We start from the raw sequence: 60,948 nt of genomic DNA, 5'->3' as shown, positions 1-60,948 counted from the left end.
CCATATAGAAATTTTGGGCTAATGCTGTCTTCAGAAAGATTAATGCAAACCCTTGTCTAAGGCAAGTTTCACCCTAAATAAATTTTCAGATTTCCTTTCTTAGGAATTGATGATTGGAAAAGCTACAACTACAGTTTTCATCCAAAAGAAAAGTTGTAGCTACTGACACAGCAAGTTAATTTTAAAGTAGATCACCACATGCAGCTTTATTCCAGTAGATTTCAAGACCTAGTAGCATTAATTCCATTCTTCATAGGCTTTCATATAGGACATGTATTAAAAAGGTCATTTTCAAGCATGTTTAATCCACTCAAATTTGTAAAGAGAAAAAAAAGAGGAATGTGTAAGATTTATGCATGCTACCATGCATCAAACAAAAATTTGAAGCCAGATTTCTTTAATTCACTCACACAAGATTGAACGTCAGTGCAATGGCTAAATCATCCAACAACCTTTATAAGAACCAAATCATGCAAAGTCAGACCCTGCAAAAACAGTTTTCCAGTAGTTGTTTTTGCAATGCAAAGATGAGAAGCAAAAATGTAAGGCGGCTGTTATGGCTTTTTTTCTTTTTCTTTTTTGCACAGATTAATTTTGCAGCACTTAAGGGAAAATGGAAACGTGTGGCTTTTGCCTCTGACCAGCAGAGTTATTGTCTCTCCATTTTTCCTTTATCATCATGGGATATTCTTTATGCAATCTAAATTAATCACAACTTCCATTTTTTTTTAATAGTAACAGAAGATCAAGTGTACCAGTTAGGTTTTCACATTCACAGTACGTAAGAAAATACACATGGAAAGAAAAGTAAAGGGTTAACTTAACAAGGATTTATTCACAGGAATACAAGTGAGTAGAGGGGGTGGGGAAACAGAAAAGCTAAAAACAAATGAAATGAAGAGGATCCAAACCAACTTTCACTCTGTAGCTTTTAACTTGCACCATTGTGTCCTCTCTAGGATACAAAGGGCCACCAACATGCGCCAATACAGTGTAGATACCCTGCTTTACATCCACCAAATTATGCATCTCTTAAGATCATACTTTGCGGAGGAGAAAATTATAGAAAGGTAATACGTTGGGTGGGAATAAACACTGAAATGTAGCAATCATGTTATCAGTTTTCTACCATTGTCTTTACGTGCCAACTAACATTTATGTAGCCTTTAAACAGGTCTTACCATGTTAAGTCTTTTTTAGGTTTGATAAAAATCACTAGTATAACCATGCAGAAAGCACATTACACTGACAGCACAGAGGCAATACTTTGCACAGCTATATCAGCTTTCCACATTGTGCAGGTTACACAATACAATATCAATCTTAATCCTAACAGATCCTAAAAAGATATTTTGAGGCCTAATTGTCACTACAGTATTTTATACCTATATTCCTAAGAAAAAATAAAATCCACAGAATCATAAAGGAATTTTAAACGCAGGGCTATACTGAATTGGTAAACTGCAACACAAAACTGGCGCAACATAAGTAAATGTATACCACTCTCACCCTTTGATGCAAGCATGCTACTTTCCCACTAAAAATACGCTTGACCACTATGATCCAAAATGCATGCCTGAACCTTAAACGGCACATTAAGAATTATGCCTTACTCTAGAAATTAAATCTAATGAAGTACAACCATCAAATCATATCCACTACCCTTTGAAGTTTCAATGTTTTTTTTTAAAAAAGGTTCACCTTTCTTCTCTAATGCCCCTCCCCCCACCCAAAAAACTGAAAAGGAGTGACTCATTTGGCATCTTGCAGGTTGCTTCATTTTGTTCAAGTTAACCTTTATTACTTTATTATGGGGTTATTTAAATTTGTACGCTGCAAGTGCCTGCTCCTAATACAGGCAGCAAGCTTTATTTTAACTGTACTAACTTCATTTGTTTAGTTCTTCATTAACATGCAACACCTAGGAATCCCATCAAGATGAAACAATGCAGAAACCCCTTATTACGACACACCTTTTGCTCTCTGCAATCGCTACCCTTCGGTTTCCTTTATCGTGTCCACACAGTGTATTTCCTCTTTACATATCTCTATGGTTCAAATTTATAGTTTTCATTTTGGTACAGTTCCCCATAATATTGCAGAATGTGCTGTTGTAAATATATATTTATATATATATATTGAGCTTCTTCACATCCAGTGCAGAGTTGTAACAGGAGACAGACTTCCACCCACAAAAGCTCCAGATGTTAAAACATTTCCCAACATCGGCTTAATACAGTGACGGCAACACCTCCCTCCCGCCCCTCCCAGTAGGCTTGGGATTGTACTGTATTCCCTACTGGTTTACCCTTCCCCCCAGTAAAGGGTAACATTTTTTTCCCTGGGTGTCGAGGCTCCCTCCCAGTCTTCCAGACTGAAGGACCTGAAAGAAGCAAGCAAGTCACAGATTTAGTGTTCGGAAAGCAAGTGTTTTAAAATAATGTTATCACCAAATACACCACGATCTGAATACATAGTCAAAAATGCAAAGTGATTAAGTTAAAAACATAAGAAGCTGCCTTATGCAGAGACAAACCTTCAGGGTCTATCCAACTCAGTACTGCCTACACCAACTGACAGCCATTCACAAGCGTTTCAGCCAAGGGCCATTCCCAAACATCTGGAGATGCTGAGGATTGAATTTGGGACCTTCTGCATACACTAAGCCAGCCTTCCTCAACCTTGGCCCTCCAGATGTTTTGAGACTACAATTCCCATAATCCCTGACCACTGGTCCTGCTAGCTAGGGATCATGGGAGTTGTAGGCCAAAACATCCGGAGGGCCAAGGTTGAGGAAGCCTGCACTAAGCTATGGCCCTTCCCCAATGTGAACCTCCAAGAGAAAGTCACAGCAGTACTAATATATTTAGAGTGATGTTCCATTTCCTTGCCTTCAACTTTCTTTTTATTAGCAAAAGACAAGCAGTTTTCGCAGGTGGTACTCTCCTCTTTCTACTCCAAAGCCAGCTGAATTAACGAAAGAAATCTCAGCAGAGAAACCATGCCGAGGCTGGATGGCCATCCACCATGAATGCTGTAGTTGAGATTCCTATATTGAAGGAAGCTGGACTAGATGACCCTCAGGGGGGGATACCTTCCAACTCTATGGTTCTATGCTCCTGAAGTAGATTCTTCTACATACTTTAAATCATTCTGGGTTAAAAACATCACCTATGATGTTTTACTGAAAGCTCATACCATTGTGATGTTTATCCCAGACAAGCAACTGACAAAACTTCTAGCAGGATAGTTATAAAGCTATATGCAGAACTACTAGAATTAAGGTATCAGATATATTTCCCTCTATTTCAGCCCCTGCCAACAGACAGGGGGCAAATTCCATGCGATACGGACAAACGGTCACCCTGCTATCAATGATTGTATGTGAAGATGCCATAAATTTATTTCCTTGCTTGCGGCAAACAACCCTTCCTCACTTGGCAACAGTCCCTGTCCTTCCTGCAAAAGCCTTGATCTCCACCCCAATTTCTCCAAGGAGTAAATGAGGGGTGTGGCTTCTCTTCCATGAAGTGGGACTTTGCAGGAAGAATCAGTAACCCTTCAGAAGAGACCATGGAAGAGGACAAGTAATGACCATTAATGGTTGGCAGTTTCATCTCTGCAACTCTTACACTTTATAAATGAAGGCTGCTTTGTACCCACACATAAGGTAATTTTAAAAAATGTGAAGTCAACGAAAAAAGCTTGCAGAAGAGAAGCTAGCTATAGGCTTAGTTGAATAAAGAGAATGCTACTGCAGCAGTTTATGGCCTTTGGCATGTTTCCATGAGAAGGAATTAACCGGGGAACCTCCAACCCACAAGCCAGATTTGGCCTACCAGTCTTCCGCATTTGACCCATGAGGCTATTTTGGTCAAGCCATGCTCACCTACCCTGCATCTGACATCAATGTGGAGCAGGCAAGGGTGGGGGCTCGGCCAAAAGGGGCTTTGCAGGCATGGTGATCGGCAGTGCCTGCAAAGCCCCTTGCACACCTTCCGAAGTGCTCACCAACCGGCTGGTTCTTGGGAGCTTCTGAAACTTTGTATAAAAGAAGATTGTACACCTGTGCATCAGCTGAGAACTTGGGGTAGCCAATCTTGTTTGCTATAGGTGCTGAAGGGACCTGCACCTGCTCCATTTGGCTGCACTTGGAAGTGCTGACTTTGGGACTTCAAAGCACCAAATCATTTGCAATGCTAGGTGATGTGTCCAATTTGACCTGCAAGTAGTAGTGATTGGTGGGGCAGTACAGCAATTCTCACTTGCCTTCACCAGCCATCGCTGCCAATTACAGAGAGAGGCAAGGTGCAGGTGACTCATTGAGGCAGTAGGGTTGTCAAGATTAGCTGCCCTGTTGTGACCACACTATGCTGAGCTCCCCACCTCTCCCTCTCAGAAACTGACAGCAACACTTGGGTGTTTGGAAGGCAGATGAGCAACGCCATTCTGATAAGTGGGGCCAAAAAGGTTCCCAGCCCTGGAGTAAATAAACAAACAAAATCTACTAAATGAGCCTCCTCCATCAGCTGTTGCTAAATAGGGGAAGAGTTGTGGTTATTTGAGGGAGGTTAAAACTTCAGCTTATCCACCAGTCGACATACACAATACAGAACAGTTCATGCACTGGAAAAAGGGAGGAGCTTTGAAAGTCAACCCAGCTTACCCCTCATTATGGTACTGCAGCTTGAATACTTTAGGTTAAACTCCATAGTAAGCTGCAAGGCGTTCTTTTAAGGGAACAGGAAACTGGTCAGAGAAACGCCTCCAATTTTCATCTCCAACTTGATTTTTAAATCCATGAAGGATCTAAAGGGGAGCAGAAAGTTAAATGTTTTCTTCAAAGAGCAACTGAATTAAAAGCCTTAGAAGAGTGACCATCTGATAACAGAAAAACTAGATGCACATTAATAATGGTTACAGTGTTTGCAAAAAGTCACATACTAGATCCAAAACTTGTTTTTTAAAAAATGAGTTCTATTTGTGCCACAAATTTATGTGATTTACTATCTTCCTTCCATCAAAAAGCCCTAGATTCTAGGCATATATTCATCTCTTCTTGCACACACATTCCATTCTTCAGCTGTTTTACTTAGAAAAGATCAAGGGGGGGGGTAGCGATGCAACTGTGTGCATTAACAATTCTTAGTTTCTGGAAGGAGTTATCAGGCTGTTGGACATCATAATGAGTTCACCACTAACTATGAATGCTCAGATAGAAATACTGTAGAGCAATTTTTCAGAACACCAGAGTAGGCTACCTTCTTTTTGTGCCACTTTAAGTACACTCTAACTTCACATGTTCTAATAATACTGCCCCATGAAACCAAAAATGTGAAATAACTCATTACCTTACAGAACATGTCTCGAAGATCATCTTTTGGGCTAATCCATGATGCAACAGCATCACAAAAAAATATAAAGTCCTGCAAATGTTTTCAAAATGTGCAAATTAGAGATGAGTACTTATAAATGGACAGATTCTGCACAGAAATATCAATGTAATTAAATTCTAGGGACCTATCGGCACTATACATTTAAAGTGCTATTATACCATTTAAATCGCCCTGGCTTCCCTCCCACAGAATCCTGGGAACTGCAGTTTGTGAAGAGTGCTGAGAACTACAATTCCCAGTTTCCTCAGAAATTCCCTGTTTAACCACTCAGAGAATTTTAACTCTGTGAGGGGACCAGGAGCCTCCTTACAACTCTCAGAACCCGTAACAAACTAGTTTTGATGATTATTTGGAGGAAGTCATGACTTTAAAGTGGTATGATACTGCTTTAAAAGTATAGTGCAGATGAGGCCTAGATCCACATTTTATAGTTTCTCCATCAAACATTTTATTATATACAATAAAAATTCTGAAGCCTTTTGCACCTATGTCAAATTCCTTCTCCTGTATACTTTTTATAGGGAACAGCAGCAATGATTTCAATAACAAATCTGTGATCTGCATAAGCATTCAAATGGGTGGCTGGGCTCCAGACAGGAACTCCAAGAACTTCATGTGAATTGTGAAACACATGCAGGGGCTTGGGTCAGGAGAATGGAGTTAGTTAAGAAGGTTAAAATGATCAACTGTGAGAAATGTGCAGGGTTCCTCTTTGTAGCACTTGGTCTGGAAGCAAGACCCACTGATGGTAAAAGAATAGGTAAGCAATAAATGTTTTTAGAACTGAACTTAGCATCTAGTTTGACCCCACTGGAGGAGGAAGCAGGAGTTTCACAATTTGAACTTCCACTGTTTCCACCACTTCTTAAAAAGCAGCTGTTGTGGGGGTGGGGGGGATATTTTGACCTCCCAAAAAAGGTTTCCTGAAGTTCTACCTTCTGCATCAAATTTATTCCTATTAGAAGCTGGTCTGAAGAATGCAAAACATAAGATTTTAAATACTACAACCCCAGCTTTCTTGAGTTTTACTCATCATTCTAAAGAGAAAACAACACATCATCATATCACTAAATCACACTAACATTTTGAAGTGCCCATTTTCAATTCTGGTATTTGAAATAGTATATACTCAGACCAAGCCATTAACAATATATTTTGCAGTGACCAATCCACAGTGAAACAGACCAACACTTGATGTTATTTGAAGCCAACTGGGACGAACATGTATGTATGTATGTGGCAACAAAGTGATAGAAATAAAGGTGCTGACAGTCACACTATCTAGTTCTTGCTTACAGGTATTCTAGTCTGCCAGGTATTCTAGTCTGCCAATAATCTAAGAACTGTTATTCAAAAAGGGATTTGAATACATGTCGGCCAAACAATACCTCAATAAAATAAAGACAGAGCAGAATTCCAGAAATTAATTTTTGCAAAACATTTATGCAGAGCCAAGAATACTATCTGCTTATCTAGGATATGACATAATTTTCAACTGAATGGAGATCTTATCCACTCTATGAAAGTACTTTGGGCAGTTTCTTATTTTTCCAAAATACAGCAATCTCAAAAGTGGCTACCATGAGTAACGGAATTAAGAGGGGGAGCTTCCTGAGGCATTTTGGAGAATCATTATTGGTTTGATCCAACACTACGTGAGTGCAGTTCTGCTCATGCGATAGGACCACCACTTTGCCTCCTTCAAAATTTGTTCTGGATAGTCTCCCAGTCCTTAAAACAGATTTTGGGTGTGTGCAAGTTACTGCAGTGGGGAGGAAAGGAAGGTGAAGTCCCACTGTGGAAGGAGAAGCCCCTTCAGCTTGTGTGTGAACACCATTGGTTTCATCGCATATGCAGAGTTTAAATCTGGTATCTAAATAAGATGATGTAACATGGGGCAGAGGATCAAATTTTTGACCACACGTCTGGCTTAAAAGGTCCTACCAATCTCTGATCCTCACTTTTTAATGTCTCCCAGCATTGTTGCTACAGTACTTTGGGCAGTATGTGTCTTGATTTTTTCCTTGAAAAACACACCACCACCTCAATTCTTATCTGCAGCCAATGGGGCAATGTGTTCATCTAAGCCAATCAAGACCAAGACAAGACTTACTTGGACTACTCCACTTGGATTGACAGTGATCATGGTACAAATTCCACGGAATGCTGAATCTTTTTCTTCATTATCCCTTATGTTTCTGAGAGAGGTGCACCTATTAAAACAAAGAACAAAGGGTTAGATTAATCTCTGCATCCAACTTTAGCTGGTATTGTATTTGATGGAATAAGTGTCCCAATGAAGCTTAAGGACTATGCAGCACATGTCAGGTTTCTTACTTTGTACCCCTACTTTGTACACTTTCAACCTGATTTGAAACCCATAGAATTTTATAGATGCCAGATCAGCCAATTTCAAATTCTTTCTTGTAGTGCACAAGTGACCTATATTCCATTAAATACCTCTATCTATTTTCTGCATTGTATCATTATTAGCTTTCATTGCTAATAGCAGCATATACTGCCACAGTATGAAGTCTATCAAATACCAGGAACAGAACATCTCTCACTTGTTTACAGCAGCAAGCAAGCTATTTTGGTACAAGTTTATAAACATATATTTCAGACAGCAAGTCAAATCGCAAATGAGTTTGAAGTAATGTAATGCGATGTTTTAACGTTTTATGCTATTCGCATGCACATAATCATACTGGTGGATTTTAAAAAATGCTTTTAATAATCAAGCTTTAACACATCAAGCATGTGACAATCTTATCCCATGCATTAATTAGTTGTTAGCCACAACATGAAATATATACATGACGGTACTGCTAAAAAAACTCACAAACCTGATAGGACAAGATTAGTCACATGGTTGGCAATGATTAAGAATAGTGATTTTTGTAACCAACTGAAAAGTATATCTAGAAGTGAGATAGAGAGAGGAAAGAAAGAAAGGAAGAAAGAAAGAAAGAAGAAAGTGAAGAAAAAATGAATAAAAAAAAGATTGAATAATACACACCAGGGTCTTATAAACTGCTGTAGCATGGGGGCCACCTCTTGAGGACAAACGTAACCAAGACGACCAATTGTTATTGCTAAGGTAACGCAATCACGGTTATACACCACCAAACGCCAACCAAGACATGAGCAAATGAGGGGGGAAGGAGAAAAATAAAGAAAAAACAACAAATAACTCAGAAACAGAAACCAACAGAACCTGTGTATGATAATAACATAAGATTTCACCAGTGCTGTTCATTACCACCCCTAAAAATAAGGGGTAGCAAATGTGGCATACTATTTGGAGGAGGGGGAAAGGAATTAAGCGAATGAGAGAACACCAAAAGCACAAATTAAAATCCAAATGCTCAGTCTAAATAATATGGTTCAAACCGTGACAACGCTATTTAATCAGAAGGTATTTTGAGTCACCTTTAGTAACAAGTCACTGTTATTCATTACACTGAGTTGCTAGCCCATCTCTCAGGGTTAAAAACCCACAGCTACTTGGCTTCCTTGAAAGAATACTATTTATAATTAAAATTTAAATGGCAGGTCTTAATTTTAAAATCAAAGTAACACAAACTTTTGAAATTTATGATTTTCCGGGTGGTGGGGGTGGGGGGAGAAACAGAATTCTATTCATAACGCTCAAAGAATTCTTTTAAAGATAAAAGCTAAATTCAGCAGGAATCAGGGGTTGTATCTGTATTAGCTTTTCATTACAAGATAAGGCAGCTTTTAATTTTATTATCTAACGATTCAACAATTGCCAGAATTAATCTCTGGGGTCAAAGATCCTGCATAAATATGAAGGGATCTGTTCAGCGTGAACTGATCTGTCAGGCACCTGGCCGTTCATGTGAAGAGGCTGCTTGGACGGTGACCCTGTGTGGCTTTAATGGTGTTCTCTCAACTCGCAGAGTAATTCTTCAGAAAAGGGAGAGTGTGGGTATGTTTAAGGATTATTTGAAGCAAACTACATGAATACTAAAATCCAGCAGATTCATATGAAGCAGAGAAGCCTATGCTTAAAAGACATTGTGCAACACTCCAGAACAGGCATTTGTGAACAATCTCATGAACACATGCAATAAAGCAGATGATGCTCTTTTCACTATGAGATTTGGTGTAGGATATACCAATACTATAAAATGGAATCACAATTAATACGGCTAAAAGAAAATTTTTGGCTTTGTTTTCCAATTATTTATTGTGCTAGACATGAATCAGCCTCTAATATTAACAATTCCTATCCTACCATTAACTAGGGATGTTATAGTAGTGGATTTCCTGTGTCAGCAAGGGACTGACCTACATGACCTTTGAGATCACTTCCAATGCTATGAGCTACAAGGTTTTCTGTATGATTTTGCCGCAACACTCATTCAATTCCCATTAGAATTATATTCCCATTATTTAGAGAATAATGGAAATGATGTACTGGTTGAGAATACAGAGTGGAATTTATTTTTGTTCATTTCTTAAGCAGCCATTCAACATAAGAAGTCAATTAGGAAAAGCACTATAATGTTAAAAGGTGCTAGTTTTGGTAGATCGATGGTAGATCTGCATTGAGATTTCAAGAATGACAACATCCTACAGTATAGACCAGAATATCCCACAACAAACCTAAAGTACAACACATTCAACATTTATCTGTAGTATCAGCCTTTTGGGTATTTACAACTAATATTTAGAAGTTATGGTGAGGGATCAAATGTCTCTTAACTTCTGCACTGTGTAAAAAGCAAGCACTACAGGTAATGTACCAATGACCATAAAGAAAATGTATAGGTGTCACTCCCAGTTACTGCCAGGAGACTTCTTTGATCTAAAAGAGTTGTTCCACAAGACACATCATGTGTTTGCAAACGTACTGTGAATAGTGCAATACATAATGTGCCAAATTACCATGTAGCTTATCTTCCAGTTTAACATAAAATATACAGTTACAGTCTTTGCACTCATTGCTAGATATTTAACAAACATGCACAGAATATAACCTGACTCCCACCCACAGCCGTGAAGGCAATGGCCAAGTTATCAATGTCTAGACTGAAATTCTGGTAACCATTCATTTTCACTTCAGACTGTAACTATAAATCTGCATTCATAGGCTTAGTATCACTGGTATCAGATTACAGTGCAGACAGAGATAGTCAGAGATGACAATTACCATTTTTCAGAAAATGAAAAGCTCTTTTAAAAAAGAAAAAAAGAAACACACACAGAACATGCTTTCTACTAGCACAGAACAAGCCTCAAACTCAATTTTAAAGGGTCTTTTAATCTTCAACCAATCTGCAATTTCTAAGGTCTCCATTTAAGAGCATGCTATATTTAATAAACTATGTAACAAGTTAGCAAGATATAGATAATATATGATAGTCAGCTACTCTTTTTTAATAGCAGTTTGCTTGCATCCTCTTGCCAGCTATAGTTAGAAGGCTTCTGTAAATTAGCTATGTGCACAGAACACACATACAATTTATTAAAAAAAGGATGTCAAATTCTATGCTACGTTTAAGTCCTTAATCAATAGCATCTGCTAATTGAAAATTAAATCTGTTTAATTTGACACTTAATTACAAGGCTGAGGTTTGCAACACCATCCAAACTGAGTTGCTTTTGCTTTAAAACTGATGCAGTTTGCCTACGACTCTCTGAATAGTCTGGCTTACAAACAGACACCTGCATAACTTCATTCACTGCAAAGAGTTCAGTTGTAGGGTACCTGTGTTTTCTAACAAAGTCTTTGGTGTGTTGGGTCTGTTAATGATTTCTACAAGCTGGTGCAAGACCATAGGAATATAAGGCTGCATCTCTATACCTAGAAAGAAAGAAAAAACACATAAAACAGTTCGTTAAAAACCTGAACATATGCTTTCATAACAGGTACATAAGTGCAACTGAACACCAGAATTTACAGCTGGTAAAAAATTTAATCTATACCATGCAAAATCCAAACTATAACTTTAAAGAAGCAAACCTTACCCATCTGGATAGAAATTTCTCCAATTGCCCACGTGGCATTGTTACAGACAGAAATGAACTCTGGGTTAAGGTTGGTTCCTAAAATTGGCATGAAGTCAGCTGAAAAGAACACAAGCCACACTGTTAAAACTCTCCCACAACTTCACACAAATGTTCAGTTTCCTGTAACTTCAGCAGAAAACCCATGTGAAGGACAATCACTTTTTCTTAGCCAGAAACTCTTCCTAGGCATAAGAAACTCCTGGTACAGCCCAATAAGGTTAAATTCAATTCCACTGCAAGCAAGGGACCTCAGCTACCAATTTGTGTGGGATGCAGATATAACCACAAGTGTTCAATGAAACAAAAAAAGCAGCTTTAGACATTTCCAACATTTTGAACAGGATCTTCTGCTATAAAGTAAGCATGTGTTTACTAGGCACTGCCTAGCCAGAAACAAGGTCCTGGAGGAAAAGTTCTACATCAAACTTAGATGGCAATAATATATTCTCTTTTGTACCATAAACCTGTTAGGAAAAAAACAAAACTTTCAAAATTTCCCTTTACACATAGAAAGAGCATTTCTAGTCACAATGATGCCATGCATGGACAAGACTCCATATTTGAAGAATTTGCCTTGCTAAGTCACATACCAATGCATGGCTTCACATGTTGAAAACATGCCTTTGTCAGATCGCCCAGCAAGGCAAAAGAACTCTGTCGTACCTCGGGCATTTTATCCTAAAAGAGAGAAACAGAAGTAAGTTTGTGTTTTTAAGCATTCTATTTCAAAAGTGAGGCAGGAGAAGGGGATTATTTGCCTCACCTGCATGCACTGGTACATGAGTGTCAGGATATTGCTCCGAGCCACTAGCTGTTCAATGTTGCCACCGAGTCCTTCAGCTAAACCACTAAGTAAATCAAGAGCCACAATCATGAAGTCGTTATCTGGAGCTTCGTACTGGTCTGGCTGAGCATTGTGCAACTATAATAAAAACACACAGTTGGACACTGCTTAAAAGGCTTAATTACGTGACATACAATGAACCATTTTTGCTATTAACATTATTTTCAGTTGGTGAAATAATATTACAAATCTCTCCAGAAAACAAGCTTCACTTAAAAGGCAACTGAAGATAATTCTCCCCATCCTCTAAAGGCCAACAACAGAAAAATACCATGGCTTGTGCAAGAGTCTTCTGTACCAGATTTACACAGCGCTGGTACACAGGTTCACAGTATGGAAGGAAGCCAGATTGCAAGGCAGTGGCAACCGAAGATAGGCACTGAAATGTGGAAGAAAAAGTAGTGAGTATCAGGGATATTCAACTGATATGAGCTTTCAATTGCGGGCATGCATGTTTGCTACAAACAATTTCTTTTAGAAAGGCCAACTTTTTGAAGTACATGAACTGCAGGATTAAGGAACTTCATAACAGTGTGGCCAGAGTTCTAGCTTTGGCCATGCCAAGACCCATGGAATTACCAACATCATTAATTCCTACAGCTCAACCCTATGTGTCCTTCCCTCAAAATATACCCTAATGAGCTCAATGCATTCTGATACACATATAGTCAATAATCCCACCAAGTCGGAATGGGGTTTATTCCTAAATAAAGGGTGTAGAATTGTAAATAGGCATAGAATTAATCTCCCAGGAGAAGCTTCCCTTGCGTGTGTGTATCAAGGAAAACTGCAAAACTATTAGTGAGCAGCTGGAGGAGGAGAGGACAGAGGGTGAAGAAAGAGCAGTGAGTGGAGGAGAGCCCTTTCCCCCTCTTCTGGACTCCCTGCAAAACTCAACAAACCTGCTCTATCTGGAACTGGGTGTGGAGAGTGCAGCTGAATAGAACACAGCTGTGGGGGAGCTTGAGGGAGTAGCACCCACCTTGGGCCTGCCCCTAAAAAACAAGTCTAGAGTGAGAGACTAGAGTGATGTCTGCTGTTTCCAGGAGCTCTTTCCATTGTGAGACTTTTGCGGGTGAGCTGAGAGTTTGCTTGGACCCTCGGCAGGAACCCAGAGGCTGAGAGCGCCAGAAGGAAAATGAGTGTGTGTGTGTGAAACATTTTTATATATAACTGTGTATTTTTGTAATATTTTGTTTAAGTTGTCTGTTGCTTCTTTTTTGTACTCTGCTTAAGAGATATTTTAATATATTAAGCATTAAAGAAATTAAATAATCAATCAATTACCTCTAATAAAGGGAAAAGATCTTTATCTTCATCCTTCAACATGTTCCATTTCTGGATTAATGGAGGCATAAGCATCTGAATATATTCCTAAAGACAATGAAATAAAATGACACATTTAAGTAAGCCATTGTAAATTCCATTAAATCCAACGTTGTTTCCACTTCAAACATGTGACACCATTTTTCAAAAAATCCAGTAGTATCAAAATTATGGAGAAATAATCTCCAAATGTTTACCTTACCAACTGACAACCACAAACTCCCAAAAAGGAGTGTCATACATGGTCTGGAGACTCCCAGATTCAAATCTCACTCCATAAGAAAGATCACTGGGTAATCACTAGCTCTCAGTCTAACCTACATGACAGGAATGTTGCAAGGAGAAAGTGCACAAGTTCCAGCTTGTCAATATCTTCCATAATTTGTTGTGCCCAGAACTGGACACAGTACTCCAGGTATTGTCTGAGCAAGGCGAAATGTCGTCTATTACGGTCCCCAGATTCATTTCACGTGGTAATCCAGGTGTCCCCCATCTTATATTAGTGAAGCTGGTTCTTCCCACCAAAGTGTAGAACCTTACATTTGTTCCTACAGAAATTCACTTTGTTAGTTTTAGCACAGTTCTCCAATTTGATGAAGATAGCACCACAGATTTCATAATATTTCATAACAAACAGAAAGGAAGCAATAGTCAGGCCAGTGAAAGATATGTTGAAATTTTGTTAAAGGATGATGGGGCAAATTGCTTGGTACTTAAGACAATGGAGTGTGTTGAAATATTCCCGCTTGCAACACACCAAAGTAAGGAAATAAGCCTCTAGAATGTAGGACTAATTAAGAGGTGAACAAAATTACCAGTTTAATCTGAATGAAAGGATAACAATACTTACTGGTTTGTTTAGATGATGGCCTACAGAATCTGCTAAAGTTCCTATGGCATCGTAAAGAATGAGCAGATTCTTATGCTGGTATTTACTAAATGCGAAGACCAGAGTATCAAGTATATAAGCGAGATAAGGAACAAGTTCTGTACAAGCCTCCTCTTCTAGAGTAGCAAAGGCACTAAGAAGCAAAAGAAAAATTTAGTATGCAGAATTAGAGAATGCACTCCTCTCTTTGAGACAAACTTTCACAGCTTTTTTCAAAAGGTCACACGGGGTGGGGGGGAAAGAACCATTCTGGTAAGATGCACTGGAAGTTGGCTTTGCATTTATTTTCACAGGTCATAACACCTCTGAAGATGGAGAAACCCTACCTTAAACTGAAGTAAAGATTTTGCTCATCACCCAAGTATCTGATTAAAGTACTTGGCCAAGGTAGTCATATTTTGTCTGGTTTCACATTAAATTGTATTTAAGTGAAATAGTGTTCTATTGCATTTCAAAATTGTTTCTTGCTTTGGGATTGTGTGAACAATGAAGAGAGGGTGGTAAATTATTTTAATAAATAAAACAAAGCCATAAACCTGAAGGGTTTTCAAAAGGCCCCAAGTTTCCAAGTAAAAGCTAGGCTCCAAAGGTACGGAAATCCAAAAGTGCTAGTGGGTGTGATGGGTTATTTGAATGTGCTTCTGGATTAAATTATTAAAATAATACCTAGAACAGAACTTGCTGACTTGACAATACACAGCATTCATGTTCTGTGCAAAGTGAGAATCAGTGACAAATGTTATCATTCCCACAAAAAAATTAAATAAAAGCAGCTACAACAAACAAGGGCATTTAGAACAGAAGAGAAACTCCTAAGACAACTTCAAAAATAAGATGTTTGTCTAGACTAATGAAAAGCTGTTCAAGATCAAACAGAATATTACAGCACAATGAAAAAGGGTTTCACATCTCCACCCTGTTCTTTGAGGACCACTGGCAATGCTTTTATGACTCTGACCTACCTGCAGGCAGCTTCTTGTACTCTCTTGTTGCTATCCAGGATGCGCTTTAGCAACTCAGTCATTAATGGCTTCAAGTACGTGTCTGGGGGTTGACTGACTACCCAGTGTGCATAGCGGCTAAGAGTCCAGCAAGTAATGGAGCGCACAAGAGCCTTTTTATCAGAGAGGCACTGAATAAGGTGAGGGATTAGCTCGGGAAGATATGGAATCATACCCTGCATACAACCTGTAAAAATAGGTTACAAATTAGACATGCCTAGCAGAATCTGCCCTCCATACACACACAAAGGAGTGAAGCCAGCATGAAATAAACAATCCATAATATTAACAAACTTCCAGGAGGCAACGTATTTTAGCAAACACAAGTGGTGGCTGTTGCCCACTGGGGATGGTGGAGAGAACAACAAGGAAAGAAAACAAGAGGGCAGAGGCAACTAACAACAGGTGGCGTTTGGGGCAGGAAGAGACAGAGATCACAACAAGCAGAAAGCCTGCTTGAGGGGGGAGAGCATAGCTAGGGGCTGGCACGGAATATAGCCTGTCCTTGAAAGTACTGACTAACCTTCAGCAATTGCTCCTAGTACTAGGATGCCTGATTCTTTCACAACCCACTCTGGATGAAAAAGCAGTTCTTTTAGAAGGGGCAAAATGTGTGGCAGCAATTCATCGCGGAATACATTGGCAAGGACATCAAGAGCAGCAGCTGAACACTTCCCTAAAATAGATACACAAAAACACATTTAATACACCTGAGACACATTCTAGTCATAAAATTTCAACTCAATGCTACGTTCCTATTAATTGTAGGCCACAAAAGCTTTATAGAATAATCAAAACAAAATCATTCCATGCATATTATCAGGAGGTTTAACTGCTCAATTAGTTTTCATTACAGAATTCATGAAGGCAATTCACAAGATGTGCAACATGTTTTGAATGCTTTTATTGAATCACATCTGAGTAACACTCAAGACATGTATTAGGTAACAGAACTTTTTGAAAAGCTTGAAAAGTTTTATTTGCTCAACTGTGAGCATGATTTCCTAAAAAGGCCCTCAAACCCCCATTAATTTCAATAGGGTTTGTACTTCATAAATGGTTTTCACCCCTTTTATCGAAAAGCTGCAACAGTTGCAAAAATCCAGAAGAAAATATTCAACTTGTGCTCTGTGACTGATAAATTACAAGTACAGTGGTACCTCTGGTTAAGTACTTAATTCGTTCCGGAGGTCCATACTTAACCTGAAACTGTTCTTAACCTGAAGCACCACTTCAGCTAATGGGGGCTCCTGCTGCCGCCGTGCCGCCAGAGCACGATTTCTGTTCTCATCCTGAAGCAAAGTTCTTAACCTGAAGAACTATTTCTGGGTTAGCGGAGTCTGTAACCTGAAGCATATGTAACCTGAAGCGTATGTAACCTGAGGTACCACTGTACAGAACATAATCCAGAGGACTTTTAAAAAACCAAGTGAAGGGAATTTTTACAAAGTTGACATTATAACTTCAGAACAATTGCTGAATAGGTGAACAATTGCTGAACAATAAAATAAGGACAATTGGTAGACTCTTAATCACAGGGTCGTGGGTTTGAGTCTCACATTGGGCAAAAGACTCCTGCGCTGCAGGGAGTTGGACTCGATGACTTGCAGAGTCCATTTCAAATCTACGACTGCACAGTATTTTATATGGCCTTACTTAAATTCCAGTCAGAAATAGTATCATCGTCATCCAGCTCATCCTCTTCCTCTTCCTCCTCTTCAATGCCATCTTCCTCATGCTGCTGTGCTACCGTCCGTGAACGGTGAAAGCGGGGCCTTATGTCTTGCTCACTATCTGGGATAGCTTCATCTTCTTCAACATCTCCCTATAATCAGAAACCAAAATGGCAAAGAGCCTATACATGCTGAAGTAATGTCAGTGTATTCGTTTTTGTATTATCAGTGCAGAGCTGAGACTTCAACATTATGTTACATGCCCTAAACCTCTGGGCACTGGGGTAAAGTAAAAGTGTGATTTAAATCTATTCACAAGATGAAGGTGGACTTCTGAGTTTACAACATATAAGCGCAAACTGGCGTATTTCCAAAAACTTATCTTACTCTGGAAAATACAGCTTGCCTTATATTTTAGCTTCATAGCCACCCTGCCCGCAATCCCATTGTTTAACTCAGTGCACTGAGTCTTCCCTTCATAGCCCATGAACCAACAAGTGGGAAGGCTGCAGAAACCAGCAGTGTTGCAACAAAGCGGTCAGAGTCTACAAATAATTGAGAGTTGTTGAATGTTGCGTATGTTGCTGCATATATTGCGCATGTTAAAGGCAAACGTTGTAAGAGTATCTAATATAAGGGACAGTGGCGCATCTTCAACAAATGAGGGGGGAAATCACACTTACCTTCAGGAGAATTATATCTATCTCTGAGTATTTCATGCCATTTACTAACACAGGTATCAACCTAAAGAGAAAGGACATTTCTTGAATATCAGCTGGTTTGCAGCTGTACAATTTCCTTTGCCTCCAATAAAATCTGGAGGTATCCAGGAAGCATTCATTGAGGCATCTGTGGCTTCTTAGCCTCTAGCACTTACAGGGACACCCCCCTTCAACCCCACTTGAAAGCATAAGATTTCAGCAGCCTTGCATACATCCCCAGTATTAAAAAGGTGTGCCAGTTATCTTCCTTGCACACACTGAAACACCACCAAGGTATACCGATGATCACTCTCAACTATGCTACCATCAATGCAAAAGAATGTATACGTTTTACACGTGGATTCTTGCCTCTGTTCCCAAAATCCTTTTTTTTAAAAAAAGACATTGAAAGCATGATGCAAAAAAATTCTGAATCTATAAAATTATGGAGGGGGGCGGGCGTAGGATCAACTTACTTGGTAAGATGCCGACACAGAACATCTTTACAAATTGGCTGTTCAGCCAAAGTCAGCCAAAACTCACAAGCCTCCAAAGCCACATTTTCATCTTGGTCCTGAGTCCTTTGTAGCATATACTACACACAAAGCCAAGGAAATAAAATGGCACAGGTGTCAGTTTCTTTGTAACTGTGATCTAATTAAAAAGAGTTTAATGTAGCAATCCACCACCAATGGGGTTGCTTACAAAAGTTGTTTTTTTAACTGAAAGTACCAGCTAAGCATGAACACCACAGTTAATTCATTTCTTTCCCATTGCACTGACTGACCCTTTATGATAATATTTTTTTGCTCAAGCTCATATTTCACAAACAGCTAACCATTGGTAGTTGGTAGTGTGAGTGTGAGAATGACAGAGAGTGTGTTCCTAGATTATTCCGCTTCCCCTAGATTTGCATGTTTCCTGCATTATCATTTAAACCAGTAAACACTGTAGATGTAGTGTTAATTTGAAAATATGTAGTACCACAGTTTTACAAACTGTTTTGCTTGGCAGCTACCTAGTGCTGACATTTCCAAGTCTGAGAAAGTGCATTCTTTACTTGGGACTGGTCACATGTATGAGAAAGACAGAAGGAAACCCTTAAGGGGCATTAAAATCTTATGAATAACTAAATAATTTTCTCCATGCCACTCCCAGTGTCCAAAAAAGGTATTCCCATGATTTTAGGAATGTTTGCTAATCACTGCAAACTGTATCAATATACAGAGCAGTTCATAATGAGGTTTCTCGATGTGATCCTATACCATAGCTGTCAACTTTTCCCTTTTTTTAAGGGAAATTCCCTTATTCCAAATAGGATTCCTCGCAAGAAAAGGGAAAAGTTGACAGGTATGTCCTATACACTGCAAAGATCACACTTAGAAAATATGCAGACATTTGCATGTGAGAACCAGCACTTGCTCTAATGCCCTGCTAAGGATATGGATGGAAGATTAAGGGTGGCTAACTCATGGCCCGCTAAATGTTGCTAGATTCCAGCTTTCATCAACTCAAGCTGATGTCCAATGTCCAACAGTCAGAGATGATGCTGGGGCAGGCAAGGGAGTTTGTAAAACCTTGCAGATCGCAGTTGAGCCATTCTGAATCAGGAAATTCACAAAATGTGTTTAGGTATCCACACTTCACACAGAATATGGCAAATGGAGAAACAGATCACAAATATAAAACAGAACATTTAGAACAATCCTCAACAGTGTATTTGACTTGCAATGGCAGCCAATACATATTTAATCTAGTACAAAAACCCTCAAGGCTAGATTACTGCAATGCGCTATATACAGGGCTGCCTGTGAGATGGTTCAGAAACGTCAGCTAGTGCAGAATTTAGCAGCCATGTTGCTCACCAGAGCAAGATGGTTTGAGCATATTACACCGATCCTAGTCCGACTGCATTGGCTACCAATTAGTTTCCAGGCCCAATTCAAAGTGCTGGTTTTGACCTATAAAGCCTTAAATGGCTCAGGACTGCAATACATTAAGGACCGCCTCTTTCCTCATCTTCTGAGGCCCTCCTTCGTGTGCCTTCTCAAGAGGTCCAGAGGGTGGCAACACGAGAACAGGCCTTCTCTGCAGTGGCTCCCTGTCTATGGAATGCTCTCCCCAGGGAAGTTCGCCTGGCGCCTTCATAATACACTTTTAGGCACCAGGCAAAAACGTTCCCTTTTAAGCTTTGGTTGATTTGATTGACATCCTATGCCCTTTTAAAATGATGGGTTGGGGGCATTATTGGGTGGTTGTTTTTATTTTGATTATATATTTTGTGGTTTTATATTTTGTTTTTTTTCCCCGTGAACTGCCCTGAAACCTCTGGGTGTAGGGTGGTATACAAATTAAATAAAAAAATAACCCCACATATGCAGAAAAATCACTCAGCGAATTTAAGTAGTATGGCTTTCCTTTTACATTTGGCACACACATGTATGTCTGAACATATGTGAACATTTACTTCTCCCTCTCCTTCTACACACACACAAAAAACTGCTATTATGTATTCATTTGTATTTAATGAAAATTCAAAAAAGTTACCTCAACAATACTAATCATGTGAGGAAGTAAGCGGTCCATTCGAACTTCCAGTAGCATCACTAGAGCCCGACACACATTTTTACGTACTTCAGGCTCCTCATCGCCCGCCAACGCAAACAGATTCTGTTGAAGGGGGAAAGGTATTGTGAATAGGAGCAAACTAAATGGTTTACAGCACCTATGAGGTTTAAAATATGTCGTTTCGTTTTTAGTAATCCCCTTATTTGGAAGGAAAGAAGTGGATCTAAATATTAATTTTTTAGAATTATTATTTTGCCTTACTAGCAGATTTACTTCAGAGCTCCAGCAGTTTTTTTTACTGTGTTATAAAGATAAAAAGATTAACTTCATTGGGGAAAAAGCATCTGTCAACAGAAATAGACATTTTTACTGGATTTGCTCATATTGGGGACTGCGGGTCTGTTGTGTTTCCTCAAGCCAAAAGCTATTAGGTGAAATCCAATGTTGCATGAACACACTTCTGCTTGCATAACACCTCCCATGCCCCCCTCAACCCTCCAGCACTGATTTAGGGGAGGGGGCAAGCAGGGAGAGGAGACAGAAGGAAAGTTCTGTTGTGCACAGAGAAGTCAATTCCACTTATTAACAGACACCAATGGATTGCATCCATTGCATAGCCATAAAATTTCTGATTCTAAGAGCCTTTTGGCTGGGCGGGGGGGGGGGGGAGAGACACTTATGAAACAATTGTTATAGTGGGAATTCTACCAGCTTTGATATCTGCAGGGACCATTTTTAAGTTTCCACTTAATTACTACTGTAGCTCTTCACAAGGAAGGATCCACAGTTCGTGGCTACCCCAAAATTGTAGCCATCAGCCCTCCTCCTCACCAGGTAAGCCCACTGGCCTTTCCCAAGGGAAGGGAATATGGGAAGCATACCAGGTTGCACACAGCTACCTGACAGTGTGGCCTGCCAGGCCAAAATGGTCCCCAACCCCTGCTGTATATGTAATACAGAACCTAAAAGCAGCTATTGTTCAGAGTTCTAGGCTCTGCAATGGTTTCACACACTAATCAACTTTACGACTTCACACATTTCATTCTTACCCTGCTTTCATGGTGTGGGAGACCTGCATGTTTGTGTTCAATTTCCATAGTTTAATTAAAATTTTATCAACAATTTTAAAGGATCAAACTCAGAAAAGATAAGAAACTTTGTGTCACCTACCTCAATAAATCCATCAATGTGCAACATAAGGGCCTGAGTCCTACTGATGATAAACTGATTGACACATGCAACTGCATGGGACCTACAAAATGAATTTTTTTTTCTTTTAAAAATCAAATCAAAAAGTACACTCACCACTTCTAAGACTCAAAACAGATTTGAAACTGATGTGTGAAAGAAACCAAAAGCTATTTTAGTAGTACAATGGCTATAGCATGTGTGTATAGCAACTATTAGCAACCAGAAAAGACTCAGGAACAGTAAAAACATTCTACACTAGTTACAACCAAGTGTAATCTCCAAAGCATGCCCAAATTTTAAGTGAGCCCAAGGATTTACAAGTTACAAAACATGAACACTGCAGCTGGGATCCACAGAGGTCTGCATGCACGTCAAGACATTTATTTTTGGACTGCCACTCCAAAGTCAAGGCTCTTTCCAAATGTCATACACACATTAAGATTCAAGTGTGGTTAATTGAGTAGTTTGGGAACACTAAGATGTGGGGCGGGGGAGAGAGAGTTTACATCCAGGAGACAACTGGAAGTGTTTCTGTTAGTATCCAGTAAAAATACACCTACATTGCCTTAATGACAAAAGTTTATTGACTGGTTTCCCACTTGTAATTGGTAATCAATTGCGTCACAGCAACTGCCTTGGGCAAAAAGAACTGACGCTTCTGGTTTACAATAATTTCCCTTCCTAGAGGCCAGGTAAATCGCTGTTTACAATGGTGCTAGGCTCCAGTGAAGTGAACCATGCTTTCATGAAACGATGCTGAGGAACTTCAGCAAATGCAACGCATTTGTTCAAAGTCTCAGAAACTGGAAGAGTATCAGTCAGACTAGATAAACAATTTGTTTTTGGCCTGAAATGGCATTCAAGTTAGCCATGTTTAAAATACCGTCCCATAAAATCTTGCTAACTGAAGTATGTGAAAAATGTGTGTGTGTGTTTACAAACATGCATGGTCATCTCTTACCTTATCTTTGGACTGCTATGCTTGAAGAACTGTAAAAACTTAGGGATCATGATATTGAGAGGGCGATCTAATGCATCGCTATCTAAGATTTCAGCAGAATCTTCACAAATCTTCTGAAGAGCTCCAAATGCACCCTGCCAAATAAACACACGTTTTGGTGATTGTTTGAAAATTCTATATGGACACCTTATTATTTTAGAAATCCTCACTCCCTTATCTCAGTACACTCCTATTTAAAAAATAACACCTGGTAGCAATTTCTAGATTAAAAATGTAAGCAAAAGAAAATCCTGCTGGAACCAATCAGTTAGACCTGGCTGGGATCCTGTAACCATTTGCTGTGGAAGCAAAAGATAGACTGACTCCGGGGATGAAGTGGGAAGGTTTCCCCACGTTAGCCTCCGAAGTGGATAGAGTGGAAAGCACCCAGCATCTGGGCATCAAAAAGCAGAGGAAGTTTTGGCACCCAAGCATCCTGCCTAAAGTCTTCCCAGATCTCCTAGAGCTAGAACAACATAGGTTAATGAGCAAGATTGAATAAATGCAAAAATCTGCATGAACAAGTCTTGCTTAGCATGTTCTTTTGGATGTCTCCAATACTAAACAGGAATTCTTTTTTTGTAGGATTACATTGACATGTGAATGAACATTTGCACACTTGAGTATCAGGCAGCAAAAAAACTGGACCTTATTGAGTGTCTGTTATACAACAATTGCCCCAATATTTCAATCAACTTTCACTGAGAGTTACGCTATTTTCTTATGGGTAACAGATCAACACTAATGTGCTTGGGTGAGCAGGATCATTTAAATCGCTTTTTGGAAGATTAAAGGTAAAAATAGATTCCCTCACTGTTCAGTAGTAATTATGGTTAGATTACAATGCAGTTTAAATGCAATTTAAAATTTGGTTATCTTCTACCAAATGCAAATGTAGTACTAGATGGAAAATATGTCATACCTCACAGGTATTGTAGTCTTCAGAATCCAGTAGGCTACAAAGCTTTGGTAAGAGGTCAGGCCAATTCTGCAATTCTCCTTTTGAGGCAATGGTTGTAATCAGGATACCTTGGATTTGTTGGAAAAAGAATAAAGTTAACCAACCCATTTAGTATTCTGATGTAAGCATACAAGTGTTAACAAATGAATTATATCAGAAACAGGAGCAGTCTTCCTCTCTAGAATATTAAACAGAAAGATGGTTTGATCTTTCGGTCTGTGAACAGAATTAATTTGATAAGTAAAGAAATTCCTTTGCTCTCAAATCGTTTTCCTAAAGCTACAGAAATATTAAGTGATGAAATCAACATTCCAAGCAACACTGTTTAACACTAGGCAGATAGATGGCCACTGCTGGCCATTACTACAGGGGTTGAGGGAATCTAGCAGGCAGTGGTATAGCTACATATGCAGCTTTTCAACTGCGTATTTACAGGGCAGTAATGCCTCTACAACTCTAGCTGCAGGCAGCCATTTATGGCAGCATTGGGAACACTTGGGGACCACACTTGTTCACCTAAAGTAAACATGTGAATACCAAGTTATACTAGTGCAGAAAGATCAATAATTTTGCTCTACAAAACTACCACCAATCTTAACACTGACCACACTCAAACTGATCGCTGGATTTGTCTTATAACAAACCATTTATTAGGGTCAGATTATGGAACTACTGTACTATCCCCCTTAGGCAGAGTTGCTAAGTCATTCCTCTTTGGAACAATTACCAGTCAGCTCTGAAAGATCTCCGAAATACCTTCAAAGCACAGAAACAAGCCAATCATTTCAGACTGAAGACATTTAGCTATACCATAAAGCTATAAAAATATTCACACTCTAATGAGTGGCAGAGGGAAATAAGAGAACTATCAGTAAATAACCAGTACAAGCAAAACAGATTACACTAAACTTTTCTAGCGGTAAAGACTTCAAAACAACAACTTCCAATGTTGTGGCTCAAACCGAATGTTGAAACCCTGTGCACATTTACAAAGGAGCAGGGAACTTACTTCTGATTAAAATCATTGTGATCCAGCTCCAAGATATTCAATGTACTGAATGGCTACATCACAAGTAGTGGTCAAGAGGATAGACCTACTAATATAAATAGCTTCTCTTAAACCATTTGCGGAACACTGATTCATATAATCCTTCTTTAAATATTGTAGTTTATAGAATCAGCTAAGAAAACGCTTCCACTTGCAAAATGTGGCTGTGCCAAAGGAAACGTGCTCCTCTCCTACTTCACAGAAGAAAATATGACCTGTATTTGCATTCTGTAAGTAAAAATCCCACCTTGATAACCATGCTCTACACATTTTCCTTAAAATGCTACATTTCAAAAGCATGGAAATTGTTATTTATCAACATGGATTGGAGGTGTGGAGGAGACTGAACTGTGGAGAATTTAGCTGCGTCCAGCAAAAAGCCATTTAAATGTTTCAGAAGTTAGCCAACCATATATTCACAGAATGTAATCGATTTTAAAGTAATTGCTTCCTTGAAGTGCAAGGAGAAAGCTTTAACCCATCCTCCTTTCCACATGTCAAAACAATGTCACCACACTCCACACTCCAATGACTAGCTTCTGGGTAGCAGTGAGTTTGTGTGTTTCCAGAAATGGGGCATTAGCCACTCTTTCTCGTCTTCCCAGTAGGTCTTTGTGCAACCTGATAACTGCACAGCACCTAAGAGTTTCATTCGGATCTCTGCTACCTCCTCCCACATTCTGTCTGAAGAGTCTTACCAGACGTGGACCCCTTCCACCTGCTAATCTGATGAGGAGTTCTTCAGAACCTTGCCCACCATTCTGTGATTATTTTGGTTAGCCCAAGAGAAGGTATTGCCCTAATTTTTTTTATGAGCCAACACAGCTACCTTTACTTTGTGTGTGACTTTTCATTCCAAAGACTTTGTAGACAGCAACTACTTCCTTCTACCCTGAACTAAATATAACACACTGCTGATTGTCACTACAACCAAAATGTATATATAGTAAAGTCTTATTTATTTAACTTGTATACTGCCCTTCATCCGAAGATCTCAGGGCAGTTCAGTCAGTTGAAGTTTAAAACCCATTTCAATTTTAGTCACAAAGATGAAACATTACTTTAACACACAACTTGTCCAGAAGCATAGTAAATGGTCAAAACAAAAACATCTAAAGAAAGAAAATGTTGTTTTCTGTGAAGATAAGAACAAAGGACTTGGAAACCAATGATATATTAAACTGATTTATGTCAAAATGTTTCACTTCTGGTAACATAGACCACAATATTCCAATATTACCGTAATTAAAATATTGAAGTACAGTACACTATCCTATCCAATCAGATTGGATTGGTACACTAGCATATTTGGACCTCTCAATTATTAAACAAACAAACACATTTTAAGAAACCCTCTAAAACAGCTCTCCCAGAAGCTTTAAAGTCATTTAGCATAGCATGCAAACAGTTGCCACCAACAACTGGCCTACAAATAGTTTTAAATACCTGCAACTCACCTACAGTGGCTCTGATTAACGGGGAGGAGTCTCCAATATTGTTTAAGCACTCGCTTTTAATGAAATCAGTTACTCCATTAGGAAAATTGTGAAAGTGAGCTTTCACATTATTCTTCAAGATGAGACCACTCAACGACCGTGTAGGTTCATCTAAAATGAGGAGTTTTAAAGTGGAATTTAAACATTTTAGTAAAATAATACATACTCTACAGAAGCTTTAAACACTGCTAATATTTCATATGGCAAATCTTTATCAGGGACACATTAAAATTAGCTGTTAAAAAAACCCAAGAACTTGATAGTACAGTATAAGTGAAGCACTCCTTTACCTAGAAACAGGACACACCAGCCATCTTGTAGCAGGGCTCACAATATCAAGTATAAAATTTAAATTGTTTTATACTTCATGGCTGTCACTAAGGAATAAGGCCTATGGTACTAGAGTAATGTCTTGAGAACAACACCTCACTTTGTCCAGTTTGTTTATCCTGTGCTTTGTAGTGGGAAGCCATCTGCCCAGAATACTGTACATGTGAAGGCGGTGACGGTCCTGTGTGAGTGTCTGGAGCGGTTGGAGGACGGATGGCGTCAAACAGATTGAGATTGAATCCTGACAAGACAGAAGTACTGTTTCTGGGGGACAGGAGGCGGGCAGGTGTGGAGGATTCCCTGGTCCTGAATGGGGTAACTGTGCCCCTGAAGGACCAGGTGCGCATCCTGGGAGTCATTTTGGACTCACAGCTGTCCATGGAGGCACAGGTCAAATCTGTATCCAGGGCAGCTGTTTACCAGCTCCATCTGGTACGTAGGCTGAGACCCTATCTGCCTGCGGACTGCCTCGCCAGAGTGGTGCATGCTCTGGTTATCTCCCGCTTGGACTACTGCAACGCGCTCTACGTGGGGCTACCTTTGAAGGTGACCCGGAAACTACAACTAATCCAGAATGCAGCAGCCAGACTGGTGACTGGGAGCGGCCACCGAGACCATATAACACCGGTCTTGAAAGACCTACATTGGCTCCCAGTACGTTTCCGAGCACAATTCAAAGTGTTGGTGCTGATCTTTAAAGCCCTAAACGGCCTCGGTCCAGTATACCTGAAGGAGCGTCTCCACCCCCATCGTTCTACCGGACACTGAGGTCCAGCACCGAGGGCCTTCTGGCGGTTCCCTCACTGCGAGAAGCCAAGTTACAGGGAACCAGGCAGAGGGCCTTCTCGGTAGTGGCGCCCTCCCTGTGGAACGCCCTCCCACCAGATGTCTTCTACCAGACTTTTAGAAGACATCTGAAGGCAGCCCTGTTTAGGGAACCTTTTAATGTTTGATGTATCACAGTATTTTAATATTCTTTTGGAAGCCGCCCAGAGTGGCTGGGGAAACCCAGCCAGATGTGCGGGGTATAAATAATAAATTATTATTATAATATTATTATGGGGACCTTCCCACGGCCTGCATCAAAATTTAAGGAAAAAGAAATCCTAAAAAGTCTTGTCATGTGAGTAAGTCTCTTTCTTAACTACTGTATGGCAATGCCATATTTTCACCTCCAATAAATAAAAAGAAGTACAAGGCAGATGAGGGTTTTTTATACACTAAAACCCATCTGAAAAGAAAATATTTGCTTCAAAATAAGTTTCACATTAAGGTACAATCAAGGAATAGAAAATATAATACAATTTAGACCCTATTAGTATATTTTTACTAAAAAGCTTTCATTTTTATCTTTTAGTCAAATGCTCAAACAAATGCCAAAGAAGAATCTGTATTAACCACATTTTGGAAAGTTTTGACATAGGATGTCTTAATTGCTTCTTTGTCCCCTCCTGGATGAATTGGTGAGCCAGGCTAGATACCAACATTCTAAGAATGAACCCTGTTGCTTATTTAGTTAAACAGAATTTCAAGTGTGTTAAAAATATAGACTTCTGTTGGAAAACATTCCATGATTTGAACACCCAGACTAAGGCTGCAGTCCTGCATACACTTACCTGAGAATAAATTTAATAGAACTTAACGTGTCTTTAGTTCTAAGCAGGCCATGAATAGGATTCTACTGTAACAGGAAATAAAATAGCCAAGCACAAAACCCAAACTAGAGGTACACTTCCTGCATAAAGACCAAATCCTACCATCACAAAACCCAGTGCTTTTTTAATTATCCAAATGCCACATTTAGTAAGAATCCGGAGCTTGAATAATTTAGCAGGAAATACATGGTTATGGATCCAAACACTGGCCTTTAGAAGGCTCTAACAGGGAGCCTTGCATCAAAAGCAGGATTAGAAAAGAATGTTTTATTTTTTTAAGATGGATGCATTGTTACAGAGCCAATGTTAATGTATAGGGAGCTAGATTACTAAAGAGGGCATAAAATATCTAAACAATTGGCAGAACTGACTTGCACACAGGAATAACAGTAGCTCAAAATAAATGAAGACTAGCAAAAGTGCATAATTTTGTGCACTCCCTTAAGCAAAGGTTCTCTGCTTCTCCCCTCCCCAGTTAAAATATCTGTACTATTTAACATCACCATTATTTTATAAATGTTTGGGGGGGACCCTTGCCCTTGAACAAGTTTTTTGCTTTTCTGTAAGATATTGTAGCCATGTTAACACCATGACTAGTTTCATTGACATGAAAACATCTGGGGTTTTTTAGTAAGAATCTTGGAAAGCTCCACCAATACGTTACTCACAACCCTAACTTAAACAGATGTGCTTGAAGCAAATTCCATTTATTTCAAAACAACTGATCTTGGGACCACAGCATAAGGAACATTTGATTATAATCAAGCCTACAGACTATATTTATGTATGCACTGAATTCCTACAGTGCCTTTCATCACACACAGCAAACACAATATGATTGTAATCTACAAAATTGCAAGTAAAAAGCCCCCAAACATGAAAAGTGCCTGCGTATTTTTTCTAGTTTTGTGAGTGCTTATTAAAAATGGTATAGAGCTAGTGACTCACCTTCAGATTTTAGCTTCGTAAGAACAAATATCAGGTAGTTGTTGAAGTCTGGATACTGATTGAGCTGTTCCAGTTTCTACAGTAGAGCATTCTGTTAAAGACCATTTCTTGTGCATTGTTTGCAAGTTCTCAATACATTTAAACATGCAGCTGAAACTGTTTTGGTTTTTTGTTTGTTTTTTAAAAGATCAAAACTGGAAGTAAAAAGTTTCTAAATACTGACAAAGTGTAATCAGGACAGCAAACACAGCAAGGTACTTCAGTACAAATCTGGAGGTCTTGTTATTTGCCATTTAACTGGCTGTCAATAACAAGGAACATTTGCCACCAACAACCACAATAGAAAAAACTGGAAATTTAACGCAGTACTATGTGGAAGCATGCATAGCTATGTCTCCCTTCAGCTGTTAAGAGCTTCCCATGCACAGTTTCCTAGCTCTCTGTTGGATGCAAATGCAATGCAGATCATTGCTCTTCCCTGCTTAGTAGTGGTTAGCATATACAGAAACCATTCCTCCCCATCACTTGCCTTAGGCCTTGTCAAATCCAAAGCAAATGGCAGCAAATTAGTGTCTCTGCTGGCCTCAACCCATGAGACTCAAGCAATGAAACACAACTGCCATCAGCCCCAAGCCACGGCAATGGTCAGGGGTGATGTGAATTATAGTCCGTAACAGCTGGTGAGTACCACATTGGCAGAAACCCAGTGCTAACTTTTGCAACTCACCTAGATTTTTGCTGTCATTTAAAGTTAAGTTACTCGCAGACTGACTACTGCGAGAATCAACTGATGCATAGAGACTCATTTCAAGATTAAGTGAGCATACCTGTTTACACTATGCATGCTTATACACCCTATAGGTTAATCCCATGCACACCTATTCAAAAACAAGTCCCACTGGGTCCAATGGAACCTTCTTGAGAGTGATAGGATTGCAGCCTTAGGCTGCAATGAAAGCTACTCACACTCTCAGAGTCACTCCAGCTTTAAAAGATTTGTACCCATGTCTAGGATTGCAATCTAAATCTGAAACAATGTGAAGAATTCAGACATTTTAGAAAGAAATAAAACTTTGATAAAGTATTCTAGTAAAATGCTAGTTACAGATAGGTAGCCGTGTTGGTCTGCCATAGTCAAAACAAAATTTTTTTTCCTTCCAGTAGCACCTTAAAGACCAACTAAGTTAGTTCTTGGTATCTGAAGAAGTGTGCATGCACACGAAAGCTCATACCAAGAACTAACTTAGTTGGTCTTTAAGGTGCTACTGGTAGTAAAATGCTGTTGCAGACAGTAAAGATACAATCTTGTAAGCCCATCCATGGGAGCAGACCCCATTGAATTAAATTTAACTCCTTTGAAGGCATGTATACAATAGCATTGTAAGTATTTTAAATAAATATTTGTATGTACACATGTAGACATATGGTTGTTATAGTTCATCTTACTAACAATGTCAGAAAGATGTGCAAGCCATAGAAAACAGTGTGGTGTCGCTACAGGAGTGTTTTCTGTTCTCTTCTATTGAGTTTGATTACTCCCAAGTTATTTCCCAGTGTTCTTGTCACTTTCAGAGATGTTGAAGAAAGCCAATGAATCTATTTTAGCAAAATTAGTCTGGCATTCTAGGCAATGCAATGTACCCAATTACTTTCCCCTATTACAAAACATCAACTGAGCATACTGCATGTTGATGTATCAAACTCAAGATGGTAGAAAGTGGTCAAACACATACCTATTTCAAGAATGTATGTTTTAAAAAGGTGCAGCCTGACCATCTATCAGCAGCTGTGATATCATACTTCTAACCAGAAACGAACCAACCCAGCAATCAGATTATCAGATTGGGCACAAAACAATAGGAAAAACTGTGAACTGCCCTGAGACCTGCGGGTATAGGGCAGTATGCAAATTTAATGAATAATAATAAGAGTGTACATTACTTCTGAATGTGGGCTGTTAGCTAAGCCCTTCCTACACCCACTTAACTATCAAAGAGGTAGGAGGGACATATCAAATATTCCAGCCATTGAGCAATGCTTTGAAAACAATATCTGCTTGTATCTTCCTACTATCTATATAAAAGCATATTATTTTTGGAATTTGTAATTAAGGTTCCTTACAAATAATGGTTAAAGTGCTACAAGGACTCCAGTTAAGTAGAAAATTCCTTATGTTCCCACTGCTTTGTCAATGGTTCCCAAAGTGTAAGAACTTCAGCAGAGAAGCCTAGACAGTTGTCAAGTAAGGATCAAGTTTCTCACTGATCCTTTTGCAAGATGCAGGTCATGACAGTCATGTCAGAAAAGTAGTAAGTTCGTCCCATTCGGTCAGCCAAAAAGCAGGCTAGTGGCACAATGGGTCAGTGTGTCTGGCAGTTAACCAGAAGGCTGGTGGTTTGAGCCCACCCAGGGTTGGTAATGGGCAGGATTCCTGCATTGCAAGGGGTGGACTAGATGATCCTCAAGTCCCTTCCTACTCTACAATTCTATGATTTTCTACTCATAGGGAAATCTACCACCTTAGCTGCGCCCACGGACTGTTGTGACACTTTTCTGCAATTAGGTTCCAAAATAGTTTGTTATCCCTGACAATAGCCTACCCCAAGTGCAGATGGGAAAACGAAATAAGGCAATCTAGTGTGACCCAGCATAGGCTCATAAAATAGGAGAGTTGTGGGTGAAACGTCACCCATCATGACCACTATTTGTAAAAAATGAGATTTTTTTTTTACATTTCTCCCGTCCGTTTACTACACCATGCTCAGTGATATTTCATTGTAAAGTACTCTGGAAATCTGAATTTAATGGGGATAAAACACACATTTGTAAACTGAAAATCTGAACAAACCATACCTATCAACCGCCAGTTGTTCAATCATTTCATTTTAGTAGCGCTGTGCCTTGTCGTACATTTTATGTTTGATTAGCTGCATGCTTTTTACTTTGGTTCAGCCTTCTGAATCATACCCAGATCTCTAGTCCAAGGGAAAACAAACACTGTAACTTTGGACCCTAATGCTATAAACATACATCCGCAAGCTTTGTCTTAACCATACCAATGGACATGTAAGAACTACATGCTTTAGGAGGTTTCAACCGAGAAACCTTTGATTTCATCCAGCCTTTAGCAGAAGCATGAGTGTCTCCTATACGCCGACATTCAACAAGCAAGCCCCTCCATCAGCTCTCTACCGAGTCCACAACAGACAATGGGTCTTCACAATGCAACAAAAGGAAACGGGGAACTAACGGTTTGCAGCCTATTCCCCCACTTCTGAAGGTGACCCTTACCCTCCTCGTCTGCAATAGCGACCTGCCGTCCTTTCTACCTGTTAAACGAAATGCCAACAAAGCCAGCTGCCTCGCCGGGCGCTATCAATCACACGTGCGCCCGGGTGGTCCGACACGACTCCGTGCCCCGGGGGTACAAAGGACCGCTTCTACACGTGTCTCGTCCAAAGCCAGCCAGGTTCTCCAGAGGAACCACCGGCGGAGGGCTGAGTTGGGGGAAGAATTCATGGCCGAAAAGGTCCTCCTGCCCAGGCCCGGAGATGAGGGGGGGGGGCGGGGAGATCCCGACACCGGAGCTGCCAAGCCTTTAAAAAGCCAAACGGGGCTCGGCGCCAGGCTGGCAACAGGTGCGAGGCCGCGAAGCCTCGCGGGGCCAGAGCAGGGTCGCCGCCTCCGTTCCTGGCGGTTCAAAGCCCGCGCCACGGCCGGGCGGAGGCCGGGCCTACAACGCCTCCGCCAGCCGGCGACCCCGAAGGGAAGCGGCTTCCTCCTCCTCCTCCTCCTCCTCCCGGCGGAATCTCTCCCTCCTGCGCGGCTCCTCTGCCCTTCCGGCGGCGGGGGGCCCAGACCTTGGGCCCGGCCTGGCGCTCCCTCCTTCCCTCCCGGCGCCGCCACCCCTTCGGGAGGAGGATACTTGTTGCACGGCTCTCTGCGTGGTGGTGTCCGGGGACTGCGACTCCTTGAGCAGCTGCAGGATCTGCTGGAGCCCCTGCTCGTCGGGTTTCCACTCGTACTCCATCTTGGCGCTCTGCAAAGACAACAGGCGGCGGCGGCCGTTAGAGGCGGCGGAGGAGGAGGCGACGCTAGGCCCGAGCGGGGAGGGCAGCGCGGCGGAGGAAGCGCTCCCGGCGGGTGGGCCCGGCCTAGTTCCCTCCCCCTCCCCCCCTCCCCACACGGCAGCCTCCCCCCCGAGCCCCACGGACCTGCTGCTCGCTTGCGCTCAGCCCCGGCCGCCGCTGCCGCCGCCTACTGTGCGCTGCGCAGAGCCGACTGAGTCACGGAGGAGAATTGGCAATCTGGCTCGGAGAACCCGGCCGCGCCGCATCCCCCTGGGTCCTAGAGCCGCCGCTCCCGCGCCGGGCTGCTGGCTCCTTCCCCCCGCCCTCGCCGAGAGAGAGGAGAGCTTCCCCTCGGACCGCCCAGCCGAGCGCTGAGGGAGAGGAGGCCGCGGGAGGCAGAAGAGGCCGCCCCTTCAACCCGCGCTTGTCGCTGGGAGGCCTGCTAATCTAGACTCACCCCCTCCGACCAGGCTCTAGGGGGCGGCAGAGAGCATTGGGGGGAGGGTCTCATGTTATCTATAGTTATCCGTATAGTTAAAGCTATGGTTTTCCCAGTCGTGATGAATGGAAGTGAGAGCTGGACCATAAAGAAGGCTGATCACCAAAGAATTGATGCTTCTGAATTATGATGCTGGAGGAGACTCTTGAGAGTCCCATGGACTACAAGAAGATCAAACCTATTCATTCTTATGGAAATCAGCCCTGAGTGCTCACTGGAAGGACAGATCCTGAAGCTGAGGCTCCAATACTTTGGCCACCTCATGAGAAGACTCCCTGGAAAAGACCCTGATGTTGGGAAAGATGGAGGGCACAAGGAGAAGGAGACGACAAAGGGTGAGATGACTGGACAGTGTTCTCGAAGCCACCAGCATGAGTTTGACCAAGCTGCGGGAGGCAGTGGAAGACAGGAGTGCCTGGCGTGCTCTGGTCCATGGGGTCACGAAGAGTCGGACATGACTAAATGACTAAACAACAACAACATGTTATCTAAGCAGGCTGGGATGCAGGCAAAGTCCTCTCCTGCCCAAAGGAAGCAATGCCTGTTACCTACATTTGAGAAATTCCCTACCAATTTCCCTCCTTGAGTCTCCCCACAGGCCTTAAAAAAAACCCAAAACGTCATTGCACCGTTTTCCTAACAGCAATTTTGGTGCACACTTAGAATCCTAGAGGTGGAAGGGACCCCCAGAGTCATCTAGTCCAACCCCTTGCAATGCAGGAATCTCAGCTAAAGCATCTATGACAGATGGCCAACCAACCTCTGCTTAATAAACCTCCAAGGAAGGAGAGTCCACCAACTCTGTTCCACTGTCAAACTGTTTAGGCTTGCCATACTGGGGGGAAAAAGCTCAACAATTTAATCTGAATCTCCTTCCTTGAAGCCATTGGTTCATTTCCTACCCTCCAGAGCAAGAGAAAACAAGTTTGCTCCATCTTCCATGTGACAGCCCTTCAGATATTTGAAGATGGCTATCATAGTTCCTGTCAGTCTCCTCCAGGCTACACATACTCAACTCCCTCAAACATTCCTCATAACGCTTGGTTTCAAGACCCTATCGATCTATGCATTTTATATACTCAGAATAAAGTCCAGTTTAAGTCAGTGAAACTACTCCCTAGTAAAGGGTTAAAGGATTGAAGCCTTAACCCGTGGGTAGGCAAACTAAGGCCCAGGGGCCAGATCCGGCCCACTCGCCTTCTAAATCCAGTCCAGGAATCAGTGTGTTTTTACATGAGTAGAATGTGTCCTTTTATTTAAAATTCGTCTCTGGGTTATTTGTGGGGCATAGGACTTTGTTCTTTTTCTTTTTGAAAATATAGTCTGGCCCCCCACAAGGTCTGAGGGACAGTGGACCGGCCACCTGCTGAAAACGTTTGCTGACCCCTGCCCTAACCTCTTCCTCCCAGGCTATTTGAACAAGTTAAGGGGGAACGCAACCTGAACAGCTATGTACTTCACTGGGGCTTTCCTCCAAAAGGAAGTGTGTTCCATGCTGACACTTTTATCTTTAACATTTTTTACTAGGGATGAAGCCCACTGAATGCAGTGGAATTTTCTTCACAGGAAACACACCCAGGATCAGGCTGTTACACTTTCACTGACATTATGGCCTAAACCTTATTTCCCTTGAACACAATTAAAACATCTACTGCTTAAAGCCAAATGAATCTATCTGTATACAGACATTAGTCTTGACCTTGAATAGCAGAAAATAAAGTTTTGGGGTGTTCTTATGATTTTAAAAATGTTTTTGGATTGGATATTTCATTACTGTTTTTTGTATAGTTTAAAAATATTTTCTTACATTACAAATACATATCCCGAGTCATATTCCAGTTGTGCGGCAATTCCTGTTACCACATGCAGTCAGCAACCATTTTTTTTTATAATGTGGAGGTCATCTTTTACACTGCATATAATAAGAATATGCCAATCATCAGAATATGTGTCTTTTCATTTCATTCTGCTTGGTATTTTAAGTTTAGTAGCTATTTTTTCTATCAGCACTAGTTGCTGGACTTTTTGGTATTGTATGGTCAACACTGCATCCTCTAAAAATTTCCAATATGTATCTATTACCAGCTCAACTGCTAATAAAAGCTGGCTAATAAGGTGCTAAAAAGGCAGGTATGATAAGTGTATGCTGATGGTAATGCACCAGCCCAGGAAGGTTCAGATTTGATTGCCCTATTAAAGTTTAGATGCTTCTAAAGCTTTTGACTATGTAGAGTTGCCATATTTGAACATCATCATCATTATTATTTAATTTTTCAAATAGATGCATATACATATACAATATATACATATAAATGTTCACATACAGATTGTTACAATAAAAACAATAGAGCACCAGCCCTTTCCTTAAAAGTAACTGGCCGTAATAAAGAAGTTCCAAAGGGCTGATTCACCCTATTTGTACCTATCTGGTTCACCCTAGCTATACCTAAACAGATGAAAATACTGGCTGCAAATTAAAAACCCTCATGCTAAGGCCTCTAACTGCTTTATCACGGTAACTAAAAGCACTTTATAACATGGTTGTAAATATTTTCAAGGTTATAAGTCTTAACGTGTTGCCCTGTAGAAGTCACGCAGTATTTCTCACCTCTGCCAAATATCTCCCCCAAGAATCAAGCAATGCTTAAAAAGATTTTTCTCTGAAGTACAACGAAGAGCTTTCTTCTCACCAGACTATCTCAATCGCCATCTTGAATGGAATACCATATTTGAACATCAATGAAGAGGATGGAACAGGGGTAAATTCTTATGTGTAATATTGAGGAAACAGGCAGGGTTGTCTATTGCCTCAACTCTTCTTGTATGTTGTCACTGGAATCCTTAATATGCCCCATTAGATGGAGTATGCAAATAAAAGGAATGGTTTTAAATAGACCCACATAATAACAATATTTTGTTTCAACTCTACCACTGAGCCACAGCCAAATATTCACAGGCAACTGGGTAGAGATAGCCCCTCTTTACTGTTTGTGTGCATGCAGGCTGTGCATAGAGCAAAACGATGGAAGCAACCTAGGTCCAATAATTTCAGTGGGTCTGCTTTAACTATAAATTGGTAGGATACAACCCAAAGAGTGAAAAATATTAGATCTTTAATAAAATCAGTATTATGCTAAAGTAAATAAAGATAGCGACCAGTCAGAAGTATTTTTTTCAGAAGCAATTTTTGGTACAGTTTAGGTTCTTGTGCTATATTATGAAAAAAGCCAGTCCTAGACTGATACACATGGCTGGTGATAAAGTACTGCCTATAGCCTCAGTGTGGCTATGTGTTACTAGAGTTGTGAAATATTCTGATGTGCTACTAATGTCTGTGGAAATGTAATTTAGAAGTTACAGAAGGAGTCCTAAAGAGCGTGCAGCAAGGCAACTTACCACACAATCCTAACTAGTTATTTACTAGTGATTTCCAATACTACGGTGCAACAAAGGACATTCCAAAAAACAAAAAAAACTCAACAACAAGCTGTTATCTTTAATGAATGAATGACTTAACAACTAATGAGGAGATTCTGTACAAATTATTTCTGGTGATATATGCAAACTATGTACATGCATGCATTTATTTATTCTTCCAACAGGCAACAGCCATTCCACCAGACTGCAGTAGAGGGAGAGATAGGAAGCATGGCCATTTCATTGGGCCTGTTGAACGGCCCACTCCTTTTGCTTCCTCTTCTCCCTGAAGTATTTCCATCCCAGCTGTTTCTAAAATAACTCTCTAATGTTAAGAACTGGTGTCTCGGTTTGTTCCCGCCTCCCTGCCTTCCACTTTATGTCGTGTCTTTTAGATTGCAAGCCTGCAAGCTGGCCTCCTGGTTTGTTTGTTTTTTAATTATCTTTAACTCCTCTGGAAGCCTTTTTTGGCTGAAATGCTTTAAATAAACATGCACATAAATCAATTCTCTAAAATTTCTATTCTACTTATTAGCCAAATACCCCCTGGCCCCCAGTCATGTACACTCTGCAAACACAGCAGCGCTTGCGAATAAGGCCTCCTGTTTGTCTGAATTGTTCAGTTACATATAAGGTACAGTACCCCAACCATTCCTAGTTTGTTTATCTTTCTAAATATAGTACAAATTAAGATACACATAATAAACTATTCTAGCCTGTTATTTTGTATATGGCATGATAAGAATAATAGAATTAGAAGGGGCCCTGAGAATTACGGTATCTCATCCATCCCCCTGCAGCTGTCCCTTACAGGGATCGAACCTGCAAGCTTGGTGCTATCAGCACCACGAAAGAATGATAATACAACTTGTTTTTTAAAAGCTACAAGCAGTACTTGATAAACTGTTAACCTCTTCATCATGTCAGCCTATGCTGTCGTAACCTACCCAGGTTCTTCAGCTTACAAGGGAAATTATGTCGGTAAGTGAAGAGGTTGAGGGTGACAAAGTCCTCCTGTCAACAGAGAAACTGTGTACTTCATAAAATGCACTGTCAAATCTCACAATGACTCATACACTTTGAATCTTGTGCAGTATAACATGCCAATATTCGGAAGACAACTTCATGTTTTACTTATAAACACCCTTCACTTCCTAATTTATATTCTTTTCACATTGACCAGCCATTTTACTTTAATCAAATATTTGAATAACTTCATTTTAATCAACTAGATTTTTTCTGCCGCAGCATTAATGTGACTAAAGTATAAATTAAAGAGTGGCTCCTCTGCAGTAGCACAGGCAAGTCAAGGCTCTTGTCTGGGAGTTTATAATCAACTTTTGACGAAGGAGTCCTGAAATCATAGAACTGTAGAGTTGGAAGGGACCACGAGGGCCATCTAGTCCAACTCTCTGCAACACAGGTATATTTTGCCCAACGTGGGGCTCAAACCCACAACCCTGAGATTAAGAGTCTCGTGCTCTACCGACTGAGCTACTCTCACTCCTGTCATTGGTGAGTGTCTCATCTGCCCAGGTGAGTGGATGCATTCTGTTATGGACAGGGCTGCAGTCCCTCGGGTTGCATTTGGGGATGCTGCTTCGACCACCTCTGCCACTAGGAATGCAGGTTTATTCTGTGGCATGGAGCACCTTTTACCAGATTAGGTTAGTTCTGAGAGCTGCATCTCTACCTGGTCAGAGATGGGCTGACTTCATGCTCTGCTGACCTCCAAGTAACACCACTGTAATTAACTGAAAATGTTAGAATCCATATTTTGTACAGACGCATTAAAAGCAAGAGACCCATTGCCATCAGAGATAATAATAAGCAACTTCTACGTAATCCTGTTAATAAGCATTTAGTCATAGCATTCTGTTAGCAGTAATCCTTTACAAAAGCAATTAAAATGTATCTAATAAGCCCACACACCAGTTAAGGCTGGGCCTACTGACAATGCTTGAGATGGGAATTGTTGTGGCTGAGAGCCAGGATCTTTATAGCGATCACTCCTAAACGGTGAAACTTTCTGTCTGGATATGTTAGGTAATCTACACTTTACCTTGGAATTTCAGTAAGGCAATCCACCTTTGGTGGGACTCTCTAGGACAGGAAGATGAAGAAACCATAATCTGTTTTGGTCAGTTTGGATTAGTTTAGCTCATTATCAGGTGAAATATAAGAATACAGTGATACCTCCATTTATGAACACTTCTGGTTACGATCGCATTGGGTTATGAGCTCCGCTCACCCGGAAGCAGCTGCTCCTGGATGCAACCTTTGCCCCAGGATGTGAGTGGAAATAGCACGCCAGAGGTGTGTGCGCAGCGGGACACCCCATTGTCAAAAGCACGCCTCAGGTTAAGAACAGTTTCTGGTTACGAATGGACCTCCGGAACAAATTAAGTTTGTAACCGGAGGTACCACTGTAATGAAAACCAATTGTATTTTTGTATATGCTTGTTTATCAGTACAACAAAATGTTGGTATTTTGAGTCTCGTTAAGTTTTTATTTTTAAAGTTTAGTTGTTGATTTTAAAAATTCACATTTACCTAAGTTTTAGTTTCTTTAGTTGGTTTGATGCCTATAAATAATGTTCTTTATGACTGTTTATGAGTATGTATCAATAAATGTTCGCCCTGGAAAAAAACCTCTGGATGCACACCATAATGAAATGTGCTGCACACACCTATGCAGAGGAGTCTGAAGTACTGAGATTCATTTCAAGAGAGGCAGCTGCACTTTGATTGTTATCCTGTCCTGTTACCAATTTCAAGTCAGTTTCACTTTAGACTTAGTATTCTGGGCAGTGAAGGTCTCAGAGTCGGGAATGCCCCTTGACGGAACATGTTTCCGCACAATCTCAGCATTACAATTTGGCACATATGATAAAGCTATCCTTGTGGAAAGGGATACCCATAATGCCTTCAAAGTAGTAGTAATTCAAGAACAACAATGACAGCGAGATTATTGGGGTAAAATGGCTGCTTGAACGAAGGATGAGTCACTGTGGTTTGTCATTTTATAAAAAAACGAATGAGTTCCCACCAGTTTGTTGCCTTGGCTCCAAGACGAAAGCAAAATGTTTCAACACTGCCTCACATTATTTTATGTTGGCAAAGCATTCATTTTAAAACAGCCCATTTTAATCTTATTTGCAAGCTTATGGGATGAAAGAGGAATTTGGGGGAGCATATTAGGCACCACAAAACATGATCAAGAAATAAACTTATATTTTTTAGAAGTCCATTATATCTAAGCAGCATATGACTGCATATGCTAGCTGTAGCTTTCAGCTGTTTATTCCTGTCAGTTCGAGCAGTTTATGGATAGGACATTATGAAAGAAATCAAATTTATTTAAGTGGGCAGTCTCTCTGCACAAATGTCATTTGAATTATTCAGTCTCATGCAGCATTTATCACTGTAAAGATGGCAGTGCTCATAACACAACACAGCTTTTGTCTATATCTGTATACGTACATGATATACATGGAGAAACTTCTGTTTAGGTTTTGCTCAAAATTTCTAAGGTTTGGCATCCAACATCTATAAGTCTTAGTGATAAGTATTGGGATGTAAATAGATGCTAGAAAAGGATATATTTGTTAGATATTATCCTTCCATTCTTGAGTTTAGTAGAGTACCATCCTTTTGCAGCTTAGAAAGGAAGTTTAGATAGGCTAGTTTAGTTAATCCAGGATGCTTTAAAGCAGACTGATTTTCCTGGTTTTACCCCTTTCCTCCCCCTTAAAACAATAATAACACAAATAGTCTTGTGAATACGGTACTTCAGAATACTTGCTGAAGAGTACCAGATAAACGACCTTTGTTCAGGCAGGCTTAAAATGGTAATTCAGTTACAAAGACAAACCTAAGTCTAGCTTATATTGGTGTCTGAGCACTGGAGACTTAGCAGATGTTCTAACATTTCTCACTTGGTGATGAAGAGATGAGGAAGAGACAAAAAAGAAAGAGGATGTGCCAAGGCAGGTAAGAGAATATATATCTAGCTATGCCCTTCCCCTGTCAGGGCACAGTGGGAGTGTCTCTCACAGAGTTCTAGCAAACCTATGGGAGAATTCAGTGAGCTTCGGCTCCTATCATGTGCCTATCTAGCAAAACATGAATTGTTGGTTTGACTGCACTTTATCCCAGAATACGGCGTCTGGATCTTCACCAGCTCTAATGATGAGACTCATAGCCCAAGTATAATGACTGGTGCACACATTTTTCATGCTATGGGGATGCTGCTGAAAATAGCATACTTGTATCACATGATTTTCTTCCTGATCATTTTAGAACCACTTTTACATGGGTTGTTCCAGTCACCATTACTGAGGTTGCCTCCAGACTGTCAGTATCCTGCAGGAGGGATTCAAGTGTACAGTATACTGGAAATTTTGGTTTGTGCAATCAAAAGGGGATTAAAGCATTCTGTAACAAATTCACTTTTCATGAGAAGAGAAGTGAAATATACTTGGAGTCGAGAGTGGATTTCATGCTCTTTATTCAGCTCATAGTGGTGAGGAGGAAAGGAAGTTCCCCCACAATATCTGCTTTATATACTGTACATTATTTACACAATGGGCTGCACATGATTGGCTAATTCCGGGATTCTCCTGTAGGCCAATCAGGTTGTGGATTCACTTCCACCTGGAGCTGGATTGGGTGGCTCCTGCGGACCAATCATACTGCTGCATTGTTCTAGGACCAATCAGACTGCTTCATTTTGGATCCTATTGTTCTAGGACTAATCAGACTGCTGCATTCTGGATCCTATTCAACTCAGTACATAACAAGAAGACTCTCTGGGAAAAAACCTCTGGTGTTGGGTAAGATTGAGGGCACAAAGAGAAGGGGGCGACAGAGGACAAGATGGTTGGACAGTGTTATAGAAGCGACCTACATGAATTTGACGAAACTCCGCGAGGCAGTGCCTGACGTGCTCTGGTCCATGGGGTCATGAAGAGTCGGTCACGACCAAACAACAACCACCAAATTCACTATTTTTAAAAAACGACTTTGTAGTTAGGAATGTGGCAGGGAAATGAGCAATGTGGCAGGAACATATGATTAATGGGAAGATTTATAGGCATGCAAATAACAACAAATGCTTATTGTCTTATAACATCCCTGAAAACAAATTCGAACAAATGCTGAATAAGGAGCAGACATGTAAACTCTGAATGGATGTCTGGAACACTCAGTGGTTCCTGTCAGGAGTGCAGAGACTCAACATGATGGTAGCAATCTGTAAATTAATTCAAACACCGTGAGTAAGATAGCTCTTATATATTTTTACGGCAGTATTATACCAGTGGGTATTAAACTCACTAAGAATCCCCATGGATATGGCTGGAACTGAAACGGAGGTGAGAGATGTCTGTGAATATAACTTTGAGAGTGATGGAAGCAGTGGCGTAGCGTGGGGGGTGCAGGGGGGGCCGGCCACACCGGGTGCAACATCTGGGGGTTAGGGTTAGGGGGCACAAATCCACGGGTTAGGGGGCACAAATTACTTGCCTTGCCCTGGGTGCTGACAACCCACGCTATGCCACTGGATGGAAGTGATTCTGTTCTATGAGCATATGCATATGATTTTGATTTGTGGAGCAGCAGCTTGAAATATTTCTGCAAAAAGCCAGAGCAGTATTTTTTTTAAAAAAAAGGTCACACAGATGAGGACCCAAGACCAGGAAAACCACTTGAGAACTAGAATCTACTGTCCAATCAGATTTATGATTTTTATAATAAAGCTAGCTCTAGCTTTGTGATCAATATAACTTTGGCAGAAGTCAAAACCCAACTTTACAGCAAAACCGTTTCTCAGGCAGTTCATATTCATGTACTATCACTTTCAGCAGCAACTTAACCCTCTCCCTGCTTCCACCCTACTATTACTCCCAATTTAGGTTGCAAACAGTATGAATAAAAAATGATTTTTAAAATCAGTTAATAATTGGATGTTATATAAACGCTTTGCAGTACTCAAGAACAGCACATTAGGTTTCTAAAAATTAATCCCATTCACCATAATGTTGAGCCATGCCATGAAGTCAACTTAACCCACCAGCAGCAGTTGGTAGCATGCTATTTCCTACAGATATGTCTCCATCAGATTGGACAATGAAAGCTTGCGTTGTATACCTGTTTTCAGTCTTCAAGGATATATTTAGGAGAATGAAATATCTAGTTTGACACAGCAATATCCAAGAATAAATAATAATTAGAATAATTAGAGTACCTGCACTTTATCAACCAAAATGCAGTATAATGATTAAATCCCTTCAATGAAGTTCTGTGCCTTCCAGACCACTGAGTGCACTGGATTTGTCTATTTATTTATTTATTTATTTATTTAAATATTAAAAGTTTCTTGTATAACATATAACAATAGCCAACACAATAATGATTTCAGTCTTTACACAAGAAAAATCAATTAATGTTTTGGTTCCTATAATCTCAAGGCGCAATGTGCAAATAAGGGTGTAGAATGGACCAGGAACTCATGTTGATTCGTATCTGATCGACTGGAAGAGCTAGTTCTTTCACAGCACATCTACCATTAACAACTAGTATAGGCAATATAGGTTATGAAAACAATATAACCTGGGGGAATACCTTTGAAATAATTATTTTCAGTCAAAGCTCATATTTGATTCAGTGGAACCTAGAGGTAGGCAACTGCAATAAGGGCTGGACTCATTAGGACTGTAATAATTAATATGTATTAGTGGCCGCTCAGATCTGATAAGAAGGGAATTATGAAGGCTTGCCATGGATCTCAATCCATGATAAAAACCCCTTCTCTCGCACAAAATTTTTGGGAAGCTGAATCAACCTGTTTTCCCAAGAGAAATCCACTCAAAGGATTATTTGGGGAACAAAGGTAGCTGCCTCTCTACCACTGGCAGAAATTATTGCATTAGGGGACCTGGGCTTGGAGGAAGCACAATTCCAAAAACAATTGCCCCCTCAGATTCTCATGCGTCCCCACTGTTCCTTAATACCCTCCTTTTGCACACATTTCACAATAATTTAAGTTTCTGCATATCTGATATAGAGCATATTAAAAACATTTCAGTATGCGTATCATACTCAAAACAGCCCTTAATGAAATCAAAGCCCTTAACATTTCACTTCACCCTATGGCTGCCATCCAGCAAGGAAGCCAATGGGCTCAAATGCAAATAACTGTGTTCGATAGTGGCCTACGCAGTTTGCTCTTTGATCACTGCAACCTCTTTGGTGAGGCCCTTTTCTGCACAATTTGAACTGACAGTAGTTTAAAGTTTTGCAAAAACAAGTTTTGCAAAAACAACCAGGACTCTTCCCTTTCACCTGCTGTTCAGACAATTCTCACACAACTTTCACAACTAAATATTTGGATATATTATCTGAATATCCCTTACCAGTTGCTATCTCAGCTCTTCTTAACCAATAACATATTATCCCTTATTTCTTGATTTTAAATTTTTTTTTTCATTTCCAACCAACAACCTGATCCTAAGCAGATTTCCTTTTAACAGTCAGTCCCAGGCTACATACAGACATGTCAAAGAAGCGATTCAGTTAAACGTGTTGTAAACGCATACGGGGAAATGCGGTAGGGAAGGGCAGGACTCCATAGCACCATCTGGTGTCACAGTGTTATATCACATATACAACGTACGGTATATAAAGCACTTTTTCTTTACCAATCTAGCTGAATCCCCAGATAAATTATACTTACGTCCACTTTAATATTTAGGGCCACATTGATACAGTGCCATCACATGCTTATTTATTCAGAAGTACATATTTATTCCATATTCTCTCCCGTATTTGCAATAAGAGTAGCATGTGTGTGGCCCAATATGACATAGGTGACTCTGTCCAATAAACTTCAGAAATTCCTGTTCTTGGGTTGCCATCTTATAAATACTTATTTACTTTTTATTTAATCCCAATTGTGAATTGCTTTGCCAAAACCATTCAAAGTACTTTAACAATAAATACATATAAAACAGTTTCATATGTAACACAATTTCAAATTCAATACAGACTGGGATAACAGCCCTGCACTTAAAGGGGCCATACGCTTTGTGTCAAATTTGGATTTGTTAAAAACTCAAGAGTCAATATTGCCACATAATACTGAATATTAGAGAAAGATACCAGCATCTGTGGTCAGTGCATAACCCTCCCCCATATTTCCGAAATATACAATGCATATTACATAAGATTTAAAAGAGCATATTTTAATAATATCTAGAGCTGTCACTTAATAATAATAATAATAATAATAATAATAATAATAATAATAATAATAATATATCATTTATATGCCGCCCATCTGACTGGGTTGCCCCAGACATACCTAGTGGATATAAAAAATAATAATAGTAAAAACACACCTTCTAAACCTTCATTGAAAGGAAGAAAAATAAGTATATTTCATTTTTAGAATCTTAGTGTAGTAAAGTTTGGAGAAACAGAAATAAACAGTAAATCATGACATTTTCATGATTTTTTATGTTCCTCCCGTCCAAAGTATTGCATAATTTAATTTGAAAAGCTTTAATACAACCATTGGATCTCTAGAACAGCAAATCACTATGCAGTTAAGAAACTGTTCTCAAACGGACAGGTAAGGCTCCCTGACCCGACAGCAGCATTTATTAACTTTCATCACTTTTGCCTCTCCATTAAGCTTTTTGGAAAGAGAGGTGAGAAGAGAGATGGTACTGTAACAGCCACTTCCATTAACACACTGTCTAAATCTTTCCAGATAAATGTCACTAATGACAACTGCTCAGGCTAAGATATGCTTGTGTTTTTCCATCAGAGCAGTTGCATCATCAGATATGCAAGGCTAAATATTGATGGTGGCAGTTGCAACACTGCAGCGCCAACCACTGCATTTTTCACTCGATACAGGAATCATAGCCTACCTCGTAAAAAATATTGAATGACCTGTGTATGTCTTCAGCTGCCGCAGAGCATTTCTGAATACTCTTATTGATATAATATGCTCTCGCACGAATGCCAGTCTTCATCACATGGCAGGCGAGCAAGGAGTGGCCACATTTTGGTGCACTGCTCTGTGGACAGTTCCATGGGAATTTGCTTTGGTAGAATCTGCCTGGGTGGGCTTTGGGAAGGAGGTGGGAGGGCTCCCGGACTCTGCCAGAGCATTGCGCCTCCCTCCCTGAGATGGGCCTTCCTGGGCTTTGGGAAGAAGATGGGAGGCTCTGATTTGGGAAAAGAAAAAGGTCCAAGAACTGCATTCCGGAGCATTCTGCCAGGAAAAAAGCACTGATGAAAGCAAATGTTCCTATGCTAGCCATCCTATCAAACCACTTAATCTAATCTTACCAGGATTACAACAGTTTATTACTTCTCTGGGATTTCAGATCATAAGCATTTGTATTACATATGCATGATTATTGTTCAAAGGATTATTGTATGGAACTAAGACACTTAAGTTTTTTTTCTATCTCATGTTGTTGTTGTTTAGTCATTTAGTCATTTAGTCGTGTCCGACTCTTCGTTACCCCATGGACCAGAGCACGCCAAGCACTCCTGTCTTCCACTGCCTCCCGCAGTTTGGTCAAACACATGCTGGTAGCTTCGAGAACACTATCCAACCTTCTCATCCTCTGTCGTCCCCTTCTCCTTGTGCCCTCCATCTTTCCCAACATCAGGGTCTTTTCCAGGGAGTCTTCTCTTCTCATGAGGTGGCCAAAGTATTGGAGTCTCAGCTTCACGATCTGTCCTTCCAGTGAGCACTCAGGGCTGATTTCCTTCAGAATGGATAGGTTTGATCTTCTTGCAGTCCATGGGACTCTCAAGAGTATCCTCAGGCTTATTATACTATGTTATAGATTAATGGATGTTTTCAAGGTTATAAGATGTCAGTTAGGGGATTTTCCCCTCATTGAGGCAGTTAAAACCATGCTTAAGGCAGCTTCCAAAATATTTTTAAAAATCACATAACTACAAACATAACAAAAGTAGTCATAAGCAATAGACAAGGCACCAAAAGTACGCAACCAAATAAACAATAGCCCAGCCCAAAATTCTGGTGGGTCTCACCTTGGTTAGGAGTTGGGGCTGAAATGTCCGGCCTAGACAGTCTCACAGCAAGGGTGTCTATGTGGATCCTTAATCTTCAATCCCTTTGCTGCCAGCACTCTCATATTCAGAACTTGTTTGCCATGTATGGGCCAACTTGAGTGATGCTAAGCAAGATATTGCATGAACACAAAGTAACCCACAAAAAACCCCGCTGTGCTCAGACAGTAGCATTTAAGTTTCCCAGGATGTTATGATTCAACAACAAAAAATGTTTCAAAGGTAAACTCCAAATTCACCTGGAGTCAAATCCACTGGCAACCTTGGCACTTTGGAATTTTGTCTCAATGTATCATCAAAATTCCTTGCTCACTATTAAAAAAAAATATATCCCTTTTGAGAAGTTCATTTACTAGCAGGAGCTAGTTAGGAGCGGGTTATACCCGTACTGAGTGGATATTACTCATTTGACTGTTCTGGATTCATTTATGTTATGCAGAGCATTTCTGAGGTGTTTTCAATAACCCCCCCCCCCCAAGGTACAGAATATACATTTTGAGAAAAAAATTGTTGCTGCAGTAAACAACAAATAACTTGTTCTGATAAAATAACAGACTTTTGTCATGTTATATAATACAGTTTCATTTGATTATGTACTCTAAAAGATCATGCCATATTTTCTGATGAGCGTTGGGTGGATTCCTGCCATAGTATGAAAATATATGTATTCAATAAACATTTACCATATGTTATAAAAGGAATAGGGATTGTGTTTGCCCTTTGCCAATGCAGAGTATTTGTGACTCACCTACAGTCTCTTGCATTGCAGAGAAGCAATGGATTTGAAGTTCTTTACTTGAAATACAGTACATTTTTGCATCTTTCTAAATGGAGTTACTTCAGCAGAACGTGGGAGAACTGAAGAGAGGGTCTTAATAGCCCCTTTTGAAATTAAAATATTTGAAAAGCACTCCACATATGTTGGAAAAGCTTATAAAGATTTATACTACCTATAGTCAGGCATGTGCGAGGTGGTATTTTATGAGAAGGAAATTATTTCAGTTATCCATTGCTGCACTTAATTTCAGGCAGTCAAGCTGTGCAGCTAAAAAAATTGGGAGAATTGTTACTTTCGTATTTCATATTCATATTTGCAAATAATTCCTAATACAGTGAGAAAGCGAGTCTTCATAGAGTACTATGAGATGCTCCATGTCACGGAACAGGACGTGGGTCTTTGCCTAGACACCAGGGCAATCTAATGCAATTTTGTCCTGCATACTTCCTTCTTGGAATCCTTTATACAGCTAGCCTTCATTACAGGACCACAGCGCCCATCTTCCCTTACAGATCAAAAATCACTTTGTTACTTTAGGAACATTAATATGTATTATGTACAACCTGTTTGCAACTAAATATTCGGTATATTAAAAAAATATAATTTATTTAGTCAATATTCAGTCAATTGATTTTGCTTTTTATTTTTTATTTTGATACAAACGAAGCTATAAGCTGCTGAACAGTAAGGAACCTAGCATCTCTTTCATTTTGCCAGTTTAAAAAACAACTAAAGTAGAAGAAACCATCAATATTATAGTAAAGAAATTTTAAATATTATGGGTTCTATTGAAGAATTCCTACTCAAAGTAGAGCCCTTGCAATTAATGACCCTAAGTTGTTGTTGTTTAGTTGTTTAGTCGTGTTCGACTCTTCGTGACCCCATGGACCAGAGCACGCCAGGCACTCCTGTCTTCCACTGCCTCCCGCAGTTTGGTCAGACTCATGTTTGTAGCTTCGAGAACACTGTCCAACCATCTTGTCCTCTGTCGTCCCCTTCTCCTTGTGCCCTCCATCTTTCCCAATATCAGGGTCTTTTTCAATGAGTTTTCTCTTCTCATGAGGTGGCCAAAGCATTGGAGCCTCAGCTTCAGGATCTGTCCTTCCAGTGAGCACTCAGGGCTGATTTCCTTCAGAATGGATAGGTTTGATCTTCTTGCAGTCCATGGGACTCTCAAGAGTCTCCTCCAGCAGCATAATTCAAAAGCATCAATTCTTTGGTGATCAGCCTTCTTTATGGTCCAGCTCTCACTTCCATACATCACTACTGGGAAAACCATGGCTTTAACTATACGGACCTTTGTTGGCAAGGTGATGTCAGTTAGTTATGTTAGTACTAAAACTAGCTTTTCTCCAAGATAAATGTCCAATTTGCTCAAAAGATGAGATGGTACTGATTATCCAAACATACACCCATATTTCATACAGATCATAGAATCATAGAATTGTAGATTTGGAAGGGACCACAAGGGTCATCTAGTTTAACCCCAACATGAGGTCCAAACCCATGACCCTGAGATTAAAAGTCTCATGCTCTACCAACTGAGCTATCCCAAAGTATGCATAGTTATAAACATGAAGGCACAGGAGTTAGCTTCTAACGGCTGAGGTCCTTTTGTCCCCCCAATAATATATTTGAGGGAGCCGCACCCCATTTGGTGGGCGTTGCCATTCAGATGGTGCATGTGCACCGTGTCTTGTGATCAGTTAGGTGGGGCGGGGGCTTACCTGTGCCCTGCCCAATACTTTACAGTGGTACTTCAGGTTAAGTACTTAATTCATTCTGGAGGTCCATTCTTAACCTGAAACTATTCTTAACCTGAAGCACCACTTTAGCTAATGGGGCCTCCTCCTGCTGCTGCACCGCTGCTGCATGATTTCTGTTCTTATCCTGAAGCAAAGTTCTTAACCTGAAGCACTATTTCTAGGTTAGCGTAGTCTGTAACCTGAAGTGTATGTAACCTGAAGCGTATGTAACCTGAGGTACCACTGTATTCAAGTTGGCACCCATGCATGAAGCACAGTCTTTTCAGAAACCCAAACATTTCGAAATGTTCCCCAAAAATATTTAGGAGAGAAAGAACCAAGTCTCGATTCTATATTTGGTTCTTTCCCCACATCATTTTTAAGAATGGAAAAAGAGTAATCTTCTGAACGACTGGCTTTTGACAGCCACAGAAGGATCTCATAATTGAGTGCCCTGGGGAATATTGGCAATATCACATTTCCAAACACTGCAGGAACTTTAAAGTGTGCGCCATGAAGAGTGTTTTGAACCCCTGTGGGGCACTGGGAATGAAAGGGTTACCACCGAATCTGTCTATAAAAAATTCCGCACTAAATCAAACTATCCAGGAATGTAACAGTTGCTGCCTCACTCGGTATCCGCGCTCTTTCCTAATGCAGCTCACTGCCTCCGAACCACCACAAGGGAGACATTCCAAGAGTTCTGTGTTCAAGCGTCTTTTGGCTGGCATCCATAATTCAGCTGGCTTGAGCTCAGTAATAAATTCCGTGAATATGTATGCTGGTGGTGCCATGAAATGATCTATCTTATGCTATCCACAACCACATTCAAATCATGACAGAGGGAACGCGCAACATTGTAGGGCTCAGTTCTGAACCTTTATTTTAAACTCAATTTAAAAGGGAATGAGATGTGTATTATCATCATGATAGTTGTGAAAATTCATTTTTTTAGACATGTAGCTCGGGGTGTATATTTTATTGAGTCTTGCACAACACTACCTACACCGACGGTTCTGTCTCATTGATAGCGTAGATTTATTTCTGCCTATTGTATTAAAGTAACTTACAAGCTGTTGATAGAATCTGGAAAGCTCCTAGCAGAGCCCTGAGTGCTTTGAAAGCACAATATAACTAAATAGATATAAAACAATATAAATAATACAAAAATAACTTCCAGCACGTGCATCTTAGAACTTGTCTTAGGGCAGAAACTAAGCACTGATTGACTCAGCACGGAGATATAGGGTTAGACTTTGATGTTTTCTTCATATACGTAATGGGCTAGGCTATGGGATCCTAAAGTGCTACTTGCACTGGGTGAGGGATACTTCTCACCCTGACAAGGAAGTTGATAGTCAGTGCCACCTCTTCAAATGGCAGACAGGTGAGGAGATGGCTGAGGGCAGGCTGGGCTGGGCTCCTTCGCTGGAAAGAAGAACTACAAAAAATAGACACACTAGTTTCCATGGTAAGTAATTATCCCGGCCATATCTGGTAAGTACCGTATTTTTTGCTCTATAACACGCACCCGACCATAACACGAACGTAATTTTTAGAGGAGGAAAATCCATAGGCAAGCCACCCGTAGGCATTCCCTCCATAACACGCACAGACATTTCCCCTTACTTTCTAGGAGGAAAAAAGTGAGTGTTATGGTGCAAAAAATACGGTATCTGTTTCATTGTGCAAGCTAGAGCCATGAGTTGCCACAGATACCAGTTGGTAGTATTTATTAATGTTGCGCCTTTCTTGGCCTACTAGCTGCTCTTTTGTTTTGTAATTAAATGTTTTTCTTTATTTCTTTTTACTGTATACTGCCATGTGATTGCAAATGAAAGTATTCTAAATCAATGGAAGATCTTTCCAGAAAATAAGCAGAAGAGGGACCAGGGAGAAGAGTCGGCGGAAGAAGATTGGAAGAAATTTAAAGAATATTTACAGAAATATTGTAAAATTAATGAATGTTAGAATGATGTTGGATAGAAATTAAGTGGTTTCCAGCTGTAATGCTTTAGGAGAATATGAAAAAAAAGGTTTAGAAATAGGTAAAAATTTAATGGTAAGGATTTGCTGAACTAACAATCTGAATTGGAATACAAAAAAGGGAGGTATGAAGAGGTCCGGGAAATAAGTTAATGAAAATAAGTAATGGAAACTCTGTGTGTTTTTAATTATTTGTATTTTTGTTAATTTTTTCTTTTTGATTTTCATTGTATTATTATTGAAAATTTTAATAAATATTCTATAAAAAAAAAAATAAGCAGAAGAGGGGATGTCTTCCCCTTCCTATCCTGGCTGGGAGTGCGGGGCATGTCAACATCTGAGCTTATAGAAGCTGTTAATCCACTTCCCCCATTTGAATTATACCAAAGTTGTCTATGAATCTGTATATGAGGAGCAACTGCGGTCTTTACTGTCTATACCCTTTTGTGCTTGTCTCCACCTTCTGATTTGTTGATCCTATTATGCTGAGTAAGTACCAACAAGGTGTGGGGGAAGGTAGATGTGCAATATCTGATGTATTTTCTTTTTGTTTTGATCCCTCAGTTTTGCACAAAACCAGAAAACTGTACAAGGAAGTCACGTTACAATTTCCCCTTAGTATGGTTTGCTTGTCCAGTTTTCTGATTTTGTGCAAATCTGAGAAATAAAAGGCAATGCATGCTCCTCTGTTCAGGAGCAATGGAAATAATGTAGACCACAGCTGTCAAAGAAATTAAAGCAGTTGTAGATCCTCAGTGCATACTTTTCAGATTAAAATGCTGTGTAATTTCTGCTACAGAATTACCATATTTTTCTGTGTATAAGATGCCCCCGTGTATAAGAGGACCCCTATTTTTTTTAACGCAAAATTGAGAAATTAAGTTGTTTAGCTTTTTTGGGCAGTGAGGGAGGTAACTTCTGCCAATCGCTCACCCGCCTGCCTGCCACTCGCTTGCCACAGCCACTGCCAATCGCACACCTTGCTGCAACCACCAATTGTCTGCCCGTTCACCGCCACCAACAGCCCACCGCCACCAACAGCCCACCAACAGCTGCAGCTGCCAATCGCCTGCCCAATTGCCACAGCCAATCATCAGCAGGCCTTGTCACAGCTACCAATCATCCGCCCAGTCACTGCTGCCAATCTTCTGCTTGCTGCTGCCATTAATCGCATGTCCCCCTTCTGCATTCACTATCCGTGTATAAGACGACACCCTATTTTTGCCTAATTTTCTTTAGCAAAAAGCATTGCCTTATACACGGAAAAATACGGTGATTTTTTTATGCGGTTTGCTTGTCCACTGTTCTGGTTTGTGCAAATCTGAGGGATCAATGGGAAAATCAAGAGTGTCCTAGAAATTGTTATGAGCATGACTGGAAAAGAAATTTAAGCACGGAGACAGTAGTGGGTATAGAAAGGGGAGCAAAAAGTGCAAGTTGAGCCATCTACTAAACAAATAATCTATAACACTGAGTTTGGAGCCCAGTTGGATACCTCCCATGTCTAGTTTAGAATATTAGGCCCAAGCAGGAGGCTGGGCTAGAAGCACAATGAGAAAGCAGCTAAAGGAGAGAAGACCTGGTGTAGATACTTTTTTAATAAAACTATTTCTTATTCAACTTGTCTTGCCTCACCACTAAACATTACTGCATTGGAATCGGTATCAAAAGAGACACAGAGTTTCTCTCTGAGAGAATCAGAAACTGTGACTTTGGTGCCTCACCTAGAAATTTGATAGGAAACAGGATTTGTTGGAACTGTCCATCTCAAGGTCAGCCTGTGCATATGTGTAAATAAGGATTGTATCACAGATATAATTGCCATTAGTCTTCCGTGACCTTCATTCCATGGTATGGGACCCTCAAAATCTCTCACCACTCAGAGACAGATGCATGCAACAATATTTTGCTAAACCCTGAAACCTGCTCTTGTCCAGAATAAATAAGTTTTTGTTATATTTAATTGGAAGCCACAGAAATGTCACTGATATAGTAACATAAATAGCATTGACTGAATCTCTTTGAAATCCCTGAATACAAAAATCACATCTTTTTAGATAAAAGAACATCTGAGCATATCCTTGGTGAAGGTGCCCTTAAAAACCTTGTATTTGATATGCAAAATGTCTATACAGTGAATTTTTCTTCTTCTCATAACAGCCTTGATCATACCTATAGTTTCTAGAATGAATTTGCTTCTCCTGCTTTAAGTATCCACATATCATCCTCTGGGTAGGGTAATACATTTTATTCCTGTTGGCAGTAACATAAAGGATACAAACTACAAAGATAAACTGTCCAAGCCCAACAAATGAAGAAAACACACACATCACTTTTAATAGCGAACTTGAGAGATGTAAAAATATAGCCATTTTCAAAAAACGAAACAAAAAGCCACACAATTTGTATTCCCAAGGACTGCACTTTTTTGAAAACCTATTTTGCTACACCTGGACTGGAGAGGCAGACAGTGTTTCAGGTATGAGGCCCTGAAAATTTTGCCCACAATTGCTGCCAACTAGGCTCGCTAGTTTTGTTATCCTTGAAGTATCACTTATGTCCATGCAAGAGATTGTCTGAATAACAGCCTTTTGAAAATTAGCTCCCATAATTATGGCTTGCCAGAATATTCACAGCAACTTTCAGAGATGTGGTGTAGCAATGTGACATTCATTTCAAGCAGAAGGAATTTCCCACTTGAAAGATGGTACAAGCAGATTCAGGCACGATGCCCGTGCATAGCAGTCATTTGTTGATACTGTGGATGTTAGATGAATCTGGCTCACCATCTAATTATCAGTTATAATTTCATGATGGCTGTGCAAAATGAGGAGATCGTCATCTCTCCGTGCTTTTTTTGGTAGCTTGACAGCTTGCTTAATTTGCTCTAATGGGCAATTGATATTCTAAAGCCCGGCATGCGGATCACATCTACCCGCGAGGTAGAGGAGACCAATGTTCTGCCTGTATGCTGCAGATGGCAGGACACTGATCAATTCAAGCATGGCCCCTGAAGGATAGTGTGTGTGTGTGTGTGTGTGTGCTGGTTTGAATGCTATTGAGTTGGCTCAATTCTTGTCAATCTTATTGGCTTACAAGTGGTTTGTTGGTTTAGGGTAGAGGTGGGGGGAACATTTTCTAGCTAGATGGTTGCAGTCCCTTCTGGACAAGCTTCTGGATGGTGGTTGGGGCCACAAGCAAAAGGTGGGTGAGAAGGGAAGTGGCTTTTACCTTCTTAGAGCAGGTTATATTCCAGCTATGCAAAATCAGTGGTTTCTACACATACACACAGAGACCTCTCAATTCAAGCAAGCAAGAGACATTATCACATTATCACATTTCAGGAACATAATCTACCCAGGCATGGAGGGCATGGAGTGGGCATGTGGGTGTGGCCTGCGAAGAGAGGGTGTGGCCTAGGGAGGAGGTAAGACCTGAAAAGAGTCTGAAAGTAACAGAGAGATGTGGAGAGTCACTTCTGAGCTTCCAGTCAGAAGTTCCATGCTTCTGGTCTAAATGTATTATTCTTCCTTGGAGCCAGAGACACTCAAAAAGAGAGAGACAGTGTACAAGTGTTAATGCTAAAAGCCTCCAAGCTAAGAGAGGGCAAATGGAGTGCCCAGTCTTAGAGGATGGGACGGCCAGGAATTTCCCACTTAAAATATGGTACAAGCAGATTCCTATCCAGGAACAGCAGTAGATGGCAAACGAGCCATGGTTGGGAGGGAAAGGAACCAATGAAATCACTTGCATTTCCAGCAACAAGGTTGAATCCAGAGTACAGAGTATCAACCAAAACAAGCGGCTTACCAAATGCATGGTAACTACCAATTAACAGGACCTCCATCTTGTGGGGATTCACCTTCACTTTGTTGGCCCTTATCCAAATAGGACAGAAAGCCAAAATGGATGCAATGACAATTTCTTCAGAAATTTTAAAACTTATCCATTGATTTTATTTCTTGAAAACCCCAGTTTAAGTTGTGTGTTGTTGTTTTTTTAAATTAGACTCTTGAAACTCTGTTATTTATCTGCTCTGTTGTCTATTAATAATAGGCTGAGTGAGATGATATAACGATTCTTCTCCTGACAAGTGTAGCTTCTTTCTGCTGCATGGATCATGCAAATTAGAGTAATAATACCGTTGCAAGAGGAATTTCTGTGCAGGCAGGCAATGTCCTTCAAGAAGTATACTAGACAAGTACACTTGTGAGAAACGGAGGGTGGGAAGAGAATCTCCCAAAATAGAACCTGCTATTTTGTTATTGTACTATAGTGCTTTGCACTAAAACCCAGGGACAGAAAACTTTTCTCAGCTTCCATTTTCCAGAAAACTTCCATGAGCTAATGAGTAGAACCAATGGCCAAGTGGGCAGAACAACCACCATAAATGTCACCTTCTCCCCCCACTCTCACACAAATCTCCCTCCGCCATGCAGGCAAACAGGAATCATTGTCAGAGTTCGAGGCCAGGCAAAATCTCTTAAGAAGGCTGAAAGCAGAGCTGGTGAGGGGTGAGGCTGAGGGAGGCAGGGGTATGATCGGGGAGAGCCCTGAAGGCCCAACAGAGAGGCATGAGGGGTCTAAGATTGCTCACCCCTGGAGAAATCCAAAACTCCATGGAGCTCTGTTGTGTATGGAGACACAGCTGCAGCTGCCCTATACGTTTCAGTGCTGGATAAAGCTCTCTGTCCAGTACACAGATAATGCAAGCAGCAAACTTCTCCCCGTCCTCAAAGCTAAAGTAAGATCACTGCACTGAACTCTGTGCCCTCTAGTCCTGTGTGCACCAGACCCACTGGGCAGGGGCTTTTATCAGGGCTGTGTGTACTTGCAACTGCATAAACCAGAACTTTGTACTCTCCCGGCAACAACCCAGTACAAGTTATGGGGATGCATGGTAAGTAAAAGTATATCTCCTTGTTTATTTTTGCACAAATTATCCTGCTTCTGATCCGTCCTGGGAGAGAGGCCAGGTTACACACAGAAAGCACACTCCAATGGCGGATCTTGGGGTCTCAGATTTCAGAGGCACCTTGAGTGATGCCAAACTTCAGCGCCCCTCTGACTCTCACACTCCATTCTAAATCATGGTTGTGGCACCCCTGGTAGCATAGCCCGCACCCAGGGCACCCAAACCAGTCGCACCCCCTTAAATCTGCCTCTGCACACTTCCGGCCACTGGAGCTTAAGACTGCCTTTTAATTAGAAGAGCAATTAGTCTGCTTTTAACATCACATTAAAATATCAAAGACTTGTGGGCCTCATTACTTGCATGGAGTTGCAGAATGGTTTGCCTTTGGTTGATCATATTTTCACCCCCAAGAGTGTCTTCTTTCAGTTCTGACCTCTTATAAGGCAGTTAAAAATATGTATGACATGAATCTGAAGTAGCGCTTCACAGGCCTTCTCCTAAGCAGTTCAGGAACATAAAAAGCTGCCATATAGACTATTGACCATCCTGACCAGCTTCCCCCCAAGCTGGTGTCCTCCAAATGTTTTGGGCTACAACTCCCACCATCCCTGATTATTGGCTGTGCTGGTGGGGGCTGGTGGGAGTCAGAATCCAAAACACCTTGAGGGCATTGGCTTGGTGAAAGCTGATCTAGCCTAATATTGTCTACTATACTGACTGACAGCAACTGTCCAGCATCTCTGGCAGAGACAGAAGCTCACTCACCTGCTTGACGGAGGGAGGCTGCAGCAGCAGTGGGCTAGTGGGACTGATCTGCACCATATGCCACAAGGAGGGCAGGTTTTCTAATCCCCTTCCTGCAAGTGCATCTTCAACTTCCTTGCTACTTAATCCTTTAAGCTGGAGATGCCAGGGGCTGCTGAACCTGGGGGCTTCTGCACGCAAGGTCATTGCTCCAGCACTGAGCTAATATCCCTCCCCAAAAGCATCCAGATATTGTTGTACTGGATTAGCATGCTGTTCAATTCAGGGAAGAGCAGTGATTTCATCTTGCAGATACAATGGGCCATACAGATACAATGGGGGCAGGGTCATGGCTCAGTGGTGGAGCATCTGCCTTCCTTGCATCCAGAAGGACCCAGTTAAGTTCTCAGCATCTTCTGGAAAAAGATTCCTCTCTGTAGCTCGGGAGAGAGCTACTGCTAATCATTATAGACAATACTGAGCTAATCTGACTACTAATCAGACTCAGTGTAAAGCAGATGTCTATATCCCAGCCTCCATTATGACAATTACTTTATGCAGCTGCAGCCTTTTATTTATTTCAATAATTTATATATGGTTCAATGGATATAATATCTAAGTGTTATGCTTGTTGAAAGTGACCTACAACATTATAGAGATTTCCCAGCAGAACATAGTATCTTTGCACTACTTCTGTATCTCGTCTTAGTTCTGATGATAATCAGGAGAAACTATTGTTGTTTATCAAAAAACAATCAAATGCTGTTTATTAAAACACCTTGCAAAACATTACATACATAGATTTATATCTATTTTCGTAGGAGACTATTTCTACCAGAAGCCGAAGCCTTGCGCTTTCAAAAGCTTTTGGCAGAATGCATTATACTAAACATAAGTGTTTTAGCTTTTAGACTTTTCAACACCCACACAGTAAAATTATCTAAAAAACAGGAAGGGAAAAATTGCACACCAGTATCTTATCAAAGGCATATGTGGTGCTGAAGCTAAATCATACAGCCTTAATTGAAGTCAGTATCTAGGGCACACTGTTTTTCCTCCTATTAACAATAACATTAAATTACAACCTAAATAGCACAATAAGCTCTGGTGAATTAGTTTTGATTTACTAATCAGTAAATTAGTACCCCCCCCCCCACATATATATACATTAAAAATGAGGAACATAGGAAGCCATTGTGTATGAAGTCAGATTATTGGTTCATCTAGCTGAATGTTGTCTACAATTACTGATGTTGCCAGCGTGGTGCCCACACAGCCATCCCTGTGGGTTCTGTACAGACTGTAGGGTCCCCTCCCTGCCAAAATTAGGCTTGAAACGAGCGTTCTACTGTAGATAGTAGACTAGATTGCAATGTGGTGTGGTGCCCATGACAGTTCCTCTGGCTCAAAAATACATTCGCAGTCCCCTTAAGTTTGGAGACCCACGCCAAAAGTTATGGTGTTCGTTGCTACAAGATATGGTGGTGGCTTAGGCCAGCATCAGACAAGTATGTTTCATTGAAAGCCCAGCCCCAGAACCCAACCTAAGCCTCAATGCCCTTACAAATTATAGGAAGATGAAGAGTTATTGATTCAAGGAAGGCCAGAATGAGAAAAGCAATGGCTTGGCTGGAACCCAACTTATTTGTATACATTTTGACCATACATTTTGACCATACAGAAACTTCTTTCCCTTGTACCTTCTCTCTTCTTTCTCTCATGCCTTCTTGATTAGAAAAAATAAAGCATTACAGGCTGTGCTATTTTTCTAGAAAAAGAGGTGCTGGAACTCACCATGAACGCCTCCCTTGTTCTCTTCTAATGGCAATGGCGCTTACCTGAGAGGCGCCGGAACTGTGTTCTGGTGAGTTCCTACTGAGAAGAAGCCATGATTATAGGACGAAGTGCTACAAAATGGCTGGCAACAGTTCTTCATAATGCTCCTCTTAATAAATTCTGCTACTCTAAGTTCTATAGTGACTGGTATGAAACCACCACTTGAAAGAGAATTTTTAGATTTTTAAATTAGTTGACCTTTTAAATTTTAAATTAGTTCACTTCCAGATTGCCATTATTTTGCAAGCACATTTTAAAAAAGCAGACTTGTATCCTGTGGCATGAGAAGGAGTGCACCATACTCTTCCCTAATTTATACTTGCTCAGTGAAAGTCCAGCCCCAGGACCCAACCTGAGCACTTACAGCCCCTTAACAGATTTTTGGCATTGGCCTCAATGACCCTACAAATTACAGGAAGTTCAACTGGTAGGATTCCAGGCAGGCCGCTATGAGAAACAAAAAATCACATCCAGACAAAGACAATTAAAGCATTTAGAAGCTCTCCCACTTATTGTGCCCTGTAAATTGCTTTTGTGTCTCTGAAAGCATTCTAAGCGCTAGAAGGTCTAAAGACTCTAAAGGAGCTAACAATGAATTATATTGCTAAGGAGAAAAATGAGTCACATATTCCTTTTGTGAAGCTTTACTATCCTGTGAACTAAGAAAGAGCTTGGAACAGAACAAGACTGAATGCATTTAGAATAACAAAAAGAGACAGAACTTCTTTAAACATTTATATGCTCTCCTTTTTCGGACAGAGTGAAGGGGGGGGAGAATCCCCCAAAGCAGCTCACAATAATTAAGTGGTACAACAAAAGACTAATAAAATAAGCAAAACAACCTACATCAACTCCCTGAAGCAATTGCATGAGACATCAGAACCCTAATGTGCCATAAAACCTTGTATGAATGAGGCAGAGCGCACGTTCACCTCAAGTGTCAAAAGGCAGAGTGCAGTGGTTCGCCTCCAGCATTTGCTGGAAGCTGTGTAACGAAGGTGTCAGACCCCATTCTGTGGGGAAGGAGTTCCACAACTTAGGGGCTACTTCAAAGAATGCTGCCACCTGGGCCACCACTTCCTGTACCTCTGAACGATTGATCACCTTCCCCTTAACCTAAAATTCTCCAGTACTTGTCGCTCTTTCCTTCTTGCGAACTGCTTTTGTTTGCTAAACTGAAGCACGTACATACTTTTCATCCAGATGGACCCCAAAGGACATTGCAATCACAAATAATCTGTAAACAGGAAACACATGTCCTTTAATACACATCCTTTTTACAGTTCAGACTTATTAACAACGGGTAAGTGCAAGAAAATAGTTTGACGTTGTGATATATGCACATACTAAATATGTCTTTTAAGATCTGCTTTATTATTGACGTCACTATCTGTTTTTCTATTTGTTGGGGAAAGCTTTTCTGATTGATTTATTTAACAATATTTATTTACCACTTAATTATAAAAACAGCAACAACCCCCAATTGAGTTTACAACAACAAAAAATGAAATATTAATATTGCCAGTGAGAACAATTAAAAGAGGTATTAAAATATTAAGAAGATGATCAAAATCAACACTAGCTAAAAAGAAACAAAACACATGCTGCTGCTGCATGTCTGGATAAAAAGGAAAAGGTAAAGGACCCCTGACCAGTAAGTCCAGTCGTAGACAACTCTGGGGTTGCGGCGCTCATCTCGCTTTACTGGCCGAGGGAGCCGGCGTACAACTTCCAGGTCATGTGCCAGCATGACTTAAGCCGCTTCTGGCGAAA

At 40.5% G+C, this 60,948-nt stretch overlaps 1 protein-coding gene across 2 annotated transcripts; it reads right to left on the bottom strand.

Annotated features, from left to right (window-relative positions):
• Positions 1 to 808: 808 nt before the first annotated feature.
• TNPO1 (transportin 1) lies at positions 809 to 33,655 on the bottom strand. 2 transcript variants are annotated; one of them, XM_081929356.1, is made up of 25 exons: positions 33,281 to 33,650; positions 32,992 to 33,105; positions 29,067 to 29,142; positions 26,095 to 26,244; positions 23,551 to 23,657; positions 22,590 to 22,723; positions 21,608 to 21,689; positions 20,417 to 20,539; positions 18,346 to 18,464; positions 17,852 to 17,912; positions 17,152 to 17,320; positions 16,019 to 16,171; positions 15,457 to 15,682; positions 14,456 to 14,627; positions 13,567 to 13,653; positions 12,551 to 12,658; positions 12,199 to 12,357; positions 12,026 to 12,113; positions 11,394 to 11,492; positions 11,134 to 11,229; positions 8,416 to 8,491; positions 7,510 to 7,609; positions 5,352 to 5,426; positions 4,667 to 4,809; positions 809 to 2,383 (listed from the first exon to the last, which is right to left on the bottom strand). In XM_081929356.1, the coding sequence occupies exons 2-24, from the start codon at positions 33,094 to 33,096 to the stop codon at positions 4,702 to 4,704; spliced, it is 2,673 nt and encodes an 890-aa protein (XP_081785482.1). In that variant the 5' UTR covers positions 33,097 to 33,105; positions 33,281 to 33,650; the 3' UTR covers positions 809 to 2,383; positions 4,667 to 4,701. The 2 variants fall into 2 exon arrangements, 1 of the variants encoding a protein (XP_081785482.1); XR_014172656.1 differs by lacking the exons at positions 809 to 2,383; positions 4,667 to 4,809; positions 8,416 to 8,491 and having other exon boundaries at positions 33,281 to 33,655.
• Positions 33,656 to 60,948: the final 27,293 nt, after the last annotated feature.

The sequence above is a fragment of the Podarcis melisellensis genome (genome assembly GCF_964234715.1).
Source record: "Podarcis melisellensis genome assembly, chromosome: 11".
Taxonomy (NCBI): Eukaryota; Metazoa; Chordata; class Lepidosauria; order Squamata; family Lacertidae; genus Podarcis; species Podarcis melisellensis.
Note: the sequence above shows the minus strand (reverse complement) of the source record. Positions and strands in the feature narration are given on the sequence as shown.

What these genes read in the sequence shown, in the direction of transcription:
- TNPO1 (XM_081929356.1), bottom strand. Translation starts at nt 33,096, where the DNA reads ATGGAGTACGAGTGGAAACCCGACGAGCAGGGGCTCCAGCAGATCCTG. An exon ending in GTTAATCAGAGCCACTGTAG is followed by an intron (nt 23,658 to 26,094) that starts GTGAGTTGCAGG and finishes AACAAATCCAAG; the next exon opens with GTATCCTGATTACAACCATT. An exon ending in GTACAAGAAGCTGCCTGCAG is followed by an intron (nt 14,628 to 15,456) that starts GTAGGTCAGAGT and finishes TTTGCTTCTTAG; the next exon opens with TGCCTTTGCTACTCTAGAAG.